This window comes from Ursus arctos, unplaced genomic scaffold (genome assembly GCF_023065955.2).
Source record: "Ursus arctos isolate Adak ecotype North America unplaced genomic scaffold, UrsArc2.0 scaffold_15, whole genome shotgun sequence".
In the NCBI taxonomy this organism is placed as follows: domain Eukaryota; kingdom Metazoa; phylum Chordata; class Mammalia; order Carnivora; family Ursidae; genus Ursus; species Ursus arctos.
In genome coordinates this window covers 22000950-22073038 of record NW_026622819.1, presented here as the reverse complement: position 1 = coordinate 22073038, position 72089 = coordinate 22000950, and the positions used below count along the sequence as shown (strand labels likewise).

The window sequence follows — 72089 nt, the reverse complement described above, 5'->3', positions numbered from 1 at the left end:
AAACCAGTCCTGCTCTTAAGGCTTTCAAAACACTGTATAAAGCCAACTCCCACACTGGGGAAGGTAATCTGCTTTACTTAATGTCTACTGATTTTTTTTAAAAAAGATTTTGTTTATTTATTTGAGAGATAGAGACAGAGATAGCATGAGAGAGCACAAGTGGGGAGGAGAGGAAGAAGCAGGCCCTCCAGAACGGGGAGCCCCAGGCGGGGTTCTATCCCAGGACCCTGGGAACATGACCTGAGCCAAAGGCAGGTGCTTAACAAACTGAGCCACCCAGGCGCCCCTCTATACCTACTGATTTAAATGTAAATCACACTTTAAAAAAATCTTCACAGTAACATATATAATGGCGTTTGACCAAACACCTGGGGACCATAGCCTAGCCAAGTTACCACAAAATCAACCATTAAACAAACTAATAGGCTAGTAAAGGGTGAGAATAGCTATATTTGGCTAGACTCAAAAACTCACTGAAAAATACAGTTCCAGTCCTCGTAGACTTAGGGGATCAGTTGGCGTGAACTAATGGGAATGTTGCTCATTAATTGAGATTCTAGTATAGATGAAGTGCATAGTGTTTTATTTTTTCTCAGTATTACAACAACATTTTGTGTTACACAATTTTGCACACCTTTTTTTATGTAGTATTCTTTAAATCACTTTTGTTGTTCACTCATGACAACTTGTTTGATCTCTCTAACTTCCCAAGGTATGGCATATTGCTCCAGTGTTATGAAGTGCCAAGACTTTAATTCATTGAGAGTGGGTATTCAGCTGTTTAACAAACATAAATAAATAATTTCCATTATTTATTCATTCATTGATACAGATGTATCTGGAATGTGTCAAGCGTCAGGAGTTATGCCCAAAGCTAATATGCAAATGGATGATGCAGAATTGATAGGTGAACTACAATGTCAAAGAGCTGTATTTTAAGCCCCTGAGATGGAGAAAGATAATGTTCAAAGCGATTGTGTAATGTAAATCCAAGATTTAAAAAATACCCAAAATAATAATTATCATGCTTCCATCTCTAACTGTAGACAAGATGAATTATGTAAACTGTGACTGACAGAAAATTCATAGAATGAGATAGAAAATTATGTCAGTTTGTATTTCAGCCAACCAAAATTACATAAAACTTATCTCAGTTAGCCTAGCTGTTGGTTGATTTAGTATACATCCTTAACCTCTTGAAGTGTAGGCTGTCACTACAAAAATCCATCTAAGAAATCATATTAAACATTGGCATGTGGATAAATATTCTAAGAAAAAGGTGGTCATGATATTTCTTTTTTTTTTTTTTTTTTTAAAGATTTTATTTATTTATTGGACAGAGATAGAGACAGCCAGTGAGAGAGGGAACACAAGCAGGGGGAGTGGGAGAGGAAGAAGCAGGCTCCTAGCGGAGGAGCCTGATGTGGGACTCGATCCCATGACGCCGGGATCACGCCCTGAGCCGAAGGCAGACGCTTAACCGCTGTGCCACCCAGGAGCCCCGGTCATGATATTTCTAACATCCAATTTCGATATGAGGAAGGCATTGGCACTTAAATTGGTTAGAAATATTTCACAGGGACATTCTGTATCTTCAGAAGCAATTTTCATATGTGAATTGAGGTTGAGTTTGGGCAATTTAGGGGAGTGCACAACATCTGTATCTCAACACAAATTTTCCAAGTCATGGGGTGCCTGGCTTCTCACTTCTCTTTTTTTTCAAGGTATTTGTGGTTGGTGAGTCCATGTCTGAATTTCATAGGGCAGCAACAAACAAGTAAACAAAATACAGAACACCCACAGTAAGCGGTCTAAATATCATTCCTACTAATTCAGGTACTAAAAATCAAAGCCTGAAAATTGGCCTCTAAGTCCAGAGGTCTAATGTTCACACTGTAATTGTATTCTTAACTAATGATTTATAATAATAGATTAATAAATTAAGGAAATTAAATGAGTAAATTTAATTCTACACAATAATTACTTACAGGCTCAACTTGCTCAGCCAAGTCAAACATTTTCTTATTTCACAATTATATATTTCAGATTATTGAGGTCATGATGTGAAAGCAAAATACATTTATTCCTATGTAAAATGTGAAATTGTTTTCTTTGCAGAGGTTTATAGAAGTGAAAATTAGTATGTCTTCATGGTAAAAGTGTCTTATCAATGAAAAAATGCAAAAATGTATTAACTCCTGGCCATGTGATATGAGCTATTTATTTTCAGTATGCTTTTAGTATGATTTGACCACCTAAAATGTTTGTTGTTATTCATTTTTTCTATTTAACTTCTAAATGCTCATATTCAAAGATTAGTGGAACTAGTAGCACTTTTAGCACACATTTTTTTAAACAAAGAAGTCCATGTAAATTTTAAAATTTGCCTAGAAAAAGTTCTGTTTAAAAAAATTGAATGTGCAAAAATAAAGCAAGCTCTTATATGTATTCTATACACCTAAGAAAATATTTTAAAATGCCTAGTGAATGTGTGTGAAAATGTGAGATGAAGCTATCACACCACAAGATGGCAGATTAAGGCCACTAAACCAATATTTCTTGCAGTACTAAAGTTCAATTTTGGCTTTTATATACGTGTTGACTTTTTACAGAATTTTTAATAAAATAATACAAGTTATACATAACTGGTATAAACAGATAATTAGAGATCTAGTATAAATCAAACATTATTATTATTACTATTTAGTCAAACATTACTTTTAATTGAGAATCTTTTTTGTTTGGCTTTATTAAGATATATCAAATTTTTTTCTTAACTATTGAGAATAATTTTCTATAATTTAAATGTCTATGTAAGGATTTCCCTGAAACCCCCAAGTCTTTATGTATCCAATATATTTCAAGGTGTCCACAACAAATTGGCTTTATTTCTGGATAAAATTTACTTTTTGGCCATATTTAGCATCATGAGACGTTTAGAATCACTAAAAATAACCAAACTGAAACAAATAAAAATAAACTTGAGGTATTTTTACTTTGGAATCAACTTATTTCAGATTTGGGGTATTATTTAAATTCCTTGAATCTGTGCTTTCATGATCTTTTTTCATCTTGAATATTAAGTCCTCTGATATCTTACTATGACCTTAAGCTTATATATTAAAATATATGATGCTGATGGTGACGCAAGTGTATACATATGTCCAAACTCACCAAGATGTATATATTAATTAATTATACATTAATTAATTATATACATTATGTGCATTTGTATGCCATTTATACCACAATAAAGCTGGAGAGAAAAATAAAATCTGTTTGCTCTTGAGAGAAAGAAATAAAACTGTGATGCAACTGTATCCCTGTATTTATATGTGAAATTATATTAGAATTACCATTATAGAATCAAGACAATTACACTATAGAACTAAGAAAACTTGTGGTGAGGAGGTGATAAAGTTTCTAGATACAGGTAACATCTGGTAAGAAACATCTAGGTTCTCCTAGCTATAAACAAACTGCAAAATTGTGCGATTTTTGAGGAAATTGCACCATATCCAATAAGGCCATGTCATAGAACGTGCATGGGGTTTCCATAGCTGGAAAGTGAGACTGAGAATGTTTTCAAAGACAACGTATTCTCAAAAGAAAACACCTGAATGGTCCAATCAGTATTGGAAAACTTTAAAAAATGTCAAAGTAAAGGCTGGTTATGATTTGATTTAACATTTATAAAGATCAAACTTTAGCCCTGTGGAAGTTGACATGGACTGGAAGGGAGAGCAGAATTTTGGTCATAGAAAGGCCAACTAGGAGTGTTTCCCAATATTCACAATAAAACATAATGAAGATTCAGATGTGGGAAGTGAAGTGGGGAAGGAGGCTTGAGATGTTTGAGCAATTGCACAAGCAGGGGGGTAATTCTTAATCAATCAACCAATTAGTTCAAAGATCACTTATGTATTCCTTCAACAGATTATTTAAGCTCTTACACTATGCTAGGCACATTTTTAAATATTAGACTATAATTTTGAGAAAGACAAATCTGAACTATTACAGAGTTTATCTTCTATTGGGATACATATTCATGCTGCGATGATGTGTTCCAGGCAGAAGGAACAAAAACTGAAAAAGCACTGAAGCTAATGTGTTTTAAATACATCAAAGAGGCTAAAGTTAAATTTGATCTATGAATCAGCATTGCATAGGAATTGGATATATAGAAATAAGCAAACGTTACCCCCTTTAACAGATCTTTCAGTCTGGTGGAGAACTTGTTATGTTGGGAAAAGATTATAAACCAATATAGATAAGAGAAATGTCTGGGTGTGAAGAAGAAGTCAAGAATGATATGTGCAATGGTTTCTCGGTGAAGCCAACTAGTTCTGTAACAGTGTCATTAACCTAGATAAAAAGAATGTCACCAGAGAAGCAGTTATTGGTGGGGCATGATGGAAGAATAGCAGTGATGAATGTTGCTTTTAAGATATAGGATTTGCCATACGATGGAACGGCTAGGAGATGATGTCAGTGGGAACCAAAATCTTAGAGAAAATGATGCATAGTCAATACTCTAAGTCAGGTACACAGGACTATTGAAGGTTAAAGGGAAGATCGTGTTAGGTTGAGAAACCAGAGAAATCTTCCTGCAGTATATTCCAACTGATATATAACCTTGAGAATGGGTGCAATTTGGGCCGAAGTAAAGCATGTTAGGGAGAGAAAGTTCTTCAAATAGAGGTGAAAAGCATAGACACAATCAAGGAAATTTAAAGAGTGGAAGAGGGACTGTTTTAGAAACAAATGGTATACTTTTGCTTGTGCATAGATAATTACCATTATCTTACAAGTTTATTCATTCAACTAGGGGAATGTTTCTCATTCGTTCAATCAATAATTTTATATATTCATCTCGTCTGTATGGTGTCAGTGATAATGCAAGGGTAGATTGAGTTGGGAAGAAGCATGAGAGGAGTGAAAATCCTATTTCTGAGACTGAGGGCATGGAGATTGTGCTCATGTGTAAGATGAAGATTTGGTTGAAACATTATAGTCTGTCCGAGTAATCAAACATCCAGCTAAATAATTCTCTGACACAATGTACCCCATGGTTTTCCAGGATGCATCTGAACCCAACAGTTTTGCAGTAGCTCAGAAAGAGTAAGGATGCCAATAAAAAAACACACATTGACCCAAGAGTTGCGATGCCACCCGAGGGCCCAGCTAGACTGCAGTGCTGACATAACAATGTAGCTTCATAAACGACTAATGCATATCAATCTGTTTGGTCAAGGTTGAAGGAGTAGGCTTTCTAATTAGCCATTATTTTCTATGGTTAGTGTGGTGGATATCTTCTTAAACTGACAGACTGGGAGAGGGGTAGTGACCACCAGAAGAAAAGAAATATGCCCACAGAATACAAGGAACAATATGAGTCAATAACTGTGTAGTAGTTTATTGCTGGGTACAAGTAGGGGTGTGGTAATGTCACTAATCTGGATAAAGATTTTGGGAACAGAGGTTTTAGGAGGGCAAGGTGAGAAGAAAGATCAATAATAAGGAACTTCTTATCCACACAGACTTTCCCATACCTAGGAGAGTGCTTATGAAACGTAAGTGAGACATTATAACTCAGAAAAATGGTCATATGGTAAACACTGACATTGATGTGTCTAGAAAACATTAATTTCATTTCTATCCTCGGAGGCAAAGAGCAGAAAATGCCTTTGAATTTACACTTCTCTCTGGCTGACCGCTGTGTCACAGTCAACATTTATATATAGCTTCATCCTCATTTAATTCTTATCTCTATTTATATGTCACTTCCACAAAGAGGTCTTCACCCACAAACCTATCTGAAATAATCACCAGTCATGACTTTTGCCCTGCCCTAATTTTCTTCATAATACACTTATCACTTCCTGGCATTATATTGTGATTTTTATTTGCCTGAGGCCGTTAATCTGAAATAATTTAGTAATAATTTTGGAAGCAGGGCAGATGGATTAGCTAACAGTTATGATCTCATCCTTGCCAGTGCTACAATTACAAAAATTGATTGTGATTAATTTTACACTATCTGGTTATTGTTAAGGATCAAACTATTTTTTTGCCTGCTTCGATAATCAGAAGGACAAAAATTCCTTAGTTCAATTGTAAATAATAAGATAATAATGTGAAATAATAATAGTAATAATTTTGGTGACTGTCAATGCAGTGGCTTACTCAATCTTTCCTTTTACTCTCTGATAGCAAATAATTAGAGTCTAGAAAATATCTGAAGACTGTAGGATGTGTAGGTATTGATCAGAGAAGCACAGATTTTCAGGCCAGGTGGCACTCTGTGTGGTTCATTCGATGTGACACCTTGGGTTAGATAAACCCAACCTTTTGACATTAAGCCATGACTGAGGGAAAAGGAGAGTATTGTTCTGATCTGAACTTCTGTTGGTCCAAAAAAATGTCTAATGCTTGTTTTTCTTTCTCTGCAAACCTACATTTGCCGCTGGATGTTACTTACATTTAGTAATTAGAGATATTTATAAGAAACCACATTTTATTTTTCAGGTTATTCTTGTCTTACTCAGAGCTTTCAATGAGCCCTGACATTGGGTTAACAAGCTTTTATAGTGAAAAGCTTTACAGGAGAAATTTAACTAGTGTCTCAGGTTTCCAGGGATAACACCCAGTAGCTAAACCGTTAAGGTAATCACAAGGAAACAGGAGTGAACTGAGGCAGTTTGTCAGAGCGAGATCGCAGATCTAACTTAATTGAATTCTCTGAATAATATTAAAAAAATGCATCACTTTAAACACAGAAAGGAATTCTAGGCTAAGTCCTGAGCCACTGGCAATATCTCATTATAATAGAAGTCACTAAGTAGAATGATTTAAATGTGCTGAATATAAAACATCTAGCATACATAAATAGTATGAGTTTTTAAAAGTCTTTATCATAATCTTGGAATATTTAAATACAAATAGAGATATTAGGCTTTGCTCTACTTATGCCAAATTTTAAAAGCTTAATTAAAGCAGATTTATTTTCCACCAATAAATGGGGTGATAGAGATGGGTGATTTAATCTGTTTTAAGTATATTGACTCAGGAAAATGATCCATGATAATTTAAAGGAGAATTTACTTTAATATTTGATACATACTAGGAAGAGAGAACAAATAGTTTCTCTATTTCATAGCAGTTTGAAGCTTACACCTAAGTAATTGTTTCATATTCCACTCACTGTAGCTCAAATGTACCCTGCTGTAAAATTTCTAAAACAAAATGTATTTTAATGATATTTTAGACACATAATAGCTTAGACATATTGTCTACAAAAATTGCCTGTCTCAATTTTCAAATGATCTTGGATATTTTTCAACCATTCATGTAGAAAATTTGCTGTTAAGTCATGAAATTTCTTGAACAAATCATCCCTCTCAACAGATTTGGAAATCAGAGATAATTAAAAGCTTTCAATTATTTGAATTTACTTGGTTTTGTATATTTCTAGTAATTGAAGGAATGCAGAAATACAATTTTAGTGTTTGTTTTATGTAGTATGTACTGTAGATTATTTCATTTTTATAAATAAATAATAGGAGAAGCGCAACACATAGGCTTCTTACCACAACATTAATTCATTCTATTAAATTTGCATCTGGTATCTTTGACCGCCAAGGCATTGATTGTTAGATTTATTGCAATGTTCAAGAAACTGTCAGCCAAACTGAAAGAATCTGACGGACCCCTTACTACAGAAAGGAGTGATTACTGGAAATGTAATCTCTAATGTTTCAAAGTGTATTGATTTGAATTTGCTTTCAGTAATTATTATTTTTCCTAAAACAGAATGCATGGACTTACTAAAATGAGTAATCAGGAAGATAATTTGAAGGCCTTCTACCAGATATAGGCAACATGTTCCGCTGGGAACACTGTCATTCATCCAACTTACCTTCAGGTAAAATTACCTAATGAATTCTTTAAATCTCAGAACAGAAAAGCCCCAGGGAATGAGAAAAGATCACTCAGCCTGTAGAAAAATCCTATTTTATCCTACCTTGCATGCAATGGGTGATTGAAAATAACAAAATTATTTTCATTAAGCTCTCACATAAATAGTTTGCCTCTTTCCTGTACCACCTCAATTCGCAGCTAGTTGCAGATTCTGCAGGTACAATCGCTGTATTTTTACAATAAAAAAATCTGTTCTGCCAAAATCAGATTAGAATTCTGGGGGATTTCAGATATTACTTTCCTGGATTTACACATATGAAATTATCTGGGTGTGCCTACAAAGCCAAAAAACAGGGTTTATGGCATAGGAAAGTTCCAGAGCTCACTTGAACCTGGCAATTCGACCTCATTTCAGTGATGAAAAATATAATATACTACTGGGTATATCAACTAGGCATGAAACAACAAATATAATATGATATAATCCCTTCTTGCATGATAGCTAATCAGTTTATATGGCATTGTCATCAAAATAATAATTAACTTACTTATATTGGTTAATCAAAAGGTAATGGTCTTGTACTTTATTTTATAGGTATTGCTTAAATGAGAAGTGAAAATGGACAGTTTAAAGAGTTATGGATCTTCCGGTTCAAGATGTTAAACCCAGCATACCAATGAGACTCATCTTACCAGCAAGATCTCATTTAAATTAAATTAAATATTGGTGGATAATTTGTAAAATGGAAATAAAAATAGCAACATGGAATGAATGCAGAGAGAGCTTCAAGAGTAATAGGAGCCTATATATCAGCACCATTATGTATAGACTACAGACTTGCTACAACAAATAACTAGCTTAAGCAGTGGGCAAAAACTCAAGAATCAACTTAAGGTTTGTATATGAACAAGTGAATACCATTTACTCTTCTGTCCATTCCCCAATATGCATAAGGAGAAACAGAAAGGCATGTCCCAAGTTAAGAAAAAAATCATTTGGACCTTTCCTACATTATTTGATTGAGTATCTTAAGAACAATAAAGCACTTAATGTGGATGATGTTAGTCATTTGTAAAGACTAATATCACTTTTGCAAGTAGAATGACTCACGCAGGTTCACAGAGAGCCCAGTCAGATTTCCCAGTCTCACCTTTTAAAATCTTTGGAATGAAGTATTTTGGCAAATAAGCCAACATAAACAAAGAGAAAACATAACTAGAGTTAAAATTGTGTCTCTTCAAAGTTCGTATGTTGAAACCTATCCAACAGTGTGATGGTATTTAGAACGGGTTTTAGGAGGTGATTAGATCACGAGGGTAGAGCCTTCATGAATAAGACTCTTGGGCTTATAAAAGAGGAGCCCAGAAAGCTCCCTCGCTTCTCCCACCACCTGAGTATGTAAAGAGAAGACAGTAGTCTACAAACCAGAAAGCACGTCCTCACCAGACAATCTACTGGCATCTTGATCTTGGATTTCCCAACTTCTAGAACTGTGAGAAATGTTTATAAGCCACTCAGTCTATGGTATTTTTGCTATAGCAGTCTGAAAGGACTAAGACGAGCAAAAAATTAAGATAAACAAAGAGAAAACATGACTGGAGTTGAAAGAACTAAGGCAGAGAAGATACCAAAACTACAAAAATAAGCATTCTCTCATTTTCTTTTCTTAAAGAGAATTTAGAAGGTCCTGAATCTAAAAACAGGACAAGATCCCATGAAACAAACAAACAAAAATTGTGAATAAGAATTTCTAGGAAATCAAGAGTATTACTCAAAGTATCAATAGAATGTGTCAAAGATAATGCAAAGCAAATTGACAAGGAAATTGATGATATGAGAGCAATAAGAGTAAAGATAAGAAGTGCTGTCCCTTGTGATGAGCACTGGGTGTTATATGCAACTAAAGAATTGTTGACACTATATCAAAAATTAATGATGTACTACTATATGTTGGCTAACTTAAATAAATAAATAATAAATAAATAAATTGTTGCCCCCAAACTAACTCCAAAAAATAGTAATAACAAAGAGAATTAAGAGTTTTAAATTGCAATGAAATCAATAGATTATTTTCTAAGGTTTAAAGAGACATTAGGTCTTCAGAAAAAGGGCCAGCCAATATAAGATTGAGCTGTATACAACTGCTGCATAATAAATCACTCCTGAAACTTAATGGCAAACAATTTTTATATTTTGCTAATGGTCTCTGATAGTCAGTTGGTGCACAGGGTTTGATAATCTAGTCTGGGCCTTAGCTGGGAAACCTAAAGGGTGGGAATAACTCAAAGCCATGGGAGGGCAGAGTTTACAGAAGTCATCTATGCTCAGTGCCTAAGAATTGATACTAGGTAGGTAGGGACTAGAACTTTGGCCAGGCTATTGGCGGAATAACTGAATGTGGTCATTCCATGTGATATCTTTGATGGATTAGTTCTGACTTCCTCATAGCACAGTAGCTGGGTTTTAGGAGTAAGTGTCCCAAGAATATAAGTTTAAGTGTGTGAAATTACATTCATCTAGTCTTGGAATTCACATAACATACTATCTGCTGTCACTAGTGATCACACCAGCCACAAATTTTTGTAGCCATCTTAGAAAATACAGTCTGCCACAGCCATGTTGAGTGGAAAAAATCATTAAGAAATTACAGAGAAATAGAAAAAAAAATATATTGAAAGTATCATCTGCAAGGGACAAAAAGCATGCTAACATTTAACAGTGCTTTTAACTTTTGGGGAAAAAAAAGTGATTTCTAACTTAACCCATCTACTATTCTATGTGCCATGTACATGAAGAAAAAATGTAGCCATTTATTTTTGAGAATGCCTATGTGGACCAATAAATGGGTCTCCCCATTCAGTCTTCCTCAGGAAGCTACTTGAAAATATAGTCCAACAACAAAAGGACGACAATGAACAAAGAAACAGTTATAGAATTTAAGAAACAGTGAAGAACTAAAAGAGAGGTCTTATCTTACAAAATCATGTCAGTGGTCTCCATTAAGAACATCTATGTGGAATAAAATACGAACAATGAAAGAATTAATAATAAGCTGGCTGATATCAGTAACATTTTGGAGGAGGTGTATGCTTATTTTCCTAAGTAGAAATTAAAAGAAATATAAATGCTAAGAAACAAATCAAAACTATCATACAAAAATGGTAAGACCCAATGTGAAGCGAATGGAAGTGTGATATATTTAAAGAAATGGCTGTGTATAAGCAAGGTGACTCAATTTGACCTTCTTTTAAGGAATGTTATTCTATAAATTTTATGAGCTGGGACATTGGATAGAAGTGAGTCAATAATAACAGGTAATTTGGCTCTATAATAAATTATACTTACATAACTACAAAACATAAACACGCTATTGGATCTCTAAATATAAATTGACATGTGAAAAAAAAGGTGCATAGAATCACAAAGTAGAACCATGATTTTGTCAATGTGATGGGATGGCAGATGGGACCACATGGGGAATGGAAGAGGGAGCACGGAGGTAAAGAGAAGCACTTCTGTGACATAGGATGCAATGATCCTTGCTGTACCAGGGGAGAAACAAGAGATGGTGTCAAGATTAACTGATCCCAAAATGAATTTTAAATAAAGTAGTTACATACCCAAAGGTAATCAATAAGAGAAACAGCACTTAAAAAAGAAGGAAGAAAAGGAAAAAGAAAAAAAATAGAGCAAAGAGAAGAGACATGGCATAAGCTAAACTAAATCTTTGTGGAATTGCAAGGTTAAGAAATGAAGCAATAGAGATATAAAATATTATCTAGAAATACAGCAATAATCACTAGAGGACTAAGCGAAAGAAATAATTGAAAGGAGTTGATTTGGGAAGTGGTAGGTGTGGGGCAGGGGGAGGGAGGAAACTATTCCTTCTCATTATAATTCCAACTGTGTAATTTCATTTTTTAACACGATGGATATATGCTACATTCATAAAGTTAACAATAATACAATTTCTGCTCACATTTATGGCCATTATATGAACCTAGTCATTACTAGCATCATTGGGTCAGTTAAATCCCATGGGGAAAATGAATGATGAATGATATTGAAAAATAGGTAAAAGTTAAAGGGGGCATAAAAATACTTTTAAGATGTTGTGACTCACAGGGATATTTCTTAATTGTTCGGGTCAGGAGACAACGACTTATGTTTGAAGGGTATTTCTCCATTTAAATGAGAACCATGAGGTATTACATAAGTGACCTACATGGGAAACAGAATGACTTGTGAAATAAGTTCGTTCTACACTCAAACATAAAAACAAAGCCTTAGTGAATAGATACCATATGGTTGATATACTTTTCAATAGATATTAACACACTTATAATCACATTGTGTACAGAGACAGATCGGTGAACAATTAACTTTTCTGAGTGGGAATGAAAACTCAACAAATACAAAAATACTACATAAAAATAATTTTATTGGCAATACCTGCTGGGCAATTATAGGTGTGTTTCTGCAGCCCGGCAAAAAAATAAGTTTCAATACCAATTCAATTCTTGAAATAATCATTGCGGAAAAAATATAATCAAAACACTGCTTTCTTGGCTCACATCATTTTGGAGTGAGAACCTCAAAGCTGTCATCTGTGAATATAAAAGACAGTCATACTCATGAATATGAAACAAAGATTAATGTTACTCCTGATTGGAATGGAACGCATAACGTTTGCATTAGAAGGTGCAAGGTGTAGGAGCAGAAGGGGATAGTAGCATTCCGTGAGTAGGATAATAAAGAACGTCTATTGCTCTAATGTTATAGATGATGGCTGACTTGCGCTGTTCTGGGCTGACTATCTGCCACCCGCTACAGCTGTATGAATCACCGCTGCCCGATCAGCACTTCCTGCGAGCAGCAGTACAATCAATATATCTGAATCTAATTCCAGGAAGTCTTTGTTTTTAAAGATTCTAAGAAACTATACCACACTTAGGATTATGTGCCAATCATACTGCTTTAGTGACTCGATTAAGGAAAGTAGAAATTTAAATGTCATGTGGTTTATTTTCGGTTTATTTGAAATAAATACAATAACCTTTCTCAAGAAGCTATAAACTAAAACTTAATCTAATCAATTGCTCTGATTACAACTTTAATGGACCTGCAATGCCAAAAGAAATGAAACGAAATGAAATGATTCAAACAGTGGTCACATATTCTGGAAGTTTTTATTTTACAGTTTGAACAAGCCATGACCGATTAATTCATGGTTTCAATACGTATTTCATTTCATTTTTTTTCTTTTTGACTAGAAGAATCTTATTTATTTAATTAAAGTTGTACAGCAGTTCTGTATTCAGATCTACTTAGATTTAAGAAGCATTCATATAGAACTTCCAGCTGTTCTGAATCCTCAAACATCTGGAAAGACCAAATAGCCTGCAGGTCCTATAACCAAATTAAGAAAAAGAAAAGTAGTAAAACATAATCAGTTTATTTGTGGACTCTCAGTTCTCTTCCTTGAGTACTCAAGCTTTGTGGTAAGTTTTGAATTTGAGAAGTATGAGTCTTCCGAATTTGTTCTTATTTTTAAAGAGTGATTTGGCCTAATTTTATCACATATGCTAACTGATTAGAATTTAAATAAAAACCATAAAAATAAGTAAATAAAATAAAGAGTGGTTTGGCTACACTTAGTCTTTTCTATTTACACCTGAATTTTAGGATAAACTTGCCAGTTTCTGCAAACAAGGCACCTAATACTTTTTTTTTTCCTAAGATTTTATTTATTTATTTGACAGAGAGAGAGAGAGAGAACAAGCAGGGGGAGTGGCAGACAGAGGGAGAAGCAGGTTCCCTGCTAAACAGGGAGCCTGATGCAGAACTCGATCCCAGGACCCCAGGATCATGACCTGAAATGAAGGCAGACACTTAACCGACTGAGCCACCCAGTCGTCCTGCACCTAATACTTTCATAAAGATTGTATAGAATCTGTAGAACAATTTTTGGGAACATCTGATGTTGATTCATGTCGAAGAACATATCACAATCTCCACAAGACATCAGCAAACATTCCCGGTAAGGAGTAAGAACTCTTTCTAAAATGGCATGTGAGTAAAATGAGCAAATAAATTAGCCCCGCTGTTGTAAAGGTGTGACATAACTTCGGTTCCCAAACGGTAGATACACAAACAGGCAATGTCAGTTCCCAAACAGCAGATATGTAAGCGAGCATTTCCTGAGCACTAGGGGATTTTTTTTTAACTTGTTCCTGTCTACCTACTGGCAGTTAGACGACAGTACATTTTATGTTGGTAAATAACAAAGGTCAAAAGTACTATGACTGCTTTCACTGTGATCCATATGTTACTCAGAAAAATCTGGCTTCCTGGACTCTTTCTCAGGAAATACAAGTCTTTCAACAATACATTTTTGGAGTCACTTTATGTGTTTTATGCTGAGCCCTAGTATAACCCTTGGAAATAATCCCACTGTTTTCCCCATTACGTTGCTACATAGTGTTTAGTGCCACCACGCTCAGTATTTTTTATTATTATTATTATTATAGCATTTTTTTCCTCCTAAAATACTGTCATGGCATTCGGACATCTTTACTCTCCACTTTTTGGAGATGGGAATTTTTTTTTTTTTTTTTTGGACTCATTGTTCTGCGTTGCCCCCTTAAGCACCCAATTGACAATGGTCTCCTGCTAAGAAAATTTTCAGCCTGAGGTTGAAATTAAAACCTTTCTCATCACATGTTAAAATGTATGAGTCATTATAGTTTTAAAAACTATAATTTGGAGGGGAGCCTGGATGGCTCAGTCGGTTAAGAAACCGATTCTTGATTTTGGCTCAGGTCATGATCTCGGGGTTTTGAGATCAAGTCCCATGTTGGGCTCCAGGCTGGGTGTGGTGAACCTGGTTAAGATTCTCTCTCTCTCTCTCTCCCCCTCCGCCCTACCTCCCCCTCTCCCTTCCCAAAAACAAACAAAAAAACTATAATTTGGATAACCATCATTAAAATTGTTATTCTGATACATATTAAGCAAGTTGTAAAAAAAAATCACATATTAAATAATATTTTTAAAACAGATACTTTTTATTGTGTATGTCTTGTGATTATATTCTATGGATCTACTGTTATACATCCACATGTGTACGTGGACACACACATTTTCCCTTCCATAACTATTAGCCAGGACACATAGTATAGGAGCATTAGACTTTCTTTCCCCATAGAGAGTTGTTCGGCAAGAAAATCATGATAGAATAAATAAATAAATAAATAAATAAATAAATAAATAAATAAATATTTACTTACTTGCTTCTTTATTTATTTACTTACTAATTTTTGCTCCTGTCCTTGGGAAGAAATGAATGTCTTTTTCCTTTGTAGGGTGGTAATGATGTACTAGGTTAAAGGGTACTACTTATGTGTTTTCTATTTAACAGAATGGAAAAATAGATTCACTATGTCAATAGCTGCTTACAGGAGCCAGGGATGTATTGATTTCACCATTAAGGAGGCCACGGCTGCAAATGGAATCTTAACTTCATTAAGCTTAAGTAAACACATTTCCATTACCCCAGATCCATCTGTCTTTTTCCATTGGCTGACCAAGAGTATCAAATGGGGTGTAATAGAAATCACAGCACTTGTAGTACAGTATGAGAGCAAAGGTATCAGAGTCCAAGCGCCCAGGTACAAATTTAGTTTTCCGTGGCCTAGCCATGGAACTCAGTAGATTATTTAATGTCTCTGGGCTTTAGCCCAGAAAGTAATTGGGTCTGCTTCTTAGAGTTGTGATTTGAATGCAATGACTAATTATATGTAATATTATCTGGCATCAAATAAATATTAACATAATAGTTATAATTATTTTTGTTATTCATAATGGGTAGTTACATACATTTGGGTATATTTAAGAAGGGGAAATTAGAATGTTTGGCTTAGAATATCTTTGACATCATTACATTTTAAGTAGTGGATGTTTATTGTACATAAGGATACAAGTATGGCCATTTTCATGAAGGAAGCAGTCTGTAAATGTTATGGTATTAGGATTCTATGCCAAAGTACACAGAAGAGGTAACATACTAAAAGGGAGCAAGAAGGATGATAATTTATTTCAGATTTGAGCTACAGCTTAGACTGATAAATATAATCAAATTACCCTAATAATGGGTAGACATGGGTAGGATTCATTTGAAAATGAATTAATGTTTAGATAGACATTAGTTCATGGACTTATATTACTCAAAGGAGTCTATAAGAAAGATCTTAGATGAGGCTATTAGACAAACTACTGATTTTATCCGAAAGCAAACGGAATGTAAAAGGAGAAAAGGAAGGTCTTGGATCCATCAGAGAGTGCACACAGAATGAAATATACAAATAACTTAAGCTAACGTGTATTACCAGATACTACTTAGATCTCTTTGAAAGAAAAGGAGAAACAAATTATATATATAGATGATAGATAGATAGATAGATAGATAGATATAGATAGATATAGATAGATATAGATATAGATATATAATTATATACTATATATGTGTGTGTATTATATATACATATATATATATAGAAAGAAACAAATCTATAGACACATATATAGAGAGAGACAGAACAATATCCCAAAATAGAAGATAAAGCAGAAGGACTGTTAATGCTACCATTGAAATTGAATGAATTAACACAGAAAGAATTAAAAAATAATAAAAAATTAAGGTAGATAATATTTTCATGAAATCCAAATGTTTCTACTTAGTCCTCAAGGAGTAGTAGTTATGGGTAGGTAAATGACAATCTCAGTCCAAATATCTGCTGAGAGCAACTCCACAGCTGAAGTAAAGGTAGACATGATAGAACAACCTCTCTCAAGGAACAGACTCTCTTAAGGAGAAGGTTCTTAGTCAGCTTCTTGTACCCCAGAATAAGACACAACAGAAAACAACAAATACATACGTTTGAAGAAGGAGAAAGAGGAGGTGGAAGAAAAACCTTATTATCTTAATGGGTATAAAAGAAATAAAAAAGAAGTGTTAAGAATGACTATGGAGGGGGTGCCTGAGTGGCTTAGTTGATTGAGACTCTAATGTCTATGGTTCATTCTGAAAGCCGATGAAATTTAAAGTATAAAAATTTAGAATAAAACCTTTATAGGCTCTACTAGACTCTCAATGATTCAGTGGCAGTCAAACCAACCTTGTCATTGAATTTTGGCTTGTTAAACAGGTGTATATGAGTAATAACCATCCCTGGGCTTAAAGAGATGTTTAGTTAGTTGTGAAATGTCATAAAAGTGAAGTGAGTCTTCAGCAAGTCATACCAGAGGAATTGAAGGAAAAAATAGAGGCTGGGCATTTAAACAAGTTATATAAAATGGGCACTTTAAAACATATTTCTTATTTCTAACTAAATTATATGGGAAAGAGATTTCTGCTTCCAGATTATATATACTAGATTCTGGGAAGTCCAAACTTCTTCTGCACTAGCTAGACCTAGCCAATAAATTAATTTTTTATTAATATATGTATATATACATGTATAAATTTATTATTTAAATAATTCTATCAAATATTTTATTTGATATATGTATAAATTTATTAAATTTATTAATTAAAAATTATTAATTAAAATTAATTAATTATTAATTAAAATTAATTATTAATTAAAAACATTAAATAAATTAAAATAAATTTATATATGTATAAATTTATTATTTAAATAATTCTATCAAATATTTTATTTGATCAAATAATTTAAATAAATAATTTAATTATTTTAATTAATATATTAACTAAATTAAATTAAATATATATATATATATATAGCAACAAAGAGCTGTGAAACAGTAAGAATATGATAAACTAAAACTTTAAGAAGAATGTGACTGTTGGGGCACCTGAGTTGCTCAGTCAGTTAAGCATTTGCCTTAGGCTCAGGTCATGATCACAGGGTTCTGGGATCGAGCCCTGCATGGGGCACACTGCTCAGTGGGGAGTCTGTTTCTCCCTCTCCACCTGCCCCTCTCCCTGCCCTGCTCATGCTCTCTCTCTCCTCTCAATAAAATAAATAAAATTTTTAAAAAAGGAATGTGACTGTCCATGGTGAGTTGAGGATCACTAGATGTTTTGTTTTGCAAGGTGTTATTGTCAATTCTGAAGATCAATAAGGAGCTGAATCGGAAATGAGCAAAACATGGGGACTTTTAGAAATGAAAGGAGCCCACCATTGCACAGTTAATTTTCCCTTTGGGATTTTGTGGGGCATACTGGAGGTTGTGGGTTTTATAACACATGCTTTTAAATGGTTATGTGAGTATGTCTTCAGTCTCAAAGTTAAGAATACATAAAGTCCTGCTGCAGGGAGCGAATTTGTAACTCAATAACTTTGCAGTGTTTGAAGCTCTTTCTACTGAGAGGCCTATGATTAAAGCTCACAATCTTTCACTACGGAACTAAATCCCCTGCTATCTTTCCTGTGTGAAGAAATGAAGTTCTACCAGTTGTTGATCAGAAGCTTGGGAAGAATATACCATTTAATAATGGACTCGAGAGAGAGTGAGTCTTATCCTTCATATTGAGAATAACTCATTTCTTTTTTTCCTTTTTAATGGAATAAAAGTGAACCTGACTATTTTGAAGAGGTCATCCAGATCCTCTATGATTCTTCTATACAAAATTCCCAGCACACAAAGTATGGAAAAAGTTACAAAAGTGTGACTAATAATGAAACAAAACAAAAATATAGATTAGATTCATAGATGAGGTGGATACTGGGATTTGGATAAAGTGCTTTAAAATAGCTACAAGAAAATAAAGAAAAACTTGAAGAAAATGGAAAATTTCAAAAAAAATTGCTTTATAGCAATCTATCAGAAAGATTCAATTATGTATTCAATAACTGAATATAAATATCCCAGAGTTGTGTTTTATAGTATATTGTACAAAATGGGAAAGAGAATGACTAAACTCAATGAAAGATCAATAGAACATATCCAAACTGAAGTATAAGACAAAAAGAAAACGAGCGGTGTAAGATCCATGTAGATTAGAGTCAATATGCCTAACATGTATGTAATTAGAGTCACAAAAGTAAAAGAGAAAGAGAATAGCAAAAGCAGTGTTTGACAAAATAGTCATTAAGAATTTCCCTAGGGATGCCTGGGTGGCTCAGTTGGTTAAGATTTTCCCTAAAGTGATGAAAAGCACTAAATCACATAGTCAATGATGACAACTAACACTACCTATAAAAATCAAACTTGTGCACGTGCACACAACACACATTCATACAGGCCAAAGCACATCATAGTCAAACTGCTGAACATTCAAGGCACAGAAAACACTTTTAAAAGCAGCCAGAGGAGAAAAATACTAATTTAAAAGTGAAATAATAAGATCAGAGGCTGACTTGTCAGTAGAAACGACTGGAAGTAGGGATGCCCGGATGGCTCCGTCATTAGGCGACTGCCTTCGACTCAGGTAGTGATCCCAGAGTCCTGGGATCAAGACCCACATTGGGCTCCCTGCTCTGAGGGGCTACTGCTTCTCCTTCTCACTCTGCCTCTTCCCCTTGCTTGTGCTCTCTTTCTCAAATAAATAAATAAAATCCTAAAAAAAAAAAAAAAGAAAGAAAGAAAAGAAAAAAAAAACCCACTGGAAATAAAATAACAAATTTGTGAAAAACAAAATTAATTTATATTTCTATGGCTAGAAACAAACATCAGATTGAAGAATAAATACCTTTTGGACAAATACAAACTGAGAAAAATCATCACCAGCACTAAAAAATAATAATAAATGAAGTTCTTTAGAATTAGTTGAGTTATTAAAGAGAGAAACATAGAAAGAACAAGTTCTTCCTTAAACTCCATGGGTTCTAGAGCCCCTGTGAGAATGAATCTTATCTTGTAAAAATAAAACTAGAGATGTTTGTATTCAGTTCAATTAAATTCACTTTACCTTTGCAAAATTCCTAAGTCTGAGAGTAACAGAATATGCTATGAAATGTCTTAAGCTACAACAGTCTTTAACTGTTTATTTCAAGACGTCAGTCATGTACATCTGTATATGTATATGTTGATACCAAATCAATGTGTCTGCAAACATACACATAAGCACATACACATAAGCACATACACATAAGCACATACACACATATGCCACACTGCACAGTCACATAACGTGTTGCTAGCAATGTTGGTGTTACCTCTGGGAGTAGAAATTAAGAAGATAGAACTCAAATTTTCTTTAAATATGTTTTCTGTATCTTAAAGCAATTAAGACTGGATATTTTATATGTAAAGTAAGTGTTTGGAAATAGGTAGATGATCAAATAAAATTGCAATACGATTAATATTTTTTGTGAAGGGGCAAACACAGATCTAAAACACCAGCAACTGTGAAACCATTGCTAGTCTATTCCATGAGGACATAATGGCAGCAAAGACTGGGAAAGCAGAAGTGTTAACTGACTTAGCACTGTGGAAAAGTGAGATGTAAATACATCAGAGGACTCCCCAGAAGCTCAAAAATTGTTTCACCAGTTTCCCTGGGGAATAGAAAATGAAGTAGGGGAAAGAAAATGAAATAATTGCTTGAAATATTTCCAAGAAAAAACAATGTCCTTCAGCTTCCTAGTAGCCATGGGATCGTCCCTACCCCATCTCAATAGAAGTTTGAAAATCTATTTCCTAGAGAATATAAAACCATAGTCTCCATATAAAAGCCACCAGGCACCATTGAGAGTAGGGAGACAAAACTGAAAACACCATGATGTAAGAATTCCTGTATTAAATGTTTAGGCACTTGGCCTTTTTCTGATCGTGATTCGCAAATCACTGGCAGCCATGCCGATAAGCCCAAGTCAATAGATGTCATTAACTTTCTCTTTGGAACATGACCATCGACAATCTTGAATTCCCTACTGAAAGAGAAACTTGTACGCTCTGGAGCAAAGGCTTTAATTGGTTACCCCTGCCCACATACACAGAGCTTTCACTAATGATTTCAACATTTACCTCATAAATAACAGAAGGCCATGTTGGTACATCTTTATGAATGATCCAAACAGAGAAAAGTGTAACCTGTAAGAACATTGACTTTTTAGGTAGAATGAAATTTCAAAAACATATATTTCAAATTGTCAGGAGCCCAGCTGAGCTTGCATTCAGCTGTCAGATGCCTGTGTATCCAATTAAAGCACTAAGTCAAAAATGAGTGTTAAGCTTCTAATCATTCACTGTGTTGGTAAGAGCAAGAAATTAAAACTGGAGAAAGCTAATTTCCCGTATTCGTTTTCCCACATGCAATGGAGCACTGGCAGAGCACCAGCAGACCAGCCCAGATGCAGGGGTCCTCTTACTATTGAGGACACCTAAACAAAAGGTTTCAGCAGTTTCATGGACCCAGAGGCTTGGGGGTTGGGTGAGGAGAGGGCTAGGAGTGGAAAAGCACTGGATACTGAATCAGAATGGGAAAAAGTGGTTCTCCCGACCTTCCTCCATTAGGATGTCTCAGCAGAGGTGCCAGAAGATGACCCCTGGCAAGGTCTCAGATAAAGAAACCCAGGAATGAAGGCACGTGTACCAGCTTGAACTAGCCTGGACTAGCAAAGAGCATGACCAGCTAGAGGGGCCTGGTCACTGCAAATCCCTTCAGAGACTGCGGTGCACTGCAGACCAAGTCTGGTTAGGGGAGGGCAGTTTGAGGCCTGCCAGGCAAAGCCTTAGTAATTGTCTGTTGTCAAACTTGAAAAAATCACATAGATTTTTAACAAGGAGCCAAACTCCTCACAAATATTCTCATTAAGAGGTATAAAAAGCTATTTAAATTTGGATGCCATATAAAAGAATAATTTTTTGTAAAATAATTATTTGATAACCAAAATAACATACAGCCCACGTTGAAGAAGTTTGTTAATAAAAATATAAAAGAGATAGAAAATGAAAAGGAAAGATAAGAAAGATATAGAACAAGCCTAAGTGGTCCAAAAAGCCTAACAAATGGAAATTTCAGAAAATAATAAAACCAAAATTAGATCAGAGGACATCACCAAAAATATAATTTAAGTACATACTAGCAATTCCAAGGACAGAAATCTACAAATTAAAAAGACACACCAAGTGTCTAGCTGGATGGATAAAAATAATTCTACAACAAGACATATGATCCTGACATTTCAGATCGGTTGATATCAAATTAGATCCCACAAGCTGCAAGAAAAAAAGTGGGCTTAGTCAAAGTTAAAGAATCAGAATATCTAAAAAGATTTCTCAAAACAAAAATGAAACTTAGAACATGGAGATATGTTTTTGAAATTTAATAGACAGCAGAATCTGTGGCAATTAGGGTGATCAACAAGTTATCAGATTCTAACAAGGTACGCTTACAGAAGTTTCATTACAGGCACAGGATACATAACATCACGGCCAAGGAAACATAAGTGAGCAGTAGAGAGGACTGGAACACCCAAGCAGTGCTTCTAGTGTTCTATCTCAGAGTTGCAAATGATTCAGATTCCAGGCCACTAAAATACGAATGAGACATCTCAGTTTTGGGGAAGCTCAGGCTGCATGATTTCATAATAACCAAACCCAGTTGAAGAACACCAAACAATGTATTGTCAATAAATAATGTAAATAAGCTGGTATTGAATGCCTGCAAGGGTGTTTTGTAACGTGACAATCATCAGTATGTCCTATTCCTATCTTGAGCAAACTGCAGTACAAGGACTCAGGTGATAAGCAGGTTATCACAAACCATTTGAAAGTTAACCCATTGCTTGCACATTATCTAACCTACAGATTCATGCTCTGCTCCACTTTGCTACACTTACATCTAAAGATAAGGCAAAGGAGTTAAGGTGTTTTTAGATATGTAAAATATCATAATTTTATCTTTCCATGGACCCATTGCAGGACTGCTATTCAAAAACCAAAGAATATAAAGCAACAAGTCAGACACTGAATTCAGAAAACAGGAAACTCAACACAAGACAGAGATGAAGGCAAGTCCCTGGATGACCGAATTGAATTTCCAAGATGAGAGCAAGAATCTGCCCTAGAGAACCAACCGTCCAGATTGGACCGGGTCTGGAGTCTCTGAAAGACATTTGCTTAAAGTGATGAACTTGGTAAACTCCCTAATGTGCTGATACACATTTGATGTTGTAGTGGTTTCAACTGTGTCCCTCAAAGATGTGTCCGAGTCCTTACCCCTCATACCTGTGAATGTGACCCTATTTGGAAATAAAGTCTTTGCAGATGTAATCATGCCAGGTTCTTGAGATAAGATTGTCTTGGATTCGGAGTGGACCCTAAATCCAATATCTGCTGTACTTGTAAGACAAAGAAGAGAAAGATTTGAGACATGGAGGCAGATGGAAGAAGGTCATGTGAAGATGGAGGCAGAAATTAGAATCATGCTGCCATGAACTAAAGAATACTAAGAGTAACCAAGAGCTGGAAGAAGTAAAAAATGATTCTTTCTCCTTAGAGCCTTCAGAAGAGAGAGTGGCACAGCCAACAACTTGATTTCAGACTTCTGGCCTCAAGAAATCTGATATACTAAATTTCTGATTTTTTTAAAGACAAGTTTGTGGCAGTTGTGGCAACTCTAAGAAACTGGTACAGATGTATACAGAAACTAAGCAGACAAAGTCATGATGATTGTTAAGTCTGGGGCTATCGTGAATTTCTACTAAAAAGAAAATGATATTGTAGAGTACTCTGTGACCCAGATGAAGGCAAAATTTAGATTGCTATAATACCATAAATACTGAATCCTAATCTATAGTCTCACCAATATTGCAATCTGGCTATACTTGGGATGTGGGGAAAAAGGAAGTATTAGAGTAAAATGAGATGTATTAAAGGAAAACAAAGTGCTGTAGTCCAGACTTTCAATACTTGGATTTGGGTGGTAACACCTGCAATGGCTAGAAGTAATTACTGAAGTATGCAATGGCTAAGATTAACAAAAATCCGTCATCATTTCTTTGTGGAACTTAGAATGAAACCAAATTATCAAAGATGGCTCTTACATTTCTGGTTGATTGGCCAGATGATGGCAATACTGTATACTTAGAAAATCTTTAATGCTAGATTGGAGGCCTTTGTTGGAATGTGGGTCTACTGACTGGAGTTTTGATTGATACTCTTGCATAAATATTAACCATATTTCATTATCCAAGATTTTGTTTTATTTTCTACAGTATAACAAATGAATTGCTTAACAAATAACTCAACTTTAAAATATTTTAAAGAATAAAAAAGAACATTTTTAGAGTAGTGTTTTTCAAACTTAAAAAAATACATCGTCCCCTTAAGGATCTTTTGTAGACGTTTTCCCCTAATTTTGCCATGAAATTTTAATGCCAAAGATATACTATCGTATATCTATTTGGGTACTGTATGCATACTTGTGCTTTATACGTAAAAATCATAACTTTTTCACATCACCACAAGGACCAATACTGGTCTCTTTAAGAGTGATATTGCCTTCATTAAAAAGTCAGTCTTATTGTAGATTTCTCTATAATAATTATTTAAAATTTTAGTTATTCATCTTTATGGGGTGCGATCAATATGACTTTATATAAAAAACTGAACCCTACCTGGACTTTTAGTCATGTATAATGTTCAATTCATTATTTAAGAAATATATGTAAATTAATTTCATATTGATATTATCAAACACAACTGGCAGAAACTGTTTTAGAAGAAAAACAAATGATTTAGTAGGAATATGGAAACTAAATGAATGTTTAATATGCTGTGATAATCTATTATCACTTTCCCCACTGATTGGAGAACTTTGGTTAATTGGCTAATCTATTAATTAAATAGCAGTATTGGAAATTTTCACTGTACACTTGTTTATTTACTTTGGATTCATTATTGTGTGTGTATATTTGTGTATATATGCATATGAGACAGATGCTGATTTATTATGTAAATATAACATATTTGAGTGCCCCCAAATCAAAAGAATAGATCAAAAAATGGTATTTATTATTTTCGTTGATGGTATTTTCAATTAAGAAATTAACAAAAATAATTATATCAAAGGAATATTTGTATGCTGACCCACTTACTGGATTGGAGACATGAATTATAAGTAAAATTCTAGACAAATTCTTAATTCAATTTTTCGTAGACATCCCTTTTTTTCATTTTATTTAATTTAAATGCGATTAATTAACATATAATGTACCGTTGGTTTCAGAGGTAGAGGTCAACGATTCGTCAGTCTTATATAATACCCAGTGCTCATTACATCACATAGACATCCCTTTTTAATATAAGTTTAATTTTCTAAAATAATTAAAAATAAATGTGATTTTAAAATTCTTTTTATTTCAAAAACACAGCTAAAATTATTCTGTAATAAAGAACAAATATTACCAGTTTCATTTGAATTTTCTGTCACAAAAGTTGTTAAACTTATGGCTTACACAGCTAACATACCATCCTCTTTTATGTAAATGAGCTACAAAATAACAGACATTTCACATATCATATTTGAGGATTTTTTCCAATACTAAAATTTTATCCTATCTTTATTAGTTATTGAATTTAAATTGGACTTTTATCAACTTATTTTTCATTCTCCATATTAGTGCAGCAGAATCTAGACAGCTAAATATATCACAGCATTAGTGAAGACCTATATAGCTCTGTCATAAATGAATTCTGGCTGTCACAATGGAGCTGTAAATTCAACACACCTCAAGCTAGGGCTCTATGCTGTTAGACATATATTTGGGGTTCATACTTTGCAATGTATAGATAATTATTATATAACATTATCTTTTTTATATGACATTACCTTTGAAATATCTTTATAATATATATAAATTCACATATGCACAAAAAATAGTCACTGTTCTATAAAGAAAGAGTTCTCATACCGATGTTAAGAAAAGGAAAAAGTGTACGAGAAAAGCTTCTTTATTAATAGTAAATCGTGGAAGGGAACTTTATAGCTTTACATATAGGATTTGGAAAACATCCCAGATTCAGTTCAAAGAACACTGAACCCTGTCAAAGCAGGATGGTTTGTCTTCTCTAAGTGGTCTTCATTAACTGTGGGTTTCATTCCTTGTCCTTCTAATGACATATCAAAAAAGGTTACAGAAAGTTATTAGAGAGGTTACGTAAGAAGCTTTCTAGATTATCCATTTTAAACAGGCAAAAGAAATAATAAAAGCAGAATACAGTCATGTCATTAGCTAAAAAGTCCAACAAAAATATAAAATGAGATTCCATGGTACTTTTCTAATATACAGTCACCTTTTTAGTAATTGGGGTTCTATGCCTCCCTTTGTTATATTTGTAATAAAAAGAGCCAATAATTCTCACCTCACTGGAAAAAAAAAGAGTATGTTTTTTACTAACTTCTTTGCTAAGTCTTAGGTATATCTCTGTGTGTGTGTGTGTGTGTGTGTGTAGATTGTCTGCACGAAGATAGATAATTTAATTTTTGAAGTAGAATGCCACTGATTTTCTTCTACATTTTTTTAGAAACCCTAATCCACATGGTAACTAGCAGTATGTGAATTTCCTATTATTCTCCACAGTAAGCAAGGAATGTATATATGCCCTATCTGCTTTACACTTGTTTAAAAATGAAAAAAAAAAAAAAGGTAAGTTTTGATGGCCTCAGTTTCTTCCTCTATCAGACAGTAGGATATGTAAGTGAGGTGCCAAGGCTCTCTGCTACCAGTGGCAAGTTGTACAAGCAACACTGTTTGGTTGAGTAAAATATTTAGGCTATGAAAAATGGACAAGATACCTACACTTGCTTCCGTATGACTATATGCTAACGACCTTATGCTGCTATATCTATTTTATAGGGATGAAATAAGTTTGTTCAGTCATACACATAAAAGTGAGTGTAAATGGTGAGAAAAAAGAGGAAGAATAAGGGTGTTGGCCAATATAAGCTGAAGGAACATATGCTAAGAAAAATATAGCCTGAAGGAAATTGTTTGTATCTGTCTTATAACCACCAACTATGAGTAGAAACCATTATTGACCAATAAAAATGATTTAAATTATTTTTTAAAAAGTAAGAACAAATAGTATCCAAAAGAGAAAGAAGGAAAAGAATTATGTGTCTCCTCCTCTAGACCTTCTTCTAATTTTTGCTTCTAGTATTTGCCTTTTTACCCAGTGAAGATCAACTACAAAGGTATCTAGTCCACGTGAACTGTTGTCTCTATTTTGTAGGTAAGCATGTAATATTATTATAGTTATAATATTCCTAAACATGTCTTAATAATTATTTAGCTTTTCCATTCATTGTTTGGTGTGTGTGTGTGTGTGTGTGTGTGTGTGTGTGTGTTAGAGAGAGAGAGAGGGAAAGAAGTGGGTGCATTAAGGGAAAGAGGGAGAAGAAGTGGGGTTTGTTGACTGCTATGTTCTAGAAACAGCATTTCACAAACATTATTTTATTTATTCTCATGAAATCTACAATTCCCAAGTTTCAGTTGAACAAATGAGTTTCAGATGGGTTAAGCAAGTTATTCAAAGATACTTGGCTTATGCTTGTCAAGTCAGTTCAAGTATTCTGGCCTTTAACAAACCATGTTTGTTAAACTATGTAAAGTAGCAATAAATTCTTTCTGTGGAACACAAGATTTAAAGTTCAAGTAGTTTAAAAATAGACTTACTTCTAAAAATACATGTTTTCTGCTAAAATATATCCTTTCTACTAAAACAGTTTTATGAAAAATATCATAATGAGAATTCTATTATCTAGGAATAGGATTTGAAAATCTCAAAACTACTAGTTACTAAAATTATTATAATGTGGTAAGAGAATCTTCTAATTGTAGCTACTAGAGATGCTGTTGTTCTCATAGCTGATCATAGCTACCATCACTCTGCCTTTCACAAATAATTCCCCCCACATCACTGTCTGACTAGGGACCCCAGATTTCTTTGTCTCGTCTTGCTCTTGATTTGTATCTGAGTTAATTTTCCCCCAATTCTTCAATAAGTTCTGGAAGCTGAATTTCATTCTCGTATGCACAAAGGTAAATTGCAGTAATATGCTACATGTCAGTTTCTTCAAAGGAATTCTAATAGGTTCCTGATGAAAGTTCATAAAAATCTCTTCTGATATTACACTGATATTCTTTTCATTATGCATTGTCACTAAATGATGATAAGATAATTCTTGGTCTCAACTAAAGACCTGACTTTTCCTAAAAAAAGAACCCATGAAACTAATTGCCAATCAAAAATCAGGTTATTAAGACTATACTCAGAAATAAAGGACTGTATAAGGAATAGGAGTCATAACTTTCTAATTCAGTACGTACTTATTTTTATGTCTGCTTAATATCATTCCTTAAAACAGGCAAAGACAGTTAACATATTAGAGATGATTACTAGAATTATATGTAAAATATAGCTAATTTAAAATATAAATTAAAATCATATATATTTTTACATAATTTGATGGGAATATATTTCTAAGAAATCTAAAACATACACACAATTTATACTACTTATATCTCTTCCTGCTTTTATGATTTAAATGTTGTTAAAGTATAGGTATATACATATATATTAAATAAATATATTTAGATACATATATATAAATTCTATTACCCTAAAGATATTATAATGTGATTTTCATTCTTTTCTATATTTCTAATGTCATTTATCATTTAAAAAATGTGCCATTTAAGAAGTCATTAAAACATATATATTTGACTCAGGACTAATATATATACATAGAAAATCACATGTCAAATATCCAAAACAGACTGTATTTGGGAAGGACTGCCTTTCCTCTTTTTATTTAATGCCTAGAAAACAGATAACCTTTATTTAATTATTCAATTGTTTGTTTAATTGAAGTGTTTTGACATACAATACTATATTAATTTCAAGTGAACCATATAGCAATTCAATATTTATATACATTGTGCAGTGATCACTAGGATAAAACTAGATTTAAATAACCTCTCATAATCAAAACTCATAACTATATATATGAGGGCATTTGTGAGAAGTCTTGGAGATGGCAATTTCTCTGGAAGGGAAGAGTGAAAAAAAGAATCACCCATCTTAATGTTCTATGAAAATCTACAGCTGGTCCAGTTAAGTGAATATTCCAGCACCTGGAGGAAAATTGTCCCACTTGCCCACATGGCACTAACTGATGAAAGTCCAAGATATACTAGTTTCATTATTGCTCTTAATCTTTGTCCAATTGTACTTTGTAGAGTAATGGCTGTCTCTATTCAAGCAAATCCGATGGAGGCTCAGAAATAAGAGGCTCCTCACCGTCCTCAGCAGAGAGGTCTCTGACTGACAGACCAAGATTAGCCCTGAGTTCTCTAGAAAAGGAAATCACACTAAGGATCATAGCTTGCCAATTCTCCAACATAGATGTATAAGAAGTCCCAACTGTACGGCTGCTGAGGCATTCTATGCTTTCTGATTTGGGAAAGTCAAGAAAGATTAGAACTACTTTATGCAAACTCTGAAGAAGAAAAGCCTGTGGAGGGAAATCCTCTTGAGCTTGTAAAAAATCAAATAGTAAGAGCTCTTGGGCAGATATAAAAAGAAAGTGTTTGGAATTAACAGATAAAAATAGAAAGCAATTGTAAAAAATCATTTTTACATTAAAATTCAAAGAAAGGAAAACAGAATGGGTACCTTGAAAATACAATTAAAGATGTTAAAATTTTGTTGCAGGAATTATATGACAGCATAGAACAATACACACTGAAATCATGATGGAAAAGAAAGAGATATATAATACAATACACTCTGGATAGCTATGTGCAAATGTTGTACAGCACATCTCTGGACCTTATCTATCTTGAATAGTTGACACTCTGTACTTGAACAGCAACTCCTGTTTCCCCTGCCTCCAGCACCTGGCAACAGCCATTCTACTCTCTGTTTTTATGAGTTTGATGATATTAGATTCCTCAGAGAAGTGGAATCATGCAGTCTTTGTCTTTCTGCAACTGGCTTATTTCACTTAACATGAGATCCTCAAGGTTCAACCATGTTATTGACTGAAAATAAACTGGATAATTTGCTAGAATAAATCACTATATCATACACTGATATAACACTGTATGTTAACTATACTAGAATTAAAGCAAAAAAATATTTGCTAGAATAATTTGCAGAAATCCAAGTCTACTAAAACTAAAATGAAGAACAAAATAAAAATTTTTAAAAACTGGTGTTAAAGTTTCATTGGTCTGGATCAGAAAACAACAGCAACAATAATAACAATGAATAAGGGTGCATATCAATGAAAAGGGATTGAATAACTACAGGATGGTGTCAGTACAATATATCTTATATGTAGGTAAAGAATATGCAATTCTATATCAATAACTTTATTTTACACTGAAATGAGATGACATGAAACACTGTTTCAGGCATTCTGTTGGTGGCAAAATGTATTCATTCTACATATACATGTACATCTGCTCAGAGGCACGGAGAGAGGGAAAGAGAGGACAGACAAGGAACTGAGCATAATGGAATCATTAAGGTACCACTTACTGTGGATGTTGTCTCAGGTTTAGCCTCATTGGTCTGCTGTTGGCCAGAAGACCAATGCTTTTCAGATTTCCAAATCGGTTACAGGCTTTACTCCTGCTGAATTCAGATAAACTGCTTAAATCATTTAAAAATACCTTGAACATAAATTGTGGTAGGGGTAACTGAATAATAGCTTTTAAATACGTTCAACTTTATGTTGCACTTATAACTAGGAATATTTTTTTCTCACTCAAAATAATAGACAGTGATGATTAGGAAAATAGATGATAGTTCATTGTTTCATAAACATAAATATAAATTATTTATAATATTTTATTTAGTTTAAACAAAACAACTTAAGTTTTTAAAAAAGATTTCATTTATTTCTCTGAGAAAGAGAGAGAGAGTGGGGAAGGGGAGAGAAGCAGAGGGAGAGGGACAAGTGGACTCCCCAATGAGCACGGAGCCCATCTAGGGGCTCGATCCCAGGATTCTGAGATCACGACCTGAACCGAAACAAAGTTGGACGCTTTAACCGACTGTACCACCTAGGCATCCCAAAACCATTTAAATTTTTGATTTAATCTAATATACTTTTCTCCTACTTGAATGTCAGCTGCATGAGGGCAAGGGCTTTCAGGCATTGTCCACAGCGCACAGAACGGATCCAGGTACACATTAGGCCCTCACTGCATACATAAAATTAATGAATATGTAAAAAGCAAATGACAGAATCAAATACTTACAACCCATAGAAATGACTGCTTATTTTTGGAAAGAAAGGGGATGGTACAGGGGAGTAAAAGAAAAGAGGATCAAGGGAGAGAGAGAAAGAGGGAGGAAGGGAAGGAAGGGAGGATGGAATGAAGGAAGGAAAGAAAGAAGGAAGAATGCAAATAGCCTTACGGAATGCATTTTGTCTTATTTGGCAAGGTGCTATATTACACAGAATTCATAAGCACCAAGCTGACTTTCTTTTTCCCAGTTGGAACAAAAAGAATTCTTATGTCAATTTCAAATTGAAAATCTCTTTCAATTCTTCAAACAGTTGGTAACCTGAATGTTTGTAATTTGAATAAAAAGTAGGATGATTTCCAAGGAGGAATTGAGATTTTAAAATTCAGGTCTCTCAAATGGGAATAGGAGAGCAGTTCTCTGTTTGTGAAAAGCATTGCCTGCTGTTTTCATTAAACAGTAACTGTGCTGTTTTTGAACCTTTGCCCCATAAAAATAGAAAGAAAAAAAAAAAAAAGAAGATCAAAGGAATTCAAGTCAAACAGTTGGAGTTTTTGGTATAGCTGTCATATTTTACCAAAATGTCAAGTACTTAAATGCAGATGGTTTATGTTCACTGCTATTTTAAGAGCGACATTCCTTGGATTGAAGCCGGTATTGATGAAAGAGATGCGCATTCCCACCTCCTCAGGAGCTGGAGGAACTCACCCGTAGGAGAAGTATAAAAGCAATGAAAGCACCTGCTCGGAGCCGGAGAGGATGCTGTCTGGCAATCTATAAGCTGTTTGCTTCCTTAGCTGTGCCTCCGAACTACTTAATAAAGAGCGTATAGGAAAACAGATCATGTTAGATCTCAATGAACAGCAAAAACAAGCAATTCAACAAGCATTTACGTTGAAGGTGTGTTTATTAATATATTTGCAATGAAATTTGTAAACATTCTACCTAACCACAAATGTACTATTTATTTTTTCAGTTAGTTTAGATGTTCCATTTAACTCCTATAAATTACGCAATGATAATAAGGTAGTTAGCAAGAGCTGATCACAAAATGTTAAATGAGATCCTAATTTGCAAACACGGTTTTGTATTTATTAAAAATTACTAACAAAATCCCACCTTGCATTTTATGGTACTTAAATTATGGCGACAAATTCTAATCTAGAGATCTGAATAAAATATGTGGAATCAAACACTTCGGTTTTTTTATGATTTTTTTAAAAGATTTATTTATTTATTTGAGAGAGAGAGAAAGAGAGAGCTCACACACATGGGGGGGGGGACGCCGACTCCCCACTGAGCAGGAAGTCAGATGTGGGGCTCCATCCCAGGACCCTGGGATCATGACCTGAGCCGAAGGCAGATGCTTAGATAACGGAGCCACCCAGGCACCCCAAATACTTTGTTAAAAGTAAAGAAATTGATTTCTGGTTGATGTTGAAAGGCAGAGTGGATAAGAGGAGAGACATGGAGCCCAAGCATCTAGTTTCCATCCCAGGGTTCTTGTGTGTTAAAGGACACACATGCTTATAACAGCAACTTGCAGATAGCAATATATAGTCTTTCTTTGTTATTCACTGATTTTCTCCAAAACGTGCATGGAAATCCCACATCGATGCTCACAGGGTTTTCATGATCATTGGCAGACATGTGCAGAGTAGGAAAAAAATTAGAATCACCTGACATGCACATCTTCATCTCAGGTCCAACAAGGTGACATTTTGCCTTCTGGTATCAGCTCTCATGCTATACAAGTATCCTCTTTGCAGTCTATTTAACATCACATTCTTTTGTCTCTTTGTACTTTTTGTGGGTCATTTCACTGTTTAAAATGACCCCAAGTGTAGTCGTGAATTGCTGTCTAATGTTCCTAAGCACAAGATGTGGTGTAAAGAGAAGTACATATAAAACAAGGTTATATATTAAATGTTTGCCTAAAATGTTCTGACTAGAGGTGAGAAACTAAACTTTTTATTTTCCTTAGGAGCAATGGCAATACTCACCAATTCATTGTTTGCATTGACATCCTAGAACACAGCTACTGTAAATAACAAGAACTCACTATATATATATATCAAACATCGAATATACTATGAATTATATAGTAACACTATGAAATACATTATAAACTCTATATAAGTATCTGTTACTTGTAATGGTTATTTTATTTTATTTTATTTTACGTGTCAATGTGACTGAGCCATGAGGAGGCAGGGTATTTGACCAAACATTATTCTGGGTGTGTCTGTGAAGAAGTTTCTGGATGAGATTAATATTTGAATTGGAAGACTGAATAAAGCAGATTTCCCTTCCTATTGTGAGTGGGTCTCATCCAGTCAGTTGAAAACCTAAATAGGACAAAAAGCCTGAGTGAGAGGAACTCCTGCCTGACTGCTATGAGCCAGTGCATTGGTCTTTTTTGGCCTTCAGATTCCAACTGAAACATTGATTCTTTTTGGGTCTTAGGTCTACCAGCTTTCAGATTGAAACAGCATCAGCTCTCCTGCATCTCAGGCCTTTGGATTCAGACTGGAACTATAGATTGGCTCTTCTGGGGTCTCTAGTTTGGAGACTGCAGATCCTGGGACTTGTCAACTTTCATAATTGTATGAGTCAATTTCTTATAATAAAACTCTACATCTATCTTATCTATGTATCTACCCATCTATCTATCCATTCATCCTATTGATTCTATTTCTCTGAAAAGTCCTGACTAATACACTAGTGTGTGTGTGTCTGTGTATAAATACATCTGTTGTACATGAGAAGTGTAGCCAGTTGTTTCTTCAGTGCTTTAGACCTGGTGGATTTGTGGGCGGGTGGCTTTGTAGGAGCCATGCTGTAGAGACCTCTTTACTTATCACCCTTTTCCTTCAGCTGGAGCTCAGGCAGCTAGAGATGGCCCTGGCATTAGCCAGCCACCCTGGCATAGCTGGGGCTGGGAACCCCCTATTCCTCTCTTCTAATTACTTACCATCCAATGACCACCATGCTAAGGTGTTTGATGTGAATCCATTTGTTTTGTGTGTTTTTTAATAAACATGAGTATGATTTATATATATTTTTAATTTAAACATTTTAAATTTTCATAAGTATTATGTTATATATTTTACCTTCTCCCCCTCCCCAGAACACTCCAGAGCTGGCTGACTTAAATTCAGGAACCGCTTTTGGCTATAGACATTCATGTTTAAGGAATGCTCCAAATTACACTAATTACCCTTTCTCTTGGTTTTTCATGGAAGAAGAAATAGATGACTTTCTGACCTCTTTATTTTTCTTTTCTTTCCTAAAAAGGGGTGACTATGGCAATAACAAAGCACATAACACATTCTCACCAAATGCAAAGATTACCCTTAAAGGTCTTCCCTTTTCTCACCCCTTGAGGACATAGTTCTCCCACACCCAATTTCTCTCACCCAAAATGTGTTTGCAGCAAAGAGACTTGTATGCATCTGTCTAGCAATGACATATATATATATATATATATGTATATACACAAATAAATGTCTCCAAATAAAATATAAAATTACATGACTAAAATAAAGCCAAGTATCTCAGCCACAAGCAACGGGGAGTGATTGCATGAGTCAGTAAACAAAACATCTACTTCAGCAGCAAGAGGCTGTGAGGTGAGGGGAGGAAAAGGCATCTTGAGAGAATTCGTCCTTCAGCACCAGTACCACAGAGAATCAGGAGGGGAGCAGGAGGAGAGAGCCATGGCTCCATGGATGGTCTCCGCTGGAACACTTCAGGGGCTCTTCTGTGGATCTGTTAGAATCAGATAGACATTCTTTTGGCCTTTTCTTGGTCTGGTTGTTGCCAGCAGGTGAACAGAAGTGAGTCACTAGTCACTGCTTAGTCATTGCCACCACGGATCTTCAGCAGAATCTTCCAGCAATCCCCTGGTCAATTCTTTGTTCCTGCTCCTCTCATGGCCTTGTTGAACCTTTTGGCAAAAAAGGTTGAGGTATGCTTGAAACATTTCACCACCAGCAGCATTGCCTGCTCCAGGTCACCAGACATCTCCCAGCAGATGTTCTTCTCAATGTCTTCACCTGTCTTCTCTGATACTCATTGAAAACCGCCACCAGGTCAGTCTGACTCTGCAAGCACAGAACTGTGTTCAACTTGGACTCCCATATTCCCAGGAAGTCCTCCCCAGCCATAGTTAGCGCCTCCACATGTCTCTAGATGAGTGGCAAATCCGCTTTTGTGCTCTCACCTGGTTTTCCAGAGAGAGAGTGATGAAAAGCTTCTGGAGGTGTTCTCACTTGTTGTCTTGAATAGCCTCCTCTAGGGTCTTTTAGAATTCTGTTTTGTGGGCTCTCCTCGATTCCTGGATGCGCTCATTGCTGTGGGGGGTGAGGATTTCAATCAGGCAGGCTTCATCGGTGCAGGCCTCCTTGAAGACATCCCTCCTCTCACAAACATCAGAGAGGATGAGGTCTTCATCACAGTCAAGATGTCTTCTCAGAGTTTCTTGACAATTCAGATTTCAGATCTTTGATCGAATCCTGGAGCCGTCCTGAAGGACTGGAGGATCTGCTGACACCACTTGGAGCAACTCTCCAGGCAGCTGCTGAAGGCCTGCGCCTCAGCCCTGAAGCCTTTCTGAGCCTTCCACAGGACCTTGCCATCTCTCGGGGGGTCAAAAGCAGGAATATATGTTATGGTGTCTTGTAAAGATTGAGGAAACCCATTCTTAGCAAAGTTTATGTTTCATTTTTCTGGAAAGTAGGATGTACAGTGGAATGACAGGTGGAATACTGAGAGTAAATTCTGTTGGTAGTGTATTTTATATTTAATGTAGTATATGTGCTAGGATTTCCATATGTCTGTTCTTGAGGAAAAGTTATAGTGAAGGCAATGGGCTTATAGGCTATGAATAATGTCACATGTGTACATACGTTAATTAGCAATTGGTGCAGGTAGGGTAGAGTTAAGGGCCTCAGTGCTAGATAAAGAATAGCTATGAATTATGAATAAGATGAAACTATTCATTAGTTGAAATGGTTCACTGAATTATTATATATCACTCTTACTGCACATATGTGAAGTTGGCACTTAAAAAAAATATCCCTGTATTTATAAAGTGTACCAACTTGTTTTCCTCTGGAGCTTCAGGTGTTACCTGATGTAAAACATGGTTTAGAGTTAATAAAAACAAGAAAGAAAAAGCTTTCATTTTCTTCCCACCAGATGAATAAACCCTTAGTCTGAACAATTCATGTTTCAGCATGACTTTTATTAACACATCACAGTTTAGTTCAGTTTTGTCTTAGATTAATCACATGGTAGTATTGATGACTCTTAATGGGACAAAACTAAAGAAACAAAAACTTTAAAAATCCAATAGTATTTTGTAATCAGGTAATAGGAAACATATAATGATTTGACAGAGACTTATAAAAATTTTCTTTTATTTCTGGGGCTCCCGGGTGGCTCAGTCAGTTAGACATCTGTCTTCGGCTTAGGTCATGATCCCAGGGTCTTGGGACGGAGCCCCGATTCGGGCTCCCTGCTCGGGAGGGAAGCCTGCTTCTCCCTCTCACACTCCTCTTGCTTGTGTTCTCTCTCTCGTTGTCTCTCTCTGTCAAATAAATAAATAAAATTTTTAATTTTTTTTTCTTTTATTTCTAAATGCCTTAGAGAATTTATATGAAGGAAAAGTTACCAAAAGTTACAAAAAAATTCTTTTTAACCTCAGAAGTTATTGATCACGTAATCTTATTTTCTATAATCAAGATGGGGAGTGTGAAGGCAAATTTAAAGCACACATTCCTAAGAGTCCTCTCTAAAAGATAATGAGATTTCTTTTGAGAACATCACAATTAAGCAACATATTTTATTTTTTTCCTGCTGTGGGATTTTTTAAGTGGAATTAAAGGAATGTATTAGAATATATTCAATATTCTTATTTCTATCTTTAAATTGTGCTTTTAAATTTGTATCAGACATCATTTTTATTTTTAATATTAACATGTTTAAAATTGGCATTTTCTCTAGGGATCTAATGCACAACATATGGTTATAGTTAATAGCACTGTATTATATACTTGAAAGTTGCTAAGAAAGTAGATCTTAAATGTTCTCAACACACACACACAAAAGAAGGTAATTATGCCATGTGATGCAGGTGTTAGCTAATGCTTTGGTGTTAATCATTTTGCAACACATAAGTATATCAAATCAGCATATTGTACATCAAAAACTTGCACAATGTTGTATATCAATTATACCTCAATAAATTGGGGAAAAAAATTGAAATGAACATTTCCATAAAAATAACTGGAAAAGTCTAAGGCAAAGCAAGTGATCAACTTTACCATTTAAAAAAAAAATACCCACGTAAGACTTCTTCCAATTTCTGCACGTATGTAAAAAATGGCATAGCACAAAGGCACTAGAAGTATCTAAATAACATAAATAGAATATATTTCAATATTTAGGACCATCTGTATCACAACCTATTCATCTAAAGAACCAATCCCATGATGTGGTATTTTTAGTAAGTAGAATATTGCTACCCAACACCCCACCAAATGCCCACACCTTAATCTTTGAAACATATGAATATACTCCTTTACATGGCTAAAGGGACATTGCATATATGATTAAATCAAGACATGCAATGAGGCGATTATTCTGAATTATTGGAGTAGGCCTGATACAATCCCAAGTGGAAGTCAGGAGGGTAAAGCGTGAGAGAAAAGGAAGAAGCAGAGGTCAGAGTGATATGGAGCCATAATCCAAGAAATGTGGGCAGCTTCTAGAAACTGGAGAAAACAAGGCAATTGATTCTTCCCTAGAGCACCTAGAAGGAACATAACTTTGCCAATACCTTGATCCTAAAAGTTCTAAACTTGAGAATTATAACACATTCATGTTATTTTGAAACCACTAATTTTGTGATAATTTATTAAAGTAATAATATAAAGCAAATAGGATATTCAAGAATAAGAAGGTAATATGAATGAATATTAGAGCCATATATAAAGGACTGGAAACGATTAACATTTTTTAAGACTTTATTTACTTGAGAGAGAGAGTGAGCAAGAGAGAGAGAAAGCAGGAGCAGGGGGAGGGGCAGAGGGAGAAGGAGAAGCAGACTCCCTGCTCAGCAGGGAGCCCAATGTGGGGTTTATCCTGGGAGTCTGGGATCATAACCTGAGCCAAAGACAGATGCTTAACTGACTGAGACACCCAGGTGCCCCACAATTAGCATTCTTAATTCTATCATATTATGTTAGTCACCATACACTACATCCCCGGTTTCCGATGTAAGGCTCGATGATTCATTAGTTGTGTATAACACCCAGTAGCATTCTTAATTCTAAAAGATATTCATTTAGGAAATTCTATCAGCTATGGTGGGAATCAGAATTTTCCCCATTTATTTTCTGTTTCAAGTAATATCTATTTTTGCTCCCAGTTAGGGTCTTTGGAAAGTGTTTACGATGTGGCTTTTCCGTTTTTTCAGTCAATAGATGGTGCTTACTTCCTCATTCACTGAATGTTTCTTTGGTAATAGAAGTACGGTAGATTTGGTTTTGCAATAGAAATATGCTCAGGTCAGCCTAGTAGAGGCATGAGCAGGGGAGAAGAATTGTAGTTGAGATCAACCTAAACAAGCTATCCCCTCGTCAACCTACCCAATAGACTGTAGATGCCTGAGGACTCTCAGCTGAGATCAGCAGAGACCAGAAGAATAGATTCAGCCAATCTCAGACTAAATTGCCAAGGAACAGAATCCTGGGCAAAATAATTATTGTTTTAACCCACGTATTCGTGTAGTTTGTTACAAAGCAGTAACTAACCAATAGATGTTTCTCCATGAAAACCATGAAATGTAAACAAGATTCCAAGATGACTGAGAAAAGAATACAGCTTCTAAGGATGGCATATTTTCAATGCCTACCATAAATATGGCCTACAAATGTCTGGATGTAAAACAGATTTTTGTGAGGAAATCGACTTCAGCGTGCTAAGCCTCTGATATGTCAGGTATATTTGTCATAGCACAGCCTATTCACTTTCACTTTTAAAGGTGTAAATGTAGTTAAAGATTGAATTTGTCATAAATATACTCCAACACGGATGGCCAACATATATTGAAATATTATTGTTTGTCAGGCATTGTTCTGAAGGCTTCCTTCACAAGTTTAAATGTTTTTAGTGCCCTAAAAATCTATATGAGTTATGTGTCATGATTATTTTCATTTTGAAGACACGAACACTGAAGTATAAGAGAGTTAGTAAACTGCCTAAGATTGCACGACTTATAGTTTCTAGGGCCAATAATTGATGAGTAAAATATAAATGTATTTCTAATCAATCTACCACAACATTTGTCTCAAAAACAAAATGAACAAACAAAACCTAATTGGGTTCTAATCTGTTTGTTTCCTGTCAGTTCCACACACAATAACCACATTCAAAATTCTGTATTAGATATCATGAGTTTAATTTACTCATATTTTTAACTCATATTTCTTTTTCTCAACTTCATGGCAATTAATTGGAGACCATTAGCTTACAATGTGAAGACATATTTGTTGTGGATTGAATCTTGTTCACCAAAATATATGCCCAGTTCATAACTATCAGTGAGTGATTTTATTTGGAAATAGGGTCACTGCAGTTATAATTAAGATGTAAGTCAAGAAGTCTTAAGATTCAGGATTGACCCTAAATCCAATCACTGGTGGCCTTACAAGAAGAGACAAAGATATACAGAGACACATAGGGATAATAGCATGTGAAAAAAAGAGGCAAAAATGGAGTTAGGCATCTACTGGATAAGGACTGTCATCAAACTGGGAGCTGGGAGAGAGGCATGGAACATCTTATCCCTCAGAGCTTCCAGAAGGAGTGAATCTTGTTGATGCTTTGTTGATTTTGGACTTCTAGCCTCTAGAACTGTAGGAGAATAAATTTTTGTTTTAAGCCACTTTGTGGTACTTTGTCATGGCAGCCTTAGGAAACTAATATAATACAGCTGACCTAAACTTTGCCAGGAGTATTTTTATTCATCAAGCAATTTCATTTGGCACCAGTCCTTGAACTAATAATCTTTGCAATTCAGGCATATACTAGACTGGACTGAAATATTTTTCATTCAGATTTCACTTAAAACCCTTATGTTCTGGGGACTAAAATTAGTCAGCTGTTCTAACCTTGTAAGCCTCTAAATGTGTAACCTGTCTTTATTTACTTTTGTTTCTCCTTGCAAATTGGACTTTTTTCTCCCCCGAGCTCATCTCTTGTAATATTTTGTCAGATGCAGCCTGTAGTAACCAACATTTTTCCCATCTAAATTTCTGTGTTCCAACATTTATCTCTAAAGTTCTAGTTTCGGTAGGGCTATACGATTCTTGAAAATTTATCAGACAACAAAATGACTACACATTTTTTCAACAGCATTACATTAAAACACTTTCCCAGCCTCAATGATCACTTTCCTTACTCTTTATCTCTTAAAGGATGCATAGGGAGAGTTCCCTGGAGGCTCTCTTATAAGGACATTAATCCTACTCATAAGAGTTCCACCCTAATGACCTTATTACTACCCAAAGGCTCCACTACCTAATAACTATCATATTGAAGGGCAGGATTTCAACATATGAATTTTGGAGGGATGCAAACATTCTATCCATAACGATGGATATAAAACTTAAAACTTAAAACAGTGCTGGGAATAAGGACATCCATATGTCATCCCAAGTTGAAAGGGAACATGATATAAGAAAACAGTAGTAATGTCTATCAAAGTATATCTATGTAAGGGGATATTTAATTGATATTTCTGACTGACCGATGAAGCTTTATAAAATTTAAAGGAAAAAAGCAAGAAACAATATTTCAAGTATCTAAAAAATAGCAAAAACTATTCTGGTCATTCTGTGAATTAATGAGGTTTGATAAATAGTTTTTTCAAAATTCTAAACATTTGCTAACATGGCTCATACCTTAGAATTCCACCATATATATTTTACTTTATTTATGAACACTATCTGAACAGGAAATTATATAAAACAGAAAAGTAGTGTCATATCTAAACTATACATATATGTGCAATAATTGTACCAAATAAAAGTATATCACCATATGTTAAAAATGTATATGTATATATAGGTTTGTTTATTACATATAATATGATATAATATAATACGTAATATATATATAATATTATAATATAAGATATTCCTTATTCCAGCTCTGTGTGTTTGTGTGCGTGTATTGCTATTCTGAATTTCTTGGAATACATAGCAATTTTAAGGTGAAATCTAGGAGAAAGATTAGTCAAATACAATGGCATGTACTTCCAGATGTCTTGTCCCAGGGGCTGTTCGATCTGACTGCGGCACATAAGGAACACAGCTAGGGACTCTACGCATCATCGATGCTGGATTATATTTACAAAGACCAGACTGAACTTCTGAATGATCATATTGAATAGAATTTCACTACTTTCTCAACATCTGCTCAAGGAAATTTGCATAGATACCACATGTGCAAACTAGCAGATAAAGCTTCAGACACGTCAGACATTTTAAACTGAGTTTTGTACAAATTTCCTTAATTGAACCAGTAGGCCTACTTTGATATTCTTTTGGTCTTGAGAGAAATTCTACCTCTTCTATTACTTAGAGAAATCCTGTAATTGAAAAATATAGTTAAGTTGCTTGAAAGAGAAAGTAAGTTTGATAACAGCAACTCAACGGTGTAAAAAGTGTAAACAGTGTAAATAAAACAATAAAGAGTGTAAATAAAAAAGAAACAAACAAAAACTTTACATATGAGATGTTTTAATGAGGCTGAGCAAAAAAGTCCTTTTGCTTTTTGGTATTTTAGTGACTAAGAGAGGTATTCTAGGCAATCATTAAATTAAATGCGCCCAGGGGTGCCAGGGTGGCTCAGCCGTTAGACGTCTGCCTTCAGCTCAGGTCATGATCCCAGGGTCCTGGGATCGAGCCCTGTATTGGGCTCCCTGCTCTTCTGGGAGCCTGCTTCTTCCTCTCCCACTCCCCCTGCTTGTGTTCCCTCTCTCGCTCTCTCTCTCTGTCAAATAAATAAATAAAATCTAAAAAGAAAAAAAATTAAACGTGCCCATTTAAAAACTAGAATCATATTGTTTAAAGTAATTTAAAAAGGTGACTTTGATTGGCATAGCTTGAATTTGATATTGCTGTTTGCCTATCAGTGAATTGACATGTCTCATTTTGTGAAGACATGATCTCACATTTTCCATTTTTATGGCCTCATCATTTTACATTGTGGAATTTGGCAAGGCAGATGGAGGGGTGGAGTCCTTGTTTCTGATTAAAAGAATCAGTTGCTTTCTTTAGTGATTTTCCTACCACTTTGAAATGTTTAATTATACAATAGAAACATTCTTAATTTCCAAGGCTTAAAATATATCTTTGCAGAACATTTTGTAAAATAGTTACACACCCTACATTCATTAACCCCCAAATGTGAATCATCTGTTTTCACAGAAGATAAAATAGAGGGCTCTTTATTATGATTCATTCAAATTATTTCCTAAATTTACAAAAATTCAATGTTTTACTTATTTATACACATATATTTTTATAAAGTGAAAAATAGCAGGTCAGCAACAATGGAAGCAGTTCATATTTCAACATAAGAAGTTGTGATATAAATCTTTGTTAGTAACCATTTTTTTCTATTCTATATAGATTATCCCAATGGCATATAACAATAAAAGATAACAGAAATATTTTTCTTAATGCTTTGATTTTTAAAAATATTAGAAGTATAGTAATAGCTAATGTCTACATAAAATTCAACATTTTAGTGAGGTACTTTCTTGTAAAAAGGACAATCATATGAACATTTAAAAAATTGATTCTCCATATGCACTATTACAGTTTTATACATTGCAGTAATGCTACATAAAATTATGAAGAAAAAAGAACTTACATTCTGTCAATACTTTGTGTCTTTAAAATGAAAATGTGTGACTATGAATACCTGTAAATCATACTATATTTTTAAAAATTTAAATATAATTTAATTATTTTTTGTTTGGTTTACTTTTTCTAAAGGTATCACCCTTTCTAGGCTACTGTCTTTATATAGGGAGCACAATTCAATATGCCCCAAATGTTTCCTATCCCATTGGGCATTTAAACCCTAAAATCAGCAGTCACGGTTTTATGCCTATTCAATACTGTAGGTTCCACATATAGTTCCTTCTCTCTTTCTCTGTTTCTTTCCTTTCCTTTCTTTCCTTTCCTTTCCTTTCCTTTTCTTCTTTCTTTCCCTTCTTTCCTTCCTTCCTTCCCTTCTTTTTCTTTCTTTCTTTTCCTTCCTTCTCTGCCTTTCTCTTTTAAATATTGGTAAAACAAATATAACATAAAACTTACTATCTTAATCATTTTTAATTGTTCAGCTCAGTAGTGTTATATATTCACATTGTTGTGAAACCAATATATAGAAATTTGCCATCCTGTAAAACTGACATTCTATACTCATTGAACAACTCCCATCCCCACCCCACACCCCAAAGGAAATGTCTCAATGAGCTCGAATAGTCTAAGTATCTCATATAAGTGGAATCATACAATATTTGTTCTTTTTTGACAGACGTATTTCACTAAACATAATTTCCTCAAGATTCACTCATGTTGTAGCATGTGTTAGAACAGCCTTCCTTTTTAGGGCTGAATAATATTCCATTGTATGTATATACCACTTTTTTTTTATTCACTGATCCATTGAAGGACATTTGTGTTGGCTTTATATTTTGGCTATTATAAATAGTGCTGCTACGAACAGTGGTGTGTAAATATCTCTTTGAGAGTCTGCTTTCGATTCTTTTGGAAATAAGCCCAGGAGTAGAATTGCTGGATTATATACTTGTATTTTTTTAATTTTTTGAGGTAATGTCATACTGTTTTTGCGTAATGGCGATACCATTTTATATTCCCACCAAGAGTGCATAAGGCTTACAGTTTTTCCATATCTTTAACAACACGTTATTTTCTGTTTTTCTTTTTTTTTTTTTTAAGATTTTATTTATTTGACAGAGAGAGAGACAGCCAGCGAGAGAGGGAACACAAGCAGGGGGAGTGGGAGAGGAAGAAGCAGGCTCCCAGAAAAGCATGCAGCCCGATGTGGGGCTCAATCCCAGAACCCTGGGATCACGCCCTGAACCAAAGGCAGACGCTTAACGACTGGGCCACCCAGGCACCCCTCTGTTCTTATTTTTGATAGTAGCCATCCTAATGGCTATGTGATGATATATCATTTGATTTTTATTTTCATTTCCCTAATGATTTGTGATGTTGAACATCTTCCATTTGCTTGTTGACTTCCATACATTCCTTGTATCTAGAAATGTCTCATTCCTGCTTTTGATCCCAGAGATTCATTAGAAATGTATTTTCCCATATATGTGTGTTATGTAGGTCCCAGCCTATTGAGATTGATATTCTTGCCTAAGAATACCTGAGTGCATTCACCTAGACCCTTTTTTATCACAGAGGGCCCCACAGACCTTCTTCCAACCCCACGGGGCCAGTGTTGTGGCCGGCCAGTCCTTGTGGTTCTTGGTATGATTTAATGATGCACTTTAGTAAAATCATCAGGTAATTTTGAAGAACAAGATTTAGTGCTCACAAGTTCTAGAGGGTACACAGCACACCCTAGGGCTACACAGTAGATAGAGAGGGAGGGAACAAGAACTGGTGTTCTGCCTTTACTAGGGTCAGAGGGTGGCATGTCTATGGTTTCATAAGTTCACTCCTTATCGGCAAATTTAAAGCATAAGAGCCAGAATTGAAGTTAAAGAACAGGAAGAAAAAAACAAAGTCATTTAAGGGGTCAACTATGTAGGTTATACAGGGTTTTTTAAAATGGAACTTCATGGGCAATGGTGGCCTTGTTCCTTATATAGTTTTTTGTGAGTGGCCGTGTCAGACAGCTGGCAATAGGTTTATTCAAGATGGATGCTTCTGCAATCAAACCCTTAATGTCAGACACATTCCCAGTTATGTGTGTGTGTGTGTGTGTGTGTGTATGTGAGAGAGAGAGAACTTGTTGGTCGGTAAAATACTTTCTTATGAGCTCATGAGGAAACAGAGTTCACATCATTTATATATAATTATACGTGTGTGTGTATGTGTATTGAGGTTTTGCCCAGATTAGACTTACATCATCATGCTGATGCTAAAATATACTTATTTGTATGTCTATAACATAAAGAATAATAAACATAAGTAAAATTCATAAAACTATACATCTCAGTTTGAAAACATTACTCATTTTTGTTGTATATGTGTTTGTGTATTTATACATATTTCTGTGTATTTGTGTAAATAATCAAGAATATGATTTCCTTCACAATGGTAGGCATTAGGACCAGTATAGAAGACATTTTTTATTTATTAAATTTTATCTGCTAAATACGATTAAGGGAGCAAATAAAATAGAAAAAAGTCACCTACTGGGGATCGGAAGTCATTAAAGTTAGAGTCACTTATATATTCCCATGAGTACAATTAAAGGTAAAACAAGCCAGTTGTATACATACGTAGCCAGAGAATGGTTGATAGTTGAAGCCTTGTTTAGTAAAATAATGAGAAAGCTGGTCCTTTTAAAAATGCTATAGAAACCAACTTGCATAATTCCCCATCTATCTCAAACTGTTTTAGCAGATAGAGTAAGACAAAATTCATCTAGAAACCCCCTTCTGTATTTCTAGCTGGAAATTAATTTAAAAAAAAAGAACCGAATCTATAACTATCACAAAATAAGTTTTATAAACTAATAATCTTAGTACTATGCTGAATGGAAATAGTGTATAGGATTCGTATTCAATGTAACTTTAGAATTTGCATAAGTTTATGGTTTATTACATTAAAAATGTTGACATAGTAATGTCACACATTATCAGATGATCCTGACTTTTAATTTATACCAATAGTTCTCTATGAAAAAGATGATTATAAAAAACACCAAACCATTGTTATAAAATAATTATCTATACTGCAAAGTACCATGAGGGTTAGGAATTAAACAATAGTCTCATTAAATGTATTAGAATATGATATCTGTTGGTCTCACTCTTGGTCTATTTATTGGTCAACCTTTTTGCTGCTATTCCTCAATTCTTTCAAATAACACTTTGTTGTAAAACAAATAAAATTCAACTAAATAATCAGATTCCATGTAATTGTTTTTTTCTAACATTATAACATATTAAAATTAATTTACTTACAGTTCAATATTAAATGCATTTTATGCATTTAATAGTATGTTATGTAATGCATCAAGCTAAGGTTCAAAAAGAATTAAACCTGTACTTTAAAAAATGGGTGGAAATGAAGGCAATTTTCTCAACTCTAGAAAAAAATAATGAAGGATTCCTCATAAATAGTAATTTTATTTATATTATTAACCTGACCCCAAAATATAAGCATAAATATATCATCTATAAAAGAATAATGTTAAATAGTTTTCAAAAATTGATCTCTTGAAAGTGGAGCTATATCTATATATTAGCTTCTTATAAAAAATACAGTAAAATAACTAAATTTGGAGGCTGTATTCATATTTGGCTCTTTTGAACATGGCTTGCAATTCATTTGCTCTTCTAATTGCAGCTTAATTTATTGGGCCCTTCTGATTCGTAAGGTTTACCTGGAAATTTTCTCTGCTTCACCTAATATTATACGCCATTCAACTTCCTCTTCTCTCTCACAACTTCTCAAAAATTTTACAGTCCAACTTTTGTTCTTCCTCTCTCTCAAAATATCTCTTGGAAAAATCATCCATGACATTCATAAAGCAAAATGTAAAGTCCCAAGTTCTAACTCTACAACTTGCTTGACCTGTTGCCAGTACTTCACATAGTTGATCACTTCATCCTTCCTGAAAAACTGCCCTTCCCTTAATTTTCAGGACGCTATTTCCTTTTTCAATTTCTAACTTATTTCACTGGTTGATACTTCCCAGAATTCCTTGTGGATTCTGTTAATTTTCCCAACTTCTAAATTTTGTTGGTGTTCTGGGCATAGTCCCAGCTTTTATTTTCCACCGAAGTTCTCTCGCTAGCCTCTTTCATTAGCACATACATGCTGATAACTGATAAAGTTTGTAGCTTCAGCCAGAACCTCTGGTAGGAATTCCAGATACAATTACCACTTCTAAACTCAATTTTCATATAAATGTTTAATAGCATCAAATAGAGTATAAACATCAGTAATTGTTTTGATACTTCCAATTCCATACTACTCCATTGCCAAATCTGACCACTGTTCACCATATCTGCCACAACCACTCTGGTCAAAGCCATCACCATCTCTTTCCTAGAATACTGGAGTCTAGTTTTCACAGATTACTAGAGGGATCATTTTTATACATGCCAGATTTGGTCACCTCTCAGTTCAGAATCATCCAATGGCTTCTTTTACATTTAGAATAAAGTTCAAAATCATTATCATTCCTACAAAGTCATGTGCAACCTTAACCTTTCCCTCCCTGTCATCATCTTTCACAACTACCCCTATTTCTCAATTTGCATCATCTACACTGGCATTCCCCTGGTTTACAGCCTCAAACAACGTTTTCCTTAATATTTTTGCAGTGAGTACCAAGGGTCAATCTGCAAATGCACTATGTTGATGTGGGGAACTAGTTCAAATCCATACTAAGCTGTGTGACAGGGTAAGGATGACAAGGAAAGAGATGTCCTTACCCTTAGAATAGTTTCAATCTTTCAATTTATACAAAAAAATGAAAAGTGAAACAAACAGAAGTTAAATTTGCACAGAAAGACTTGTTGAGTATTAGCATCCTCTCATATACTCATAATCATATACACACGTATCAACACACACAGATACACCCACTCACACACACACACATGCACCATTAAGAAAGTGCTCATCAATTCCTATTTTTCCAAGTCTTTGTATTATACACATACATACATCTATGTATTTAATTTTACCAAATAAGGTTTTCCAGAAGTGGTAGATATCTTTTGTGATCCCTTCTAGGTCTTTCAACTGTGTTCTGTGCCCTATGACAAAAAACAATGTTGGTCACAGGGTGGCAATGAGATACAGATATAGTCCTCCGCCAGGGAAGAGATGATCCCTTCCTCACGGCTCTCTGTGTCTAGGTTGTTCTAGCGCAATTGTTCCAGACAATTGCTCCACCGTTTTTTACTCCTCAAGCTAAATATTAGATATGATTTACAGCTGTTAATATCTTCAAGTTATTATATAAGCTGCTGTATTCTCTTGTGGGATTTCTACTACCAGCTCATATCTTTGTAAATAACCCCTGTAAATTGTCCTCAATTTACCCCAAATTCGCAATTTGAGTGTTTCATTTGATTTCGCTCAGAACCTTGAATAAATGCAGCTGTTAAAATGGGTAAGTACAGCGAAGGGTAGTGGCCTAGGAGGGGCAAGAAGCAGCAAGAAGAATACCCACTCCCACCCCTAGCCATGGGGTCGGTGGGGTCTGCAAGGAAGAAGAGCCCTCACTTAGTGGCACTGCTAAGGAAGCAGCACCCTCAGGCGAGGACCAAGTGTCAGTGAAAATTCTGCCTGGACGGTGTCATCCAAATCACAGACTTAATGTTCGCCAAGACAATTTCACTGCTATAAAAACAGTGATTGTTATACTTCCACCTGTAGAGCTGGCTTTATTTAGCTACTTTGAAAGATAACATTATAAAATGTCAGTCTTTATTTACCTTCCTGTTGTAATTGAACCAAGAAAAGTACAAGGTATGTGTCTGATGTTAATTCTGGACCCATCAAGAGAGAATTCAAGTTGAACCACCGGAAAAAAATTGTAAATATTTAAGTTAATGTCCATTGTAAGTAATAAGGAAGTTCCAAATGTTAAGAATAAATATAACCCATCTTCACTTATTAAGACTATCTAAATACCAAAAACATTGTCAAACCAAGATTTTTAAAAAGTGATTAAATAATGTGACTTTTTAAGAACAAAAAATAAATAAATAAAATGGGTAAATACATGAATCCATTATGTATATTTACTCATATTTTACTTTTGAATTTTGCACATTTTCATAAAGAACATTATCAGCATCCACTTTAGAGCTGCAGAGCAGACACTCAATTTACTGCTTTCAAGAGCTTCTCATTTGGGCAACCCAGAAAGCTGGACCATTTATTAGACTTAGAGTCTATTTTTTTTTTTTTTAATGTGTGTTTGTGGATATGTAATTTTGACCAGACAGAGGATGGTTAAATGAGAGGTAGGGGGTCTTTGTATTTGTATTTTCCTCAGCTTATTATTGACATGAGTAAGAACCAGGCTACAGGTGACGTCAAAGCCACATGCCAACCGTTTAGCGTGGTAGTCAACAGCTGTTACGTGTACCTGCCGGAGCATCCCCTACTCATGCGTTCTCTTACTTTGGATTCAAAAGTAAAACACTAAGCATCTGTGCAGTTGATGCCACTTCATATTCTTAAACAATGATGCATCTCTAGTCACTCAAATTATGGAAGTTCTGGGCTGAGGCATGCGTATGATTAAATATAAAACTTGTGTTCCCTTACGTTTCTAAATATTAATTGCTGAATCACGTAGATACATTTTTGTTTAAATGACCATATGAGATTTCTCCTTCAATCAATAATGTGGTAAATTATACTAGTATATTTTCTAATAATGAACCAACCTATACCTACAATATACTCAACTTGATTGTTTTATTTTTTGAAAATTTTTCTTTAGATTGTATTTGATGATGTATTGTTTAGGATTTTTGCAAATATACGTAAGAATTGAGACTAGGTTATAATTTTGGCATTAATGTTATAAAAGCCTTGTAAATAAGTTTCAAAGCAAGACTGTCTTTTATATTCTTTGAGAAATTTTAACGAGATTTGAATTATCTTTTTCTCAAATATTTTACAGGACATACCCATAAAATCTTCAGGTTTGCTTTGTGTATGTATTTTGGGCAGGAGGAAGGTTTCAACTGATTCAATGTCAATAATTAAGTGTATAGAAATAGACTATTTCTTCCTGAGTCAGTTTTAATATTTTGTATTTTTAGGTATTTGTGCATTTCCAAATTCATTGATCGGTATACACATATTTATGTTTTCATTTTAGTATCTGTCACATTTATAATTATATACCCCTTTTTAGGGGCGCCTGGGTAGCTAGTCGTTAAGCATCTGCCTTCGGCTCAGGGCGTGATCCCGGCGTTCTGGGATCGAGTCCCACATCGGGCTCCTCTGCTGGGAGCCTGCTTCTCCTCTCCCACTCCCCTGCTGTGTTCCCTCTCTCGCTGGCTGTCTCTCTGTCACATAAATAAATAAAATCTTTAAAAAAAATTATATACCCCTTTTTATTTCTTAAAAAATGAGTGCATTTCCCTATTATGTAATCAATAACTAATGGCAAGTTCTGAAATATGAACATATGAGTATTTATCTGGAAAAGATGAAGTAAAATATCATAGGTTTCTGGGAGGTCAGATAATGGGATATTGGGACAATTAAACCAGGTGCAATAGTGAACCACAAGCTGCTAAATGTTTTGATGAGTGGGGGAGTTGTAAAAGTGAGTTCACATAAGAATGAAAGTAGGAAACATGGTAGGTAGTACAATTTGATTTCAGGCATTTCAAATAAAAGTGATATTGTTTCAAAATATCAGGAAAGAGTGATGTAGACATATTTCCTACTTTCAAACTCTAAGGTCAAAATGTCTGACACTAACATTTACACATAAATAAATAAACATAAATTGATATATTAATAAAAGTTTTATGTATTTTTCACACACACACATACGTATATATAATATCTTTAACCACTAGAAAGCATCAAGATGTCAGGAAATTGATTATACAGTATTATCTTTTGAAAACTTAAGTGCTAAGTATATTTTTGCAGGGGTCATTACTTAGCCTGCTACTATTAAACATTTTTTAAATTAATGATTGGGGTGATGAACCAGAGTGTCTTTATTAAATTTGCTGATGACACCAATTTGGTAGGACAATTAGCACATTTAAAAACTGGATTAAAATTCAAAATGACCTTGATGAGTTGGAGAGGAGCCTGGATATAAACAAGATGAAGTTGATTAAGTTCATGTGCAGTAATTCATTTAGCCTTTTTCACATTTACAGTGGCCAAACCATTATGCAACTCTGATCGGAACTTTTAATAAAAATAGTTTGAACCATCTATCTTCATTGCAGTACAGTCACTGAAAATGTGAAGTCAAGATTTGGTGCATCCAACTGGCATAAAATGAACTGCCTAGTCTAATGGGAGTGATGTTGCTTCCAGGATTCTTCAAGGCACAGATACCTAGGTTGAGATGGAAATTTATCTATCAGAAATCGCTTAGAACAGGTCAATGTTTCTAAGCTGAGAAAAAATAAAGCACAACAGAGATTCTTGCAGAAGTAAAAAATGTCTTGTAAGCTGACAGTGGTGTTAAAAAAAGAAAACAGTAGTAAATACATGACTATGTGAAATTTGGATGAGGTTTTCACTTTTTTTTCTGTATTAGTTACTTAATGTTTTGGAGGGAGTTTCTATAATTGAATTATGGTACCAACACTGTGAAAAAGGAATTATCTGTGAATAAAGTATTTTACATATGAGTAAACTAGCTAAAGAAATATATAGATTTGAGAAAATAATTATAGGCTTCAGAATTAACATTAATATTCACATTTTTGTCTTTAATGTGAGTTTTAAAATTAGGGGGTCAATGTCTATAATGAGAATCTCATACGAATTTTAAATTATAAGGACATGAAATTTTCACACAGATCCAGAAATGCTGTCAATATTCTAAAATTCATTCATGATACACATTTGCTAGTCAGAAGATCTAAGGTTAGGAAACTTAAGAAATGTCATCTCAATATATATGGTTTCAGGACATTTACATTTTTTCCTTCTAATCAACCGACTCAATTACTTGGAGCAGTTATAGACTTACAGAACTATTGAAAACAAATACAGAGAATTCCTATATACTCCTCCTATCCACAGTTTCCCCTACAATTAAGATTTTGTATTAGTGTAGTGCATTTGTTATAGTTAATGAGCCAGTATTGATATGCTATTATTAACTAAAGTTTCTATAGTTTACATTAAGGTTTACTCTGTCTTGGACAGTTTTATGGGTTTCTCCAAATGTGTAATGTCATGTATCCGCTATTACGGTATGAAGAGAAGAATTTTACTGCCCTTAAATTCTTCTGTACTTGAGTTACTCATTGTTTTCTTACCCACAGTCCCTGGCGTTAACTAATCCTCTTGCTGTCTTTACAGTTTTGTCTTTTCCAGAATGTCATGTCATTGGAATCATGCAGTATATTTTCTTCTCAGACTGCCTTCTTTCACTCAGCAACATGCATTTAAGTTTCCTCTATGTCTTTTCACGTCTTGAGAGCTCACGTCTCTGTATTAATATACAGTATTCCACTGTGTGAATGATCCACAATTTATTTATCCATTCACCCAATATCTTAGCTGCCTCTAGCTTTCAGCAATTATGAATAAAGTTACTCTAAAATCTGTGTGCCCGTTTTTGTTTGGACAAAGCGTTCAACTCTTTTTTTTCTAAATACTGCAGCAGTAGTAATGGGAAAGCTCACTACGACGGAGTTGGGAGGTTTTGGCTGGGGGAGCTCTCACACGCTACCTCCTCAGTCAGTTGCAGAGCTGGACTTCATCTTGCATGCAGAGGATACTCTACTACTTCAGCCAGAAGAGACATTCTCTTCATCCCCACCGGCAACAGCTCTGCCAATAAAAAGCCACCACACTTTGAACTCCCAGTTTACTCCAATGGGTTTTTAGTTCATAACAACCTTTTCCAGGTTACCCCTTTTCTCCTTAAAAAAGTGTGCCTCCCCTTAGGTCCCCTCACTTGCATATGGTTTTGCCATAGCTTGTTTGTCCCAGATTGTAATTCTCCTTTATTCTTGAATAAATCCATAGTTGCTGGTAAAATAACTAGCAGTTTTACTTTTAAGGTTAACAATACCAAGAAGTGCAATTGAAGGGACATATGGATAAGACTATGTTCAGCTTTGTAAGAAACTTCCACACTGTCTTTCAAAGTGGCTGTACCATTTTTCATTTCTATTAGCAATGAATGAGAGTTCTTTTTGCTCCACGTCTTCTCCAGCATTTGGTGTTGTCATGTTTTTGGAATTTAGCCATACTAACAGGTGTCTAGAAGTATCTTGTTTTAACCTACAATTCCCTAACAACATGTGATGTTGAGCATATTTTCATATACTTATTTGCCATCTGCATATCTTTATCAATGAGGTTTCTTTTCAGATCTTCTGTCCACTTTCTACTTGGGTTGTTTACTTACTGTGGAATTTTAAGAGGTATTTGCATTTTTCAGACACAAATCCTTTATCAGTTGTATCTTTTGCAAATATTTGCTCCAAGTCAGTAGCTTGTGTTTTCATTCTCTTAATGGTGTCTTTAACAGAACAGTATTTTTTTTTTATTTTAATGCAGTCTAATATCAGTTCTTTTTTTTTCTTTCATGCATTATGCTTTTGAGGTTGTATCTAAAAACTCATTGCCAATCCCAAGGTCACCTAAGTTTCTCCTGTGCCATCATCCGTATGTTCTATAATTTTGTGTTTTACATTTGTTTCTAGTTTCTGGTCTGACTGTAAAGAGCTTGGAGATTTTCATTCCTGGGCTCAAAATAAGACCAAAACTGCAGAAACTGAAAATCAAATGTATTTCCTAGATTCATCAGAGAATTGAGGTAACAGAACAAACTGCTCTCCTAAGAAACGGACAGACAGGCAGATACAGAGAATGACAGCTTGTGGGGAACAGAGCCCAGGACAGAAGCCCACAGGTGGGGCTACCACCTGTAGAGATTTTAAATCGTAATTGATGGATTGCTGGAGGCTAAGTGTAGACTAGCTTGAGATTTAAAACCACAAGCGGGTCAAAGGAGAAGGAAAAAAACCACAAACACAAAACACAAAACAAAACCCTAACTTACAAAGGTACGAGGATAAGAATTCTATTCCACTGATCTTTAGAAACCAAGCAATCAAGAGAGTAAAATGAAATATTTAAAGTGCTAAAAGAAACATTATCCCCAAATTAGAATTTTGTAGCCAGGGAAATTATCCTTCAAATGTGAAGCAGCAATAAAGAATCTCTAAGACAAATAAAAATTGAAGGACTTTCTTACCAGTAGGACTGCCTTGCAGGAAATGTCAAAATAAGTTCTTCAGAGAGAAGGAAAATGATAGAAGTCAGAAACTCTGCTCTACATACTGAAAGAAAGGTTAGAGAAAGAATAAATAGAAGTAAAATATTTTATTTTCCTTATTTGTGCACTGGGGTTTACAAAATGGAGATATTTTAAACATTTATATTTATTTATCAATTGGAGTTATTTTTATAAAAAGATACTTTTGCTAATATACTATTTGATTATCCAGTGCTATAGTCCATACAGTGGTAAAGGATAAATGCTGAATCCCTTTCCAGTAACCTGCTTTTAGTATCATTGAAATCTCATGAATTTTTTTAAAAGATTTTATTTATTTACTTGTCAGAGAGAGGGTGCACAAGCAGGGGGAGTGGCAGGCAGAGGGAGATGTGGGGCTTAATTCCAGGACCCTGGATCATGACCTGTGCCGAAGGCAGACGCTGAGCCACTCACACATCTCAAAATCTCACGAATTTGGTAAACTTCTATAGTAATTAATGGTATAAATCTCTACAAACTAGGAAGAGAAAGAAACTTTCTCATCCTGATAAAGGCATACTGTAAAATACTACAGCTAACGTTATACCTAATGGTGAAAGACTGGAACGAACTATCTGAACAACATGTATTTGATAAAGTGTTTGTACCCAGAATATACAAAAACCTCTAGGAGATTTTAATAAAGAGAAAAATGTTTCAGTAAAACTTGCTAAAATATTTGAAGTTACACTTCACCAAACAAGGTATTTGAATGATAATTAAGCACATAACAAGGTACTCAGTGTTATTAGTCATTTAGAAAATGCATATTAATAGTAAGATATCTCTACATCCCTACTAGAATAATTACATTTTAAAAGACTATTATCAAATATCGGTGAAGAACTCTTGTGTATTGCAACGCAAAATGGGCTAGCCACTTTCAAAAATAATTTGACAATTTCCTATAAAGTTAAATTAATGATTATCATACACTCAGCAATTTCACTCATAGATAATTACCAAAGTAAATTAAAGCATGTGTACTCTAAAGACAAGAATTCATTTATAGTAGCTTTTTTCATAGTATCTGAAAATTTGATAAATAGTGTGTTTATATCCATACAATGGAATCCAAATCAATACCAAATATGAATTGACTTCTGATATACACAATAGCACAGTGTTATATTATGCTTTATACTAGAAAATATATATCTGGTTTTTGTCCCCATTTATGGCATAGATCTCCTAAAAGCCTTGGAATTTCCTAAATAAGGAAACCACCAAGGTTTTTACATATCTTTTGTTATATTAATAAGGAGAGTTTTGGACACCACCTAAGGATGGGGGCCCAGTTGCTAGGAGAACAATCTTGTGACCAATGATTTAATCGGTCCTGCTTATGTAAGAAGCCTCCATAAAAACCCAAAAGGACAGGGTTCAGATAGGCTTCCAGATTGGTGAGCATGTGGAGGTTTGGGGTGAGTGGCTCACCTGGACAGGGCAAGGAATCTCTGCAACCTTTCTCCATACCCTGCCCTACGCATCACTTCATCTGGTGGTTTCTGAATTATATCTTTTTGTAATAAACCAGTGATCTAGTAAGTAAAATCTTTCTCTGAGCTCTGTAAGCCACTCTTGCCATTAACCAAACTCTAGGAGGCTGTCGTGGGAAACTTATTTATAGCTAGTTGGTTGGAAATAGAGGTAACTACCTGGACTTGTGACTGGCATTGTAATTGGGCAGGCAGGCAGGCAGTCTTGCAGAACTGAGCGGTCAGCTTCTGGAATCTGACCCGATCTCTGTGTAGTTGGTCTGAATTGAGTTAAATTGTAGGACACCCAGCTGGTGTCTGAGAATTTCTTGTTTGTGTGGGGAAGTCCACCCATGCCCCCCCCCAAACATACACATTGGAATTGGGTCCAGGAATCCAAAAAGACATGGATAATTCTCAAAAAAAGAAGCTAGCCCCCAAAGACTACATATTATATGACTTTGTTTAATATAGTGATAGGAAGCAGCTTTATGATTGCTGATAGCTAGAGGACAGCAGGAGGAGATTGACTGCACAGGGATATGAGGGAATATTTCAGGTGACAGAAATGGTCTCTATCACGATGTCATAGTAATGATCGCATACATTTAAGAAAATTATCAAATTGTATATTGAAAACTAATTAATATGAGTATTTTAAAATCATATTTCAATAAATTCCAGCTAAAAATAAATACATAAAAGGGCAAATTATCCAAGGTCACTTAATTCTAAGGGTAAAATTTTTCTTTTAAAGATTTTATTTATTTATTCGACAGAGATAGAGACAGCCAGCGAGAGAGGGAACACAAGCAGGGGGCGTGGGAGAGGAAGAAGCAGGCTCCCAACAGAGGAGTCTGATTTGGGGCTTGATCCCATAACGCCCGGGATCACGCCCTGAGCTGAAGGTAGACGCTTAACCGCTGTGCCACCCAGGCGCCCCAAAAGGTAAAATGTTTTGCATCATTCTACATTTCCTTCCTTGGCAAACACTACATTGTATAATCATAATCATCATCATGTGTCTAAGAAGGGTCTAATTCTTTAATGTGCTTATTGGAAATGCAATCTCTATCATAAACAGGACTCCATTCTTTCAGGCGACAGTCTCTTCAAGAGTTTCTAGTTCAGTGTCACACATACGTTGTTTTATTTCAGTGTGTTCTATGTGTGACTCCAGACTCCAATTTTAATTTTATTTTGAGCCATATTTTACAGTCATGTTTTGTCACATCTATAGGCTCCATATAATTTTTCCATCCTGTTCTAGAGCCCTCTGACGCATTGCCTACAACATAGGCATACATATATATATAGGCATATATCTTCCACAGGATGTCCACCTTCAAAATCTTATCCTACTCGCTAGTGTGTTGAATGCAGGAAAATGGGAATTTATAATACAATCCAAAGGTAATCAGCATTTAATAAATTGTGTGTGTGTGTGTGTGTGTATGTGTGTGTGAAGGTTAGAAATTCTGCATTCTGAAAATGGCAAATTATATCTATTTAAAACTGAACAGAAGATAAGCATTATTTCATTTATAAATTCTACAACAAGAAATTGAAGTATACAAAATGTTAATTTTTAATATAGAGAAAGTGTATTTAAAATAAGTCTTTTGCCATTATTTTAAGTAACAGTGAATGACTTCTGTCTCCCTGTCTCTATCTTTTCTTTCTCTCATTCCTGGAAAAGACCCACATAAAAATAACTAAGTGGCATTAACTAAAAAAAAAAAAAAAAAAAAAAAAAAAAGACTATTCAATATGGAACAATATTGCCAAAAGGAATGTTTAAAGTTCTAGAGAGAAAGAAACATTGTACTGAGTATCATGGAAAAAAATGATGTTTTCTTATCTTCTAATAATCAGTTGTCTTGACTTCCTGAAAGTGGCAAAAATTCTTTCTGCTTTTGAGATGATAACTCAGAAGAACTGTCAAAAAGATCAAATCTCCTTCAAAGTATTAGATTTTGTCACAAAATTTGGAAGTACCAGTTCTCCTGGGGCAACTGTAAATACACTGTCAGTTTTGTGTGTTTGTTTGTTCCAACACAGTGGGATGTACTATCTCTTGGGAAATAGATTTGCTTCACTTACTTCTCAAAAGATTTACTTCAGACTAATAAATATTATTTAGAAAATTCAAAGTAAGATGATTCTTAATCAACAATTGATGATGAATTTTTTAGGCTTCAAAATTCTTAATGTTTCAGATATCAACTAAGATTATTTAACTAATTAACACGATAAGTGTGATATTATAAATCTTTGTCAATAAGGAAAATTTTACTCAGTTTAAAACACAGTAGTCATTACATAGTTAACCATTTAAAATACATAAAAACTATTTTATCCTCAACTAAATTATAATGGTAAAAATAAATAAACTCATAGTTATTTGATGACAATAAAATGGTGATAAATTCTCTAATATTTATACTTTGAATAAGCCAAAACATTACCTTAATTGTCAAAAGCAAGAATAACAAAACTCAGACAATAAGCTATGAAAATAGTCATTAGTATCTAAATTTGAAGAATTAAACTTCAGAATAATATCTAAATTTTCAATAAATTTTTAGGCAATTAGATATCTTAATTAAGAAATTTAAATTGAAAATATAAAACATATAAGTACTTTATATTGCATGTATGCACATTCCTACACAACCACACCCACATTTGCAAAGTTCAACCTTCATTAAATGCCAAAGATCTGTCATGGGGAGACTGTCTAAGTATTTGCCATTTACTTTCACCCTCACAATATTGCAGTGTATACACTCTTATTTTTCTTTTTTTCAAAAATTTTAATTGAGGCATAATTGACATTCAATATTCTATTAGTTTCAGGTGTACAACATAGAGATTCAATATTTGTGTACATAGTGAAGTAATCACCACAAGAAGTCTAGCTACCATCTGTCACCATACAAAGTCAATATTATGCTATTGATTGTATTTTCCATGCTGTACATTCCATTCCATGACTTATTTTATAACTGTAAGTTTGTACTTGATCCGCTTCACCCATTTTGTCCCCCAAACTCCCTTCCCTCTGGCAACCACCAATCTGCTCTCTGTATCTATGTGTCTGGTTTTGCCCTGTATGCACTCTTTTACCCATTTAACAAATGAGGACGCTGAGATTCACTGGTTAAACATCTTGCACAATCTTGTAAGTGGCAAAGGTTGTATTTCACTCCAGATCTGCCTTTCTCTAAAGCTCATGATATACTTACCCTGCTGCAGATGTTTGTGGTTTGCTGTATGACAACACAGATGCATAAATAAACTAACTGTGAAATGAAAATACACTACTAGGAACTAATGTGGTTAGCAAAGTCTTTCATTCACTTGTATCTCCCTGATAAAGGGAGACAAAAATATTTATCTCAAAAGAGAAATGTTTGCTGACTTTTCTTTCTCTGTAAATCGTCTTCGGTATGATTTATAATGATTTTTTGGAACAGCATACAATCGTACAATCTAAGCATAACTGCCATAACCACTGAGATTTCACAGTTTTCCAGTTGTCCTTTCTGGGACTCATCTAAGTATTTTCCAGTAAATTATTTCATGACTGATCTGATTTTAATAAACATGCAAATTAAACTGAGATTGGTATGTAAACAGGTAGAAAAATAATCAAAACTCAAATCTAACAGAAAGGATGAATACTCCATAGGGAAATTGATAAAATAATTTAATTTAAAAGATCAGTACAACAAATTCAATTGAATTATTTAACATATTTAGAGAGATATAATTTAAATGCCATGAAATATACCCATTTAAAATGTATAACTCAGTGCGTTTTTTTAAATATATACACAGAGCTGTGGAGCGATCAAGACAATTTAAATTTAAAACATTTTTATCATTCTAAGAAGAAACCCCATGTCCATCAGCAGTCACTGCTCTTTATCCCACATTCCTCCAGATCCAGGGGATCTTTCTGTCTCTACAGATTTGCTTATTCTGGACATTTCATATGAATGGAATCATACAATAGGTAGTCTTCAGTATGTATCAATATTTCATTCACATTATATGGATAAATATTCCATTGGATGTAAAAACCACATTATATTTATCTATTTATCAGTTGATATACATTCAAGATTCCCCCCCATATTTCAGCTAAAATGAATAATGCTGCTATGAACATTTGTGTGCAACTTTTTTCATGGATATATGTTTTTATTTCTCTTAGGTATATAACTAGAAGTGGAAAAACTTCATCGTATGTGAATACAATGCTTAAATTTTGAGGAAATATCAAGTAGTTTTCCAAAGTACACCATTTTACATACCCACAAGAAAAGTATGACCGTTCAAATTCTTTACAGCCTTATCAACTCTTGTTGTTGTGTCCTTGGAAATATAGCCATCCTATTGGATATGAAGTGGCATCCCATAGCTTTATTTGTATTTCTTTAATGACTTGATATTGAACGTCTTTGCATATGCTTATTGATCATTTGTATATCTTCAGTGAAGACATGTCTGTGTAATTCTTTGCCCATTTTTTCAATGAGGTGATTTTTTTTTAATTTTTGAGTTGAATAAATGTATATTCTGATAAATGTAAGTATAAAACTCCAGATTATAAATTTCAGAAGTCATTGCATATATTTTCTTCCCTTCTGGGGATGTCTTTTCCCTTCTGAGATGATATTGTGTGCAACACAAAAGTTTTGAATTTTCATGGAGGCCACTTTTTGTTAATTTTGTCACTTGTACTTTTTTGGGGTTATATATGAGTAAACCATATCTAACCAGATAAAGATTTATTTCTTTGTTTTTTTCTTATGAGTTTTATGATTTCAGTACTTATATTTACTTCTGTAATCCCTTTGAGATTTTTTGTGTATGAATTGTGGAAAGGGTCTGACTTCATTATTTTGCATCTGGATATCCTGTGTTTCCTGTAATATTTGGCAAAAAAGCTATTCTTTTCTCATTAAATGATCTTGTACCTTTGCTGGCAATCAATGACTATATATGTAAGGGTTTGTTTTTGGACTCTCAATTCTCTTTCATTGATCTGTGTGTCCACCATATGGCAATATCACACCAGCTTAATTACTGTAGCTTTGTAGTAAGTCTTGAAGTCAGGAGATGTGGGCCCTTGTTGTCTTCTATTTTAAGATTGTTTGGACGACTCTGGGTTCCTTGCATTTACATGTGAAATTGAAGGTCACTTTTAATAGTTTTTGCAAGAAATCCAGAAGGGATTTCTATAAGGATTAGTCTTAAATCTGTATGTACATCAGTTAGGAAAGTGGAGGCATCTAAATAATAAAGTCTTTTGACCCATGAACATATGATTTCCCATATATTTAAGTCTTCTTTAATTCCTTCACAATGTTTTACAGTTTTCACTATACAAGTCTTGCATTACTTTTGTTGAAAACATTCCTAAGTATTTTATTCTTTTTGATTCTACTTTTGGAATTTTTTTTTTACTTAATTTTATAGTTGAATTTTTTATTGGGAGTATATTAAAATGCAAATGATTATTTTATATGAATCTTCTTGAACTTCTTTGTTTTAATAGTTTTTGGAGGTTTTTTAATAAATGAATCCTTTAATAAATGAATCTGAACATGCCATTTGAAAATAAAGATCATTTTACTTCTTCCTTTCAATCTGGATGTCTTTATTTTTAATATCTAGTTTCCCTGTCTATAAAATACCAGTAAATTTTTGGGTTTAGTTGGCTCTAATGATCTTTTTAATTTCTTAAGTTTGGAAGATTAAGTTATTGATTTGAGAGATTATTTTTTTAAACAGCGTATTGCAGTTGTAAATTTTCCTCTGCGTACTGCTTTAGCTGCAACCTAGAAGATTTGATGTTTTATTTTCACTTTCAGTTATATTAAAGCTATCTATAATTTGTCCTGTGGTTTCTTCTTTTATCTATAAGTTACTTAGCAATGTAATCTAAATTTCACATATTTATGAATTTTTAAATTTTTCTTCTGTTTCTGTTTCTAATTTCGACCCATTATACTGAGATAATATTTGTATGACTCAATTTTTTATTTATAGTGTGGTGTATAAGATAGACATTATCATTTCAAGAGGGAGAAATTAGAATCTTAAAAGAAGTCTTGGCAGATACTATATAATTTCATTTATAGGTGGAATCTAAAAAACGAATAAGCAAATGAACAAAAAGCAGAACCAGAGTTATAAATATAGAGAACAAATTGATATTGCCAGAGAGGAGGGGCGTGGGAGGACAGGAAAAATCAGTGAAGTGGAGTTAAAAATACAGGTTTCCAGTTATGGAATCAATAAGCTATGGGAATAAAAGGTAGAGCATAGGGAATATGGTCAATGATATTGTAATAGTGTTGAATGGTGACAGACGGTAGATACACTTGTGGGGAGCAGAGCATCACATATAGAGAATTTGAATCATCATATTATATACTGGAAACTAATGTAATATTGTGTGTCAACTATACTCAAATAAAAAAAAAATTAAATAGGCCTTGGGTCCCAACAAATCTGAAACTCAGTAAGACAAATTTCATGGATTCTAAAACCTGAGAATAATTCACTATGGCCCTCTACTCTACCTTCTGGATCCACCAGACTGGTTGCCCAGTTCTCTTGGCTTGGGGAGGCTCCATTGGACACCCCAGACACTGGACCAATAATATTGCCTTCTCTGGCCTCTGTCATTTTCTTTTATCTCATTTTTGTCCTTGTAAGTCCTGGCTGACAGTGTTTCTGCTGGTGTAAAATTTTCATTACTCTTGTTGTTCTTAATTACAATTTATGGGGATACATGCCACTAGACATAGAGTTCCCTACAGATACTTTCTGCATAACCCAGTCTCTGTTTCTGGCTTCTGCTGAGATACTGATTGGATCTATAAATCACATGCCTAATCTCTTTTGTAAACTTAGCAAATGGTTTTCCAATGACACATTTAATGTTCCCTCTACAAACCATGCCTTCTCATCTTTTGCGACTTTGTAGATAGGCTGAGAATTTTCCAGATCATCGAGTGCTGGTTCCATTTTGTTTACCAATTCCTTCCTCATTGGGTCTCATTCCTCTCACATTTACTATAAGCATCAAGGGAAAACTAGGATACACCTCTATACCCTCTTTGGAAACCTTCTCAACTCAATACACAAATCCATTGCTTACAAGTTTTACTTTCCACCCAACAGTGGAACTTAATTCAGTCAAGTTCTCTGCTATTTAAAAACAAAACAAAGATCACCTTTCCGGGGGTTACTCTTCCCATAACATGCTCCTCATTTCCGTCTTAGGCTACACCAGAGGCACCTTTAACATATTTTACCAACATTTTGTTCATGATTACATACGTAAAAAACAGAAGCTTTCACTACCATATTACTCACTTCCCTCTGCACACTCACCATAATTGCCTTGAAAATTCATATATTTTTTTAAGATTTTATTTATTTATTTGACAGAGAGAGACAGCAAGAACACAAGCAGGGGGAGTGGGAGAGGAAGAAGCAGGCTCCCAGCAGAGGAGCCCGATATGGGGCTCTATCCCAGGACTCCGGGATTACACCCTGAAGGCAGACGCTTAATGACTGAGCCACCCAGGTGCCCCAAAAATTCACATTTCTAACGAACTTTCTCTTTGTGGATTTCTAGGGTTTTTTTCTATCAAGTGCTTCAAAATTCTCTGGTCTCTACCCATTACCCAATTCCAAAACCACTTTGATAAGTTAAGTATTTGTGATAGCAGCACCCCACTTCCTGGTACCAAAAATCTGTATTGGTTTCCAAGGACTGTCATAACAGAACCACAAACTGGGCAACCAACACAGCTGGAATTCATTCTTTCACAGTTCTGGAGGCTGGAAGTCTGAAATCATGGTATCAGTAGGTTCCTACTTGAAGATCTGAGGGAGAATCTCTTCTGTGTTTCTCTCATAGTTTCTGATGGTTGCCAGTATTCCTTGACATTATTTGGCTTGTAGAAATATTTCTACAATATTTCTCCAACTTCTACCTCTGTTCTAATCACATTCTCCTCTGCAACTGTTTCTTCACATTGCTTTCTTCCCTCTCTATTCCTGTGTGCCCAAATTGCCTCACCTTATAAGGACACCAGGCATTGGATCAGGGGCCACTCTACTAGTGTGACTTCATCATATTTCCTTCATAACCAATTTCCAAATAAGGTCACAGTTACAAATACTGGGAGTTAGGACCTGGACATATTTTTGGGGGCACAAAATTGAACCTACGACAATGCCCTTAATATGCTCCCATAAATGCATAGTGTTCAAATTTTTTGTAAGCACTTTTTTACCTTTTGTCAATACATATTATTCCGGGTTTGTCCTGTATCTTTATTGCTCAAGTCCTAGAATCAGTTATGTCTCCACAAAGATCTAATTCCTTTTATTTCATATGGTATTGGAAACCAAGACCTGGATACTAAATATGCTCTTTGCCATTAGAATGTCATTTCTTTTAAGTCCCTTCAGTTGGCAGAATAAAGAAATATATGTGTGTATACACACAACACACACACACAATTATAAATATTTCTATATGTAAACATGTGTATTTATTTTACACTAATCTTTCATTCTTCCTGATGTCTCCATCTTTAACCATGACCATGGGAATCATTCTACCTTCCTCCATTGCTTATCTACAAATACTCACTCCAACAGTGAGAAACCTGGCTCCCACATTGTTACCCTTTTACTAAGCATTTGATTTCAGTATACATGTATAGCAAAGTGTCAATGGTTATCACATACTCTAGTGTGATATAATGTTATCTATGAAAGGACAGTTTTTTTATGCGGTTCTTTTTTGTTTTTACTCTTGTAGACTCCTATGGTATCTAAAGTTTAACAACTTTTCCCTACAACACTGTCAGTGTAATTGTTTCATGTATTTGTAATACATTTAGATTCTCATGTTACAAACTACAGTCCATCTTGGGATCCCCTGACATTGTGAACATATTTTTAAATTTGCATACATTAGGGCTGTATTTTGTAACTGTAAAGTTGTAATATTGCATTTGATAAATGTATAATAAATAATATCATCTATCCACCACTACAATATCATACAGAATAGTTTTGCCATCCAAAAATAAAAAAGGAACAAACAAAACAAAAAACACCTGTGCTTCACTTTTTAGGTCCTCCTACCATAATGCCAAATCCCTGGCAACCACTAATCCTTTTGCTATCTCTATTGTTTTGCTTTTCTAGAATAGCAAAAAACTGAAATTATTCAGTACAGTCCTTTCACTATGACTTTTTTCACTTTTCAATATGTGCTTAAGATTCCCAATGATTTTTCTTGGCTTAATGGATTATTTTTTTAAAATTAAATAATATACTGATATACATATCTACTGTAATTTGTTTATTCATATGCTTATCGAAAAATGTCTCAGTTGTTTCCAGTTTGGACAATTACGAATAAAGTGGCTATAAAAATTGGTGTGCAGGTTTTTATGTATACATATTTTTCAACTATGAGTTGAAAAGTTTTCAACATTGAGTAAATAACTAGTTTCGTAATTGCTGTATCTTATGATAACATTTTGTTAAGCTTTGTAAGAAACTGCCAAACTATCTTTCAAAAACAGTGTGCCATTTCTCATATCTACCGCCAATGAGTGAGAGTCTCTGTTTTTCTGCATTCTCATCAGCATTTGATATGGTTAACTTTTTTTTTACTTGTTATAATAGGTATTTGTTAATATATATATTATTTGTTATGTATTGATAGCTCATATTGTTTTGTTTTGATTTGTTTTGTCTTTAATTAATAGATGTTATTTTTGGAGAATTTTTAAGTTTACAGAAAAATTGAGGGACAAGTACAAAGAGGGGGTATCTGGATGGCTCAGTTGGTTAAGCATTAGGCTCTTGATTTTGGCTCAGGTCATGGTCTCCAGGTCATGAGATTCAGCCCCACATCCAGCTCCACGCTCAGCATTGAGTCTGCTTACCCTTCTCCCTCTGCTTCTCTCCCTGCTCACTCTTTCTCTCTTTTTCTCTCCTTCTCTCTCTCAAATAAACACATAAAATCTTTAAAAAAAAATAAGTACAGAGAATTCCCATGCACCCTCTCACCTATTTCCTCTACCTCAATTTCTCCAAAATTGCATTAGTGTGCTATCTTCATTACAATTGATGAGCCAATATTGGTAGATTATTGTTAACAAAAGTCCACACTTGGGTTCATTTCTTACAATGGTATTGATAGATGTATAATGACATAAGCCCACAATTACTGGATAATAAAAAAATAATTTCACTGATTTCAATTTTTTCCTTATTTTAATTCATATTTTTAGTGATGGTGTTTTATTTTCTAATAGTCCCCTTCTCCAGTTAGGGATCACGGAGTCTACATTTCATGAACTATTGAATGTTGAACATTTGTGTCTAAATAGACTTCATACTTAAAAGGAATCTGAGTAAGTATAACATCTTTTGCTCTGTTTCTATGACTCAGAATTTTGCAGATATTTTTCCTTTATGTATCTTTAAGACTTTCTCATTAATTATGACAAAACCTTTCTTGATCACTTTTTCTTTGTTTACTTAAAAAGTATTTAAATTCTATGAAAACTGTGTTTGGAATATTGTAACTTCCACTTATTTTCCTATCTTAAATTCTGCATCGTCTGAGACTTGCCTGACAGCTATACACACTGTAGCAGAATAAATTGTATTTGATCACACCACATTATGTATTCTGGTGTACATCAGAATTTGGCCCCATTCCTGTACGAGCACATGATCTCTCTTACATTGCCGTTCATCCTGCCACGGTAGCTCCTTTTTCTGCTCACTATCGGAAAGCAAGCATATTCTGGCAAAATAGCCCTTGCATTCATCTCTACCACTTCCAATGTGGTTAAATCAATTGGTTTTATGACTGCCTCGCTGCTTCCCAGAATACTTTAGGGGGAAAAAAGGATATTTATGTAATAGCAAAATACTTTGTGATGTGTAGTTTCTTGGTTTTGAACCTGGAGTTTCTGTCCATGTTCTCTTATGGAGTTACATTTTTCAGTCTTTAATTCATTTATTGTTCTCTCCATATATTTATTTATTTTGATATCGGGAATAGAGCAGGAGATTTGAAAAGACTGCCAAAACCTTTTTTCTTTTTATTTTTCTAAAGACTTTTTATTTATTTATTTGAGAGAAAGAGAGAGAGCAGAGTAAGTGAGAAGACAAGTAAGGAGGAGAAGCAGAGGGAGAGGGAGAAGCAGGCTCCCTGCTGAACAGGGAACCCAATGCAGGGTTCCGTCTTAGGACCCTAGGATCGCCCTGAGCTGAACACAGCCACTTAACTAAGCTACCCAGGCACCCCATCATTTTCAAGGTCTAGTTATATTTGCTTAATGTTGTGGAAACTTATATAAAACTTTAAAATATTAATTTACATTATTTTACATAGCTTGACGGATAAAAAATTGTGAATAAGCATTGCACGGCAAAAGTCATAAAATAAAGATGAAAGTAACATATTGTGACACTGAGAATGAATAGCATTGTGTTAGAGACTGCCATTTATCTGCCTGCTTATCTATTTATGCTAGGAACACAGCTAACCTTACACTTTGAAAAGTTAGTTTGGAATAATCTAAGTTTCCACTGTGGGAAACTAGAAAAAGAAGAGCAAATTAAATCCGAAGTAAGAAGAAAAGAAATAATAATTAAAGCAAAAAAATCAGTGACATCAAAAATAGGAAATCAAAAGAGAAAATCAATAAGATAAAAAAACTGATTCTTTCCTATATCAATAAAATTGGTAAGCTTCTGACCAAGAGGCTAAGTAAAAAAGGAAAGAGGAAGGACACAAACCAGTAATATTAGGAATGAAAGAGGGGAAATCACTATTGCACCCATAGACATTGAAAGGGTAATAAACAAACACAATAAATAAACACAATGAACAATTCTATGCCCATAAATTTGATAATCTAGATGAAATTGACCAATTCCTTGAAAGACACAATTTGTTGAAACTCACATAAGGGGAAATGTACAATCTGAAAAGCCTATATCTATTAAAGAAACTTAATCAATAATTAACAGCCTTCCAAAATAAAATATAGCAGACTCAGATGGGTTCACTGGTGAATTCTACCAAATATTAAAGGGAGAAATTATACCAATCCTCTACAATCTCTTTAAGAGTATAGAAGTACAGTAAACACTTTCTAATTCATTCTGTAAGGCCAGCATTATTCTAATACCAACATCAAACAAAGACATTACAAGAAAAAAAAAATGCAGACGAACATCCCTCACAAATAGGATGCAAAATTCTCAACAAATACTGGCAGATTGAGTACAGCAATGCGTAGAAAGAATTACACCACACCTAAGTGGGATTTAGTCCAGTTATGCCAGGCTGGTACGAGATTTGGAAATCAATTAATGTAATCCATCACAGCAACAGACGAAAAAAGAAAAATCACATGATTATCTCAATCGTTGCAGAAAAGACATTTGACAAAATCCAACACCCATTCATGATAAAAACAAACAAACAAACAAACAACAATAACAATAACAAAACATCTGGGGGGAACTCTCTTAACTGTGGTAAATGCTATCTGCAAAATTTCACAGCTAACATCATACTTAATGGTGAGAAACTCAAAGCTTTCTCAATAAAATCAGGTACAATAAAATCAGGATGTCTCCTCTCACTCCTTTTCAACATCACACTCAACTTCTAACTAGTGCAATTATAAGGAAAGGAAATAAAAGTTACACAGATTGGGAAGGAAGATATAAAACTGTCTGTTTGCAGATGTCATCTTTGTCTAAGTAGAAAATTTAAAAAACTAAAAAGACCAAAAAAAAAAAAAAAAAGTCCCAGAACTAATAAGCAATTATAGCAAGGTTTTTAGTACAAAAGTCAATCCCTTTCCTATATACTACCAACAAGCAAGTGGAATTTCAAATTAAAAACAGAATGCCACTTACATTAGCACCCCAAAATCAAACACTTAAGGATAAATTTAACAAAAGATGCACAAGATACTACATAACTCTGTGGAATGGAATCAAAGAACCAAATAAATGGAGAAAGATTCTATGTTCATGGATAGAAATACTCAAAATATTTCCAAGATGTCCCTTCTTTCCAACTTGGTCTATATATTCAATGCAATCCCAATGAAAATCCCTGCAAATTATTTTATGGATATTGACAAACTGATTCTAAAGTTTATATAAAGAGGCCAAAGACCCAGAATAGCCAACGTAATATTGAAGGACAACAAGTTGGAGGTCTGACACTATCTTACTTTAAGACTAGCTATAAAGCTGGGATGCCTGGGTGGCTCAGTCAGTTGAGGGTCTGCCTTTGCTCAGATCATGATCCCAGGGTCCTGGGATTGGGCTGCTTGATCGGCGGGGAGCCTGCTTCACCCTCTTCCTGCTTCTCCCCCTGCTTGTGCTCACTGTCTCTCTCTCTAACAAATAAATAAATAAAATTTTTATTAATAAAAAGATTTGCTAAAAAGCTCTGATAATCAAGATGGTGTGGCATTGATGAAAGATCAAAGGAATAGACACCTTAAGTATAGATCCCCATGAGAAGTGGAACTTCTTTTAACAGGATTCTAGAGACCATGACATGTTTTATAATATCTTTAGCTTGAATTTAAGAAGCATATAATAAACTATTAGGACGGCAACAACAACAACAAGAGGGGTTCCTCACTCAAGAGACTGATTCCTAAGCAGCTTATCTCCTCATTCTCAAAATGAGTCCCTGGAATGGTTTTAATTAGCCTATTTTAAGACAGTATATTATATCAGGATTATTGTACCCACTAAATTAATGTGATTGGCTTTGTGGAAGAGCCATGCCTAAAATACACAGTGTGGTACACAGAAAAAGGCAAGTATGATAGACAGAAAAAGCAATTATTTTCTGTAGTGATGAACTACTTCAATTTTTGGACATAGAATGTACTCTCTGGACCAGGTGTGCTCCGATCATCACCTACTATGCTTGCCAGCATCTCATTTTTGTTATTTTATTTAAAATAGACCAACTTCTCTGCAGTGAATTATTTCTGCCCACTTGAGCTAGTGGATATTTCAGATCAGACAGCCCTTAGCTCCGGACAGGGATAGTCCAAATTGCGCTACTCAGAGCATGTCCTCCTTCTTCCAAAAACGACTGATTAAAAATGGGTCCATGTCCCAGGCTGGTCTATTAGACAGTCTTGAAATTTTATTTTATTTTTTTTAAGATTTATTTATTCATTTGAGAGAGAGAGAGAGCACAAACAAGGGCAGAGGCAGAGGGAGAGGGAGAAGCAGACTCTCCACTCAGATGGGAGCCTGACATGGGGCTCAACCTCAAGACGTGGAGATCATGACCTGAGCCGAAGGCAGATGCTAAACCATCTGAGCCACCCATGTGCCCCTCATTTATTTATTTTTAAATATTTTATTTATTTATTTGAGAGAGAGTATGCAGGGGGAGGAACAGAAGGAGAGGGAGAAGCAGACTTCCCACCAAGCAGGGAGCCTAATACAGGGCTTGATCCCAGGACTCTGGGATCATGGCCTGAACCAAAGGCAGATGCTTAACAGACTGAACCACCCAGGTCCCCCTAGTTCTGAAATTTTAAATAAATGTATTAAGAAAGAGGAATATTCATTTTACTAGCAAATAGAATAAAAATCTGAACCTGCTGGTGGTCAGCTATGCTTCCACTTAGAAAGCAACTGACTGAAAATTAAGCAAACCAAAGCACAGTATGACACTGAGAGTTGCAAAAAGAGATTCCTGATAATCATTTTCAAGCATTTAAACCAGTCCTACTTAGGTCTGACTTTTCCTTGGATTCTTTTTTTTTTTCCCTTTTGAACCAATAATTTTATGTTTTCACCTAAGGTACTTTGAATTTAATGTTTTATCACTTGAAACTGAGTGTTGACGAACACGGGGGAAAGTGAGGGAGGTTGTGGTCAAATTTTCAAATCAATTTAGAAACTTTAATTCACTGCCTGATTTTCATTTCACTGAGCAAGTGAAGTAGGGAAACCCAGTGCAGTTAAGTCATAGTCCATAAAAACTCACAATAGAATGGTGAAATTGGATATGATAACAGAATTGTTTTAGGACCCAGACTCAGAAAGGCTCCTTGGGGTGGAGGAATGGAAGCAACCAGAGGTTGGTGCAAACCTCTTCTTTCTTTGGACATGACACTCCTATCATTAAACCAGTTTTTAAGAGCCTAGAAGGACCTCCACTTGGTATACATTTGTAGCTATTCCTTCCTTATTTTAAGTCCTCTGGCTTAAATTTCCCTCCAGTGCTATCCAAACTAACACTATCTGTGACACTAGATTTCTGTGACAAATTGTTAAGCGTAGATTTTATCATACCTCTTACACACTTTTTCTAAAGATTCAAAGTGATTATACTGATTAACACACGCCATGTCCCACTATGTAAAATGTTTGTTTACTATCATTTCTTATAGATCTGTTAACCTTTCAGGTAATTGATCTTTCTGTAATTTATATTTCACAAAGATACATGTGAAATATTGTCTAATTTTACTATTGAGTGTGGAGGACTTTACCAATCCCTGATATAGGCGTGATATAAAATTAGAACAAATGGCTTTGCACTTGCTTTCCTGTTCTATGAACTGCCTAAACCATTGCTCTCACTGTGTCTCGTATTGGAACATACTGGTCTCAAAAGAATCCCTAATTCAAAGGAAAAAATCAACTATGAGATGTCTGAAGAAAGTAGGAATATTGAAGTGCTCAGCGAGTTGCTAATGCAACGGAGATTAATACCGGCTCTAGAGATGCTCAGTCTAATCTAACGCTGCAGCCTTCTGCCCGAAGTGCGTCATTGCAGGAACTGCCCTGCCAAATATTTCCAGTTCTCACTCACACCGAGCAAGACTGATCAAAATGCCCCTTACAGTATTACCCAGAATGCACGTATGTGCATATTGGAAAGTTTGACTTTAAAGCAAATGGCATTTTCAACGGCAACTCACTTGGCAAACTGAGAATTCTGAAAAATATCAATAAATAGGTTGGTTAAAGTATGTATTTTAACTATACATTTGCTTAGTTTGATGCCAAATACT

At 34.6% G+C, this 72089-nt stretch overlaps 1 pseudogene; it reads right to left on the bottom strand.

Annotated features, from left to right (window-relative positions):
• Positions 1-35062: 35062 nt before the first annotated feature.
• LOC113260721 (annexin A11-like) lies at positions 35063-71420 on the bottom strand (annotated as a pseudogene).
• Positions 71421-72089: the final 669 nt, after the last annotated feature.